The following is a 72,089-nucleotide window of genomic DNA, read 5'->3' as shown; positions in this document are numbered from 1 at the left end:
AATCATGTAGCGAGCCGAGGGCTCGCTACATGATAGCCGCTGCTCAGCGGCATCCCCCCAGCCCCGCCGATCGCCTCCGGCGATAGGCGATCAGGAAATCCCGTTCAAAGAACGCGATTTCCTGGAGGGCTTCCCCCGTCGCCATGGCGACGGGGCGGAATGACGTCAGCGACGTCGGGACGTCATTGGTAGACCCGATCCACCCCTCGGCGCTGCCTGGCACTGATTGGCCAGGCAGCGCTCGGGGTCTGGGGGGGGTCGCGCGCCGCACCGGATAGCGGCGATCGGGGTGCTGGCGCAGCTAGCAAAAAAAAAATTAAGTAAATCGGCCCAGCAGGGCCTGAGCGGCACCCTCCGGCGGCTTACCCCGTGTCGCACACGGGGTTACCGCTAAGGAGGTTAAGGGGGGTTAGGCAGCCGGTCCCCAAATGGTTAAAAGGAAATGCATATGGCAGCCTCCATAGCCCTCTCCTTCCTCCTGTGAGTCACATTTAGCCATTGTAACAACATATAAGCAGTTGCCACATTATGCACTAAAATATTCATAATAGTTCAACATAAGGTCCCTGTGAAGTACCTCACTGGCACGTCCAGGTTGTGACCATGCTGCTGCCTCTGCATTGGTGCACAGGCCAGAGTTTAATCCAGGATGGACAGTTGCTGAAATTTGCTAGCTAGAGGTGAGGAGTCACTGGAGGCATGTATTACACATGGCCAGATTTCAGGGAAGGCAACAAAGGCCGATGACCTAGGGCGCCAGGAAAGCAAGGGGCGGGGTGTGGCAGTAACAGTCTGCCGAACTTTTATCCTGCTACAGTTTGCACTTAGCGGTGGGCAGCTACCAACAGCCGGATCTGACACTTGGGGGAAGAAGGGGCAGCGAACTGACACTGTGATCTCTGAGCTGCCTGTCACTCACTGAATGTGCCGCTCGCCAAGAAGCTTACACTCTAATCCCTGCAGTGTTTTTGGGGAGGGGGGGGGGGATTGGGGGTTAGGACGCTTTTCATCTGGTGGCAGCTGGTGATAGTGGGCCTTGTGCGGTAAAAAGTACAAATCTGGCCCTGATTAGAAATAGTGCAGTGAGCTGGTGTTCATCACTAAAATGCTAATTGTATGCACTTGGAAATTGGGCCAATCAAAATAAAAAGTGATTTCATTGGCCCAGTTTCGTTCGGCATACAGGCTGAAATAATATGCATCTTGGTGACCATCTAGTGTAGTAATGGCTAACCTTGGCACTCCAGCTGTGGTGGAACTACAAGTACCATGAGGCATTGCAATACTCTGACAGCTCTAAGCATAACTCAGGGAGGCAGAGGCATGATGGGATTTGTAGTTTTGTCACAGCTGAAGTGCCAAGGTTAGCCATCACTGTGAATATATTATTGCCAGATGCTTCCACCAGGTGCCCTGGGCGGGCACAGCACACCACACATCTGCGCAGCATAGCATGCATCTGTTGTAGCTCAGCAGAAAGAGTCAAGCCCAAGCTGCTCTGTGCTGCTGCGCAGGCGTCCTGTGCGCTGCGGCTTTGCTCGGTCACAGATGGGAGTTCGGCGCCAGCAGTGGTCTAGAGAAAAAGTTAGTTTGGCACAGAAGCTGAGCACCGCTATAGCATTAATGCTACAGTGCGCAACCCTGCGCATGCGTCATTCTGGGCTCCACCCATCACCGCACCCCAAATTACTCCTCCCTCCAAGTTGCTACAACTTGGAGGTGGAATAGTAGGTAACGCCTCCAGACATTTGAGCGGCAGCAGGGAAAGACGTCATTCGCCTCACCCTGCGCCCAACTCCACCGGCTGCATTATAATACGTACGCTGTGGGAAGCTTCTGGTAAGGATCTGATTTTTTTTATTTTATACTTACAGGTTTGCTTTAACCACTTAAGAGCCACAGGTGTTTAACAAAATAAAACCAGTTTTACTCACCTGGGGCGTCTACCAGTTCCCTGCAGCCGTCTCGTGCCCTCGCAGGCTAAACTGTCTGCCGACAGGCTTACTGCGCCTGCCTGGCCACGTGTCTCCTTCTACACTTTCCCGTCCACAATAGCGCTCTGCGCAGGACGCTATTGCGGGGGCACTGGACAACTGCAGGGGGCTGGTAGAAGCCCCAGGTGAGTTAAACTGATTTTTATTTATTTTTTTTAACTAAAACGCGCATGTGCAGGAATGTCGCGCCGGCCGCCGTAAGGATGCGAAGCGCCAAGATCCAGAAAGAGTTGGCCCAGGTGTCGCCGGTAACTGGAGCCGCCAGCAGGACACCGGGGGACCTCGCGACATACGGTGGGCTGGAGGAAGCCCCAGGTAAGTGAAATTTTTTCGATTCTAAGTGCTGCACAGGGTCCCTTTAAGTGTCTCTTAAGTTTTACACTGATGTACTACAAAACAGATGGTCACTGCACAAGTCTTTATATTCACCATGCAGGAAGTAATGAATTCCCTTGATTTGCCATAACCCAATTGACACTTGTCATTCCTGGAATCTGGTGCTCATTTTCCACGGCTGGACAGACTGAGTGACTGGCATCAGCTGTGACATCCCTCTGACTGTCTCTGTTGGGAACAATGAGGAATAGCTGCACTTTATGCACAAAAATAAAAGGTAAGTGATCTGATCTAATGTTAGTCGTTATCCATAGCAATGTGGAGAACTGAACGGATTCCAAGTGAAAATTCCATTCAATAACCCCAAAGAATCAAAAATACAGTATGTGATCTGCACCCCAAATAAAACGCAGAACGAGGATTAGGTTTTGGTTGCTGTAGCTTGGAATGTTGTGGCAGCAGAGTTCTGTGCGGGAGACCAAGTCAAAAGCCACCACTTATACCACAGCCCGTCACAGAGGAGGCAGTCTGACTGCTAGCCAACACAGCTAACACTTCAGGGATTGGAGAAAGTCATCTGGTATCCCCCAGTACATCGGGAACTTCAGCCTAAACAAACATACTGTCATTAAGTTACATTAGTTATGTTAATTAGGATAGGTAATATAATCTCTTACCCACCCTGTTTTAAAAGAACAGGCAAATGTTTGTGATTCATGGGGGCTGCCATCTTTGTCATGGGGGCAGCCATCATTTTGGTTGAAAGGTGACAGGGAGCATGAGACACAGTTCCAACTGTCCTGTGTCCTGATTACCCCTCCCAGCTGCACACACTAGGCTTCAAATGTCAAATTCAAAATGTAAAAAAAAAAAAAATTGCACCAAAACAGCAGAACAAGAACAACAACATCAGAAATCCCATCATGCTTTGCACAGCATTAGGGGAAAAATGCCCAGGCAGTTTTTTTCTGTGCAGCAAAAAAAAAAATAATAATAATAATAAACACACACTCTTCGCTTCACAGTGCAGATTAGCAACGACCCGAATCAAACTGCTAAAGCAACCAAAGAGTTTCTGAAGGTAAAGAAGTGGAATTTTATGCAATGGCCAAGTCAGTCACCTGACCTGAATCTGATTAAGCATGCATTTAATTTGCTGAAGACAAAACTGAAGCTGAACTCTGGTCCCCTACTATTCATGTCCCCACCTCTCCCTCTTGTAAACCTTTGGCAGGGTCCTCCTCCTTGTGCCTTCTACCTGTCCACGCACCTTTATTACTGTGCACCCATGCTATGACAAGCAACATTTATATTGCGCCTTTCTCCTGGCGGACTCAAAGCGCCAGAGCTGCAGCCACTAGGACGCACTCTATAGGCAGTAGCAGTGTTAGGGAGTCTTGCCTAAGGTCCCCTACTGAATAGGTGCTGGCTTACTGAACAGGCAGAGCCGAGATTCAACCCCTGGTCTCCTGTGTCAGAGGCAGAGCCCTTAACCATTACACCATCCAGCCACTATGGATCTGAGTGAACGCAACTGGCCTTATCTCCAGTGACTGACTAAACATTACCTTGTACTCATACTGTGCTACGTGATCTGGTTTGCATGTATTCCTGTATTGTCGTATTGCTGTAGGTCACCCCTAAATATTGTCTGTAACCTAAACTAATGTCCAGCGCTGCGTAATATGTTGGCGCTTTATAAATACAATAAATAAAATGCCCCAAGAAGCAGCAGGGACTGAAGACAGTTGCAGTAGAGGCCTGGCAGAGCATCACCAGGGATGATACCCAGCGTCTGGTGAGGTCTGTGCGTTCCAGACTTCAGGCTGTCATTGACTGCAAAGGATTTGCAACCAAGTATTAAAAAGTGAGTTACATTTTAAAATTGTCCCATTATTTTTTTTCACTTAGGCTACTTTCCCACCAAGACATTGTGTTTTAGGGGACGTTATGGTCGCATAACGTTTCCCTAACGCAACGCATGGTGGTGTTGAAGTTGGACGTCAGATTGAGCTGCGTTATGCAGCTCTCAAAGCAGCCGCTCCAGGTTAGTGATGGGAAGTCCGGATCATTTTAAGGATTCGGATCATTTGAATCGGACCATTGAAAAGATCCGGATCTTTGAACCGAATCATTTGAATCATTTTACTAGGGAAGCAGACTGGGTGAAATGACTAGCAGGACAGGACTTTCCCTGCAGTAGTGTGAGTGTGTTGCTCCTGACTTCCAGGAGGGGTCTCTTCAAGCTGCTTTTCAAGCCGACTTTGGAGCTTTCTTTCTGGGCACTTTTGACCTGAAGTCCCTGCTCCGGGCCTTGCCGGGCAGGGGCTTGTCTTGTGCTAACTGGCCGCTCCAGCCATGGAGCGGCCAGCTCATACCCCCCCTGCTACCTCTACTTACCTGGGGGATGAAGGGGACTCCTCTGGAGGGGACATCGCTGGGAACGCGATAGCCTGGGTGAAAGCTGCAAAAACCTGTGAGGAGACACTAGCACAGCTAAAGTACAGCTTTTCAAGATCCAAGTTCAGGTATGGGATGAAGTGGAAGCCAGAGTACCTGTGGCAGGATAAAGAGCTGCTGGACCTGAAAAGAAAAATCAAAGTTCAAAAAGCAAAGTTAGCTGACTTGATAAAAATCGGTGGGCCTTTCGCCGAGCAACTAGGCCACAAGAAACGCTTTGAAAAGATGCTCAAACCTGAGACTGACATGGATGATAGCGACACAGAGGAAGATTGTGTCGTTGTGGAAGACGAGTGCAGCCCCCCAGAGAGGCCTCCATGGATGAAGGAAGAACTGTCCCAGTCACAGATCCCACCTGGGCAAGGTGAGCCGGTTGAGTACCCCATGGAGAAGGAAAGTGAGGGTGATGTGACACAGAGTGAAGAGGACACGCTGGTGAGTGAGGGGAAGCAAGTACCTGGCTCTGCGGCGGGTGTTTGGGTGAGTGCTGGTGGTGCTGGTGCTGCTACCCCTGCTGCTGAGGGTCTTGATGGCGTGGGTGCTACTGGGGCCCGCAGTGAGGCGGTGGGTGGCGGTGCAAGTGCTGCTGTTGCTGTGGCTGGCATGCCCCCCTCTGAAATACCTGGAGGTGGTGGTGTGGCTGGAGCTGCAGCGGCCTCCCCGGATGCCCGCATGGATCCCTCTCCTGGTGGAGCCTTGGTTCCCAGATCAGGGTCACTTGTAGTGGCTGATGTGGGTTCTTGGGTAAAGCTGGGAGTGGGGACGAGTGCCCAGAGTTGCAGGGAACGCTCCCCGCATCGTATGCAGGCTTTTCAAGATGGTGCCGGCTTGCAGAGCGGCAGCCCGACAACGCCAAACCAGCTTCCGGTCCGTCGGGCGGAAGTGACATCCGCGGCTGCTTTTCCGCCTGAAGTCGGAATTTCCATAGACGTCGATGAGGCCGAACGCAGACTTTTTCCCAAGGCTGATGCGGCTGTAAGTCCGCATGGAGGCGGAAACCCCATTGGCGCTAATGTAGCGGTAAGCAGACTTTCTTCTGGAGGTGTTGCGGCTGAAAGTCCGCATGGCGGCGGAAACTCCACTACCACCAATACAGCTGTAGGCGGAATTCAGCCTGCCAATGCGGAAAGTCAAGGCAAGGGAAGCCTTTTATTGCTAGATGTGGAGATGGATGCAGGAGACGCAGAGAAACAGCCTCCAAGCGGAGTTCCGCAACCAGAGGCGGTTTTCAAGGAAAAAGAAAAGGAGGTGCATGCAAATGCACAGGAGGAGTTACCGATTGTCCCTGAAAACAAGGAGACAAGCGAGGAGGATACCAAAGGATCTTCTGAGACCCCAAAAGAGGGGAAACTTACAAAGAAGGTACAGGTGACCGAGCAAGCAAGTCTGGAAATGTCCGAGGAGGATTTTCTTAAGGGGAACTCCGCGGACAACGAAAGGATAGACTCCCTTGGGTGCTGGACTCCCCCTGTTGATGGGATGGAACAATTGGCCCAGGAGCTCTTTCCTGATGGCGACAATGGAGGAGGCCAAGACTCCCTGGCGATGGAATCCGGAATCGTCCTGGAGGGTGAGAAAGATGTCACTATACCTTTTGAAAAGAAAAGAACTAAAAAAGGGAGAAATAAAATTGGCAAAGGTGTGAGGTTACAGCTTGGTGACACAGGTGATAATTTTGAGCAGGTTGTGGTCGAAGAGACTGATCAGGATAGTGATGGTGTCCAGAAAGGGTCCTTTTTACAAGCGGAGGAGGGTGGTGAAATACTCTTAGTCCAGAAGGGGGGCTTAATCAGGTCACCAAATAATTCAATGCTGGATGTATTGTTTGAGAGAAATTTAATTTCATGTTCAGAGTCTGATAATGACCTGAGTGAGGGGGAGAGGGAGAAAAGGAGAAAGAAAAGGGAGAAAAAGAGAAAACGAAAGGGAAAGCATTTAGAACCGCCTCCTGTGGTTAAGGATGATCTAATCACAGAGTTTCAGACCGCGGATTTAATTGTACGCTTGGAGAAGAAGCGGTTGGTTGTTACTGATGCTCATGTTAATGAGACGGTAGTTCAGGAGGTGGAACCAGGGGGGGATTACTCAGGCTTGCATCTGGTGGGCATGGGTGACCCCGATTGTGGTCGCCAGTTGGAGTTTAGGGCAGGTGGGAGGAGAATGGTGGTGGAAGATGAGAAATTTAAATGTTTTGATTTTCAAGGTAGACAGACCTTTATGGCGACCATTTTTGGGTTAAGCCCTGATGCCCCCAGGTACAAGCCCCCTTCTCCCCCTGTTTCCACCTCTAATGTGGCTGAGGAGGTGTCTGGTGGGGGGGTTGAGGTGGGTGTGGAGACAATTGAGGGTGGAGAGGCAGAGCCTCCAGAATTGGAGTATGTAACAAGGGGGGGTTTCCCAGAGTTGGGCCCGGCTGCGAGACCGGGGGCCCTTAACTCCATGGCAGCCTCAGCCAGGGGCACATCTTCTGTAAAACCAGTCTCATATTCCAGGGCGGTTAGAAGTACTGCTTTAGGGAGGAGGGTCCTGGCTCCCCTGGAGACAGAGTCGGAGGCCTACACCCCAGGCCGACGGAACGTTGTTCGCCTTAAGTGGGAACACCCTTCTGCAATTCCCACAAAAAGGGAGTTTGTCGGTTATTTGTTCGACCTGGGGTTTAGGCCCGCCGATTTATTCGCGATCCTGGCTCCAGGGGATCCACCGCCCTACTATGATGTGTCCTTCCTTTCGCAGCAGGGAATGGAGGCCTTCTTAGAAAAGAGATTGGGGGAGTCCCTGAACGGGCAATGGCACGGGTTCTCTGTGGTGCCCCTTTCAAGACAGTCCTTAGAGAGGAAGGCACACATAGTAGTCCAAAACGAGAGTATCCCGGTGCGTGACTTGATGACTTGGGTTCAGCACTACGCAGACCTCATGTCCCCGCCCCACAGGGTCCTGGATGACCTGGGAATCTGGTGGGGGGAATATGAGGTGGCGATCAAACTCCGCATCAAGGAGGGGGTCGTCACCCATATTCCCCGTTCTGCCCTTATAGGGCGGGACAAAGTGGTCACCTTCTATCCCGGTCAGCCCAGGACCTGTAACAAATGTGGTAAGCGGGGCCATCTGGCGAGCGGGTGCCCAGATCCGAGGTGCAGTCGGTGCCAGGAGTTCGGGCACTCTGCATCCGCGTGCAAACGCATAAAATGCAATTTCTGTTTTGAGTACGGACATCCGTACACAGCGTGCCCGGTCTCCTGGAACACGATGCCCTCGGATCTCAAGAAGGCCATGTTGGCCCGTATGGAGGAGGGACAGGACGCCCCAGTGCCAGATCCTAATATGTCACTACTTGAGTTATTGGATTGTGCTGTTGACCATTCTTCTGTTGCCCCTTCCTCGGTTCCTCCTCCAGCCAGCATGGCCCTTGTAGGGCAATCTGGACCCAGGTCATCGACTTATGTCCGGGATGCTGCTCGTGGCGGGGACTCTCCTCCCAAGGAGCAGCGAACCAGGTCTACTAGATCTGGTGGGGATAGGAGAGGTGGTGGGACTAAGGGCCCTACCCCTGCTCCAGGCGATCCCCCAACAAATCCTCCTATTCCGCAGCCTCGGAGGAGAAATCCTCCCAAGGGGGTTTCTTCCTCTTCCCTCCCTTCACCTGCTGACCCTCTCCCTTCCCCTCCCGATCTCCCTCCCCCCTCCACTCCTCCTCCCCCTGACCTTCCTCCTCCCTCTCCTCCTTCCCTTGCCTTTCCTTTACCTTCCCCTGTTCCTACCCTTTCTTCTCCCGTTGAAGGTGGGGCTGCCTCCCTGCCTGTCAACGTGATTTCGATTTCAGGAGCCTTTGTGTTTTCGCCTCCCGAGCCGACGGGTGCTTCCTCCGCCCCTTGCAGGAGGGAGCACCTGTCGGCAGAGGAGAAAGAATATCTCGAGCAGAGGTTCAAAATCAAGAAAAAAAGGAATACTGGGTCAAAGTCTGCACCTCGGTCCTTCTCTGAAGAGAAGAGACAGACGCTAAGGCAGACAGTTGAGCAGAGGAGACAAGAGAGTAGAGACCTGAAACTCTCAAACAGGTTTGGTGTTTTGGCTGCCTCCCCCCTTTCATCGGAAGAGGAGGAGATGGTGGTCGAGACCCCTGAAGTTGTCTGAGGGGACATATGTGTTTATGTCTTTTTCTTTTTGTTGACGTTGTATTTTTGTTTTAGTTTTTGTCTACTGTCAAAAAGAGTATAAAGGGAAACCTAAATTATTCTGATGGCTGTTCCCCCACCACTCATGCTGGCGACGATCAACGTTGCCAGCATCAAAATGACCAGGGCTCGAAAATTGGCTTTTTCGATTTTGGCTGCCCATGAGGCTGATGTGTTTTTCCTGCAGGAGACCAGGCTCACCTCTTTGGCTGACCTTTGGCTAGCCGAGAGGGACTGGGTGTCTGGTCCGAGTTTTTGGTCTCTTGCGGGAGAGCCTGGTAGTGGTGTGGCGGTCCTTTTTAGGGCCGACATGGTAACGTGCCGGCGAGTAATTGAGGTAGAGATGGGTAGGTGTCTGGTCTTGGACGTCTGCATGAGGGGGCAGGATCTCAGGCTAATCAACATCTATGCCGACCCCAAGTCTAAGGGGGAGAGAAAGCGCCTTCTTATGCAGATCAGGCCATACCTTTTTTCAGCCTATCCTGTGATCCTGGGTGGTGATTTCAACACCGTCACTAGGGCCAAGGACAGGGCAAGGGCCCAGGTCCAGATAGGCGTAGATGGTAAGTATTTAGCAAGATTAGTTGATGAGGCGGATCTGGTGGATGTGCACATTCGTCACTCCCCAGATCTCACGGGGTTCACCTTTTATAGAGGTAGTGCTAGGTCTAGGATAGATAGATTTTTTGTTTCAGAGGGCCTCATCACTTCAACTCCTAAGTTGTTGGCGGTGGAGTTCTCGGATCACCTTATTCTGTCGGTGGGCTTGAATGCTTCGAATGCTCCTCCCAGAGGTCGGGGTATTTGGAGGATGAATTCGTCCCTGCTACTGGAAGATGAGGTGAGACAATCCTTTGAGGAGTTTTTTCAAGCACAGGTTTCCATCCTGGACTGCTTTGACAATAGGTCTGAGTGGTGGGAGGAAGTAAAAAAACGTGCTGTGAGATTTTTCAAGGGTCTAGCGTCCCGAAGGAGTATTGGTAGAAATCTAGCTTACCAGCGTCTAAGGGAGAGGTTGACTGTTCTCGTCTCTGAGGGCGGAGATCCGGGGGAGATCTCTGAGGTCAAACTTCAACTTAGGCAGCAGCAGTACGACCGGCTGGCTTCTTTAGCTCTGGAGAGGGATCATGGTAAATACCGCTCGCCTGACCCTTACCAGAGTTTTAAACAAAGTGCAGCGCTTAAGACGGTCATCGGTCTCAGGGATGGCTCGGGATCTCTGGCAAAGTCCAGGGCAGAGATTCTAGCCATCGCTAGAGGGTTTTACGCTGATCTGCTTGGGGAGAAGCCACTTGACCAGGCGAGGATGGAAGACTTCTTGGCTTCCACGCCGGGTCTGGAAGATGTTGATATTTCTGCCATAGACTTGACTACGGAGATTACTGCAGATGAAGTAGCGAGAGCCATTGGTGGCCTTGCACCTAAAAAGACCCCGGGTCCGGATGGACTGACGGCTGAGTTTTACAAGGCCTTTGTGTCAATCCTGGCCCCTCAATTGGCTGGTGCGTTCAACGATTGCCTTGCTGGGGGCCAGTTACCACCCTCCATGAGGCAATCTGCAGTAATCCTGTTGTCAAAAGGTCGTGATCCTGAGATGATTGAGAATTGGCGTCCCATCAGCCTTCTCAATGTCGACAGGAAGATCCTGGCGAAAATTTTGTTCTGGCGGTTGTCCCAGGTGACAGATGTGCTTTCTCGCCATCAGCACTGCTCTGTTGTAGGAAGAAGCACACTCTCAGCACTGTTAGCTGTCCGGGAAGTCCTGGAACGGTGCAGGGCTGATGGTTGGGGAAAATACCTGCTGACGTTGGATCAGTCCAAAGCCTTTGATCGGGTCAATCATGAGTACCTATGGCGGTTGCTTACTGTGTATGGTTTGCAGGGGGGGTTTGTAGATTGGCTGCGAACTTTATACAAGGAGGCTGAAAGTTTTATGCTGATCAATGGATGGATCGGCCAGCCTTTTGAGGTGAGCTCGGGGGTTCGCCAGGGTTGTCCGCTGAGTTCTCTACTATACGTGTTTGCCATCGACCCCTTCGTGAGGAGGCTAGAGGGCAGCACGCTTGGTGGGGTTCCAGTGGGCATCTCTGGTAGCTCATCTCTGAAGGTGGTGGCTTATGCCGACGACGTTACTGTGGTGGTCTCGGATGCAGAGGAGGCGTTGGTGGTTGCTGAGGAGATCACCAGGTACTCATTGGCATCTGGTTCGAAGATCAATCCGGATAAGTGTGAAACTTTCTGGATGGGTAAAGTTGGAGAGTCCTTTAGACTTCCTGGGTCTTTTCCCTTGCCTCAGGAAGAAATTAAGATTCTTGGCATCAAATTCGGCCCAGGCGATTATGGCCTGCGAAATTGGGAAAGCAAGCTGTCTGATGTCGACAGGAAAGTAACTCGCTGGAAAGGTTGGAGTTTGACCTTTAGGGAAAGGATTGACCTGATCAAGACTTACCTGATACCAATATTGTTATATGTCAGTTATGTCACAATTTTGCCAGCATCCCTGTACACCAGGGTCAATGGCCTGTTTTTCCTATTGTTATGGGGAAACAGGCTAAACCATGTGCGCAGGAATATTACTTACAAAGCTAGGCGGGAGGGTGGCTTAGGTATGGTCAACCCGATCGTTTTTTTCTCCTTGATTTTTATTAAACACAACATTGGTAGTTTGTTGTTGGAGAACCCGCCTAGCTGGGTAGGTATCTTCCAGACTTGGTGTGAGCCTTTCCTTAGAGAATGGAAGAGCGGTGGCCCAGTGAAAAATCTGAGAGCACGTCATGGCTACCTTCCGACCTATGTCTTGCCTTGTTTGAAGAAACTGCAGCAGTGGGGATTGATGGTGGAGGACATCAGATCGGTCGACAGGAAAGTCTTGTCGGCTAGGTTGGTGGACTCTTACTTTCCTGACTCACTGGCTTTGAGGGATTGCCCAGGCACAATTATGGAGGAGGGCTTGCGTTTGTTGAATTCGCCGCGGGTTCCGAATAAATTGTGGGACATCGCCTGGCTTACCTTCCAGGGCAAACTTTACGTTGGAGGGAACATGAAGTGTCGGCAGGTGGCAGAGCGTGGTTGTCCTCGACAGGGGTGTGCTGTTGAGGAGACCATGGACCATTTCCTGATGTCATGCCCTTTTAACATGGAGGTGTACAAACAGGTGGGGAGGGCTCTGAATATCCCGTTTCTGGCGCATCTCAGTTATGCTGAGTGGGCCTATGGAGCGTTCAATCAGCGCCAGGGTTATGATTTGAGCACTTTATACGTAGTCAGCTTAGTGGTTAGGAGACACTTATGGTTGGCACGGTGTGACTTAGCTATTAGACAGCGAGACTTGCCTGTCCAGGTGGTGGTGAGCACTATTCTCGGTGAGGTGAGGAATATTCGGTTCTTGGAGAGAAAGAAACTGGGGAGAGGAGCTTGGGTTCTGGCGTGGCAGAACATCAAGCCTCCTTAAACTGGCGGAGGTCTCTCCTGGGTGTTAGCTTGTCTGTCGCTTCTCTTGTACACCTCAGATTTTTTTTTCTTTGACATTTTTTTGAAGTCTGGCCGCAGACACAAGGGGAGTGTACCTTTGTGCTCTTCTTTTTAGTTGTTGGTGTGGTTTTGTCCTGTGTTTGGGCTTCAATTTCTTTTCAGTCTTGTCTTGTGTAGTGTCTTCTAATCTTATGTACTTGCTTATTGTCGGGCGTAAAAGTCCCGCGGTATGTATGTGGAATGTATGGTGTAATGTGGGTGTTGTCCTTCACTTTTTGGGTGGTGGTGTATGTTATATGTCTTTCTCTTTTCTTTTTTTTTGTCCTGTTTGTTTTGAATGATGTGATGTAGGTGTTGACTTGTGTCCTTTTGGGTGGTGGTTGGTGTTGTGTTTTATTTTTTTCTTTCTGTCTGGTTGTCCTGTTTGTCTGAATGTAGATGAGTGATGTCTCCTCAGCAGCTATACTTCTGGAGTATGGAACAGTTTCTTGTTCACAAGTTATGTGCATAGCACAGTTTTGTTTGATTTGTATTTTCTTGGGTACATTGACAGAGTTTTTCTGTAATCATGGCGTTGTTTCAGTTGTATTATGGTGTGGGAAAGATTATTCCCTGATTATATTTGTTTCCTTACTTGTATTGCATACTTTTTATATTTATTTCATTGTATGCTGTATGATGGTATTTTGATTTACAGGCATACTTTTATCTTATTTATTATTCCTTGTATGCTTTAAGTTTGTTGATTAATAAAAAAAAAAAAGTCCCTGCACTGTACATTCTGTATGTTCCTGTTTCTTCCAGACAGACGTCCACTGTGAACCGAATCTTTCATTGTGATGATCCGGATGATTTGACTCACAAAGATCCGGATCAAATGAACGATTCGTTCATGATCCGGACAACACTAGGAGTCCCACCATGAGTCACCGCAGTGCAGTGAATATTAATTAGCCATGTGGCTAGTCACTGAGCATGTGCAAACAATCTAATGCAGCTCTATAGGGGTATAACGTACAGCATGCTGCACTTTCCACTTTTATTTAACGTGCAGCGTTGTACCCCAACGCAACGTGTGCACTGTGAACAGCACATTGATTTTACAGTGCTGTGAGTTGGGCTGCGTTACTGGCTGCTCTAACGTGGGACTTTAACGTCCCACTGTAAAACCAGTCTTAAAGGGACACTTAAGTCAAACAAAAAAAATGAGTTTTACTCACCTGGGGCTTCCAATAGCACGCTGCAGCTGTCCGGTGCCCTCGCCATCTCCCTCCGATCCTCCTGGCCCCGCCGGCAGCCACTTCCTGTTTCGGTGACAGGAGCTGACAGGCTGGGGACGCGAGTGATTCTTCGCGTTCCTGGCCACAATAGCGCCATCTATGCTGCTATAGCATATATCATATACCATATAGCAGCATAGAGGGTGCTAATGTGTCTGAGAACGCGAAGAATCACTCGCGTCCCCAGCCTGTCAGCTCCTGTCACTGAAACAGGAAGTGGCTGCTGGCGGGACCAGGAGGATAGGAGGGAGACAGCGAGGGCACCGGACAGCTGCAGTGGGGCTATTGGAAGCCCTAGGTGAATAAAACTCATTTTTTTTATTGACTTAAGTGTCCCTTTAAGGAAAACCTGTACTGAAAAAAGTTCCCCTGAGGGGTACTCACCTCAGTAGGGGGAAGCCTCTGCACCCTATCGAGGCTTCCCCCGTCCTCCTGTGTCCCACGGCGGTCTCGCTGCAGCCCCCGGAACGTACAGGCGACAAATCCGACAGCCTGATCAATATTTACCTTTACGAGCTCCAGCGGGGGCACTGTTGCGGCTCTTCTGACAGAGATAGGCGAAAATAGACGATCTCCGTCGGGTCCGCTCTACTGCGCAGATGCAGGAGACTTGCGCCTGCGCAGTAGAACAGCCCGACGGAGATCGGCTATTTTCGCCTATCTCCGTGGGAAGAGCGGATACTGCGCCTGCGCTGGAGCCAAAAAGTAAATATTTACATTGCCGCCGCTCCGGGAGCATTTTCGCCGCCGCCGTGGGACCGAGGAGGACGAGGGAAGCCTCAATAGGATCCGGAGGCTTCCCCCACCCGAGTACCCTACAGGGGAGGTTTTTTCATTACAGATTTTCTTTAACAAGTGGGAGGCACAGGTGCAATCTGTTGTAATTTTTACACCGTTCAATTGACATTCTGTAGCTAAAGCACATCGTGTTCATTTTATTTCAAATCCCTTGTGGTTGTGTATAGAACCAAAAATGTTAGTATAGAGCCAAAAATTTTAGAATTGTGTCGATGTCCCAATATTTATGGACCTGACTGTAATAGAATCTTTGCACCATATTCTAATTTTTTTAAGTTTCACTTGTATGTGCTCCCAATGTCTGCACGAGTTTCCTCCAGGCATTCCAGTTTTCTCTTCATTCCAAAAACATGCAATTAATTGGCTTCCCCCCAAAAAATTGGCCCCAAACTATGATACATACACTACATGATACATACTGTAACGGTTGGGTGTAGCAACTCAGATGTCTGATTATTTGGTGATCTGCAGAATCACCAATAATGCAGACTCTATACCTGGTTATGTGGTGATCTGCAGAATCACCAATAATACTGGTATAGCTGAAGGATGCTATATGTGGAGTGCTTGGTGCAACCGTAACTTTATTAGTTTGGCGAGACCTTACCAGAGGGGCTGGTAAGGCACTATCAGCACACTGCGTGTATAACAGCGAACTTGCCCCAGCAAGCTGGAGAGACTGATATTAAAGAGACTCTGTAACGTCAAAAAGATCCCCTGGGGGGTACTCACCTCGGGTGGGGGAAGCCTCCGGATCCTAATGAGGCTTCCCACGCCGTCCTCTGTCCCACGGGGGTCTCGCTGCAGCCCTCCGAACAGCCGGCGACAGACCCGACTGTCAGTTCAATATTTACCTTTGCAGGCTCCAGCGGGGGAGCTGTGGCTGCTCTCGGCTCCGAACTACACGGAAATACCCGACCTCAGTCGGGTCCGCTCTACTGCGCAGGCGCCGGAAACTTGCGCCTGCGCAGTAGAGCAGACCCGACGGCGATCGGGTATTTCCGTGTAGTTCGGAGCCGACAGCCGTCAGAGCGCCTGCGCAGGAGCCAGGAAGGTAAATATTGACGTCATTATTCTCGGAGGGCTGCAGCGAGACCCCTGAGGGACGGAGGACGGCGTGGGAAGCCTCATTAGGATACGGAGGCTTCCCCCACCCGAGGTGAGTACCCCCCAGGGGATCTTTTGATGTTACAGATCCTCTTTAAGGAGACAGTATCTCCCGAGGAGCGGGTGATTCAGACTGTACTGCAGCCTAGTGATCACCTGAGGAGCAGGTGATACAAACTATATAGATAAGAACAAACCTTCCCAGAGGAGCTGGAGAAGGTCCTATCTGGTGACTTGAATAGATTTGGCTGAACTTTCCCAGAGGAGCTGGGAAGGTACTATCAGTCACCAGGCTACCCCCGACCAGGAACTGGTGGGTATTGAGCACCTCACCAGTGGTTTAGGACCCACTGGTGAGTAGAGTGGTCAGACAGGCAGAGGTTCAGCAACAGAGAGGTAAGTATCGGTACAGAATCGTGAGGCAGGAGAGTAATCAGGCAGAGGTTCAGCAACAGTAAGGCAGATAGGCAGAAGTACAGAATCAGTAACCGAGATCAGAGTCAGAGTTTAGCCAGAGTCATACACAGGTAATCAATAACAGAATAATACAATAATGAACTAACTATAGATAGATGTATATCGCAAACACTGCATATACATCTATCATCAACAGGAACCTCACTACAATAAACAGTATTCCTAGTCTTGTGTGAAATCCCTGGTTTCCTCCCAGATCAAAACACACCGGAACTAGTCTAAGGTCTGAGCACTAACACACTAGTATTCACGACAGCAGACAATCCCTGAATGAAGCCCGGAGGCTTAAGAAGCAGAAGAGACCCCACCGGCACGCCCCCAGGAATCAGCCAATCCTGGGCGCCGTGAGGCTCCTCTGACGTCAGCCGACCAACAGGTCAGCTGACGAGCCTCCTCCCAGCATAAAGGTCCTGTCTGTGCACGCGCGAGACGGTGACCTCTTGAGGAAACGAACATTCCGTCCTCGGCGTCCTAGACGCCGGGAGGACGGGTGGCGGCATGGAGGCAGCTGCGGCGGCGGTGCTGTTCTCCTGCAGCTGCCCCGTTCGTGACACATACATAGACATATGACTATGGTAGGGATTAGATTGTGAGCCCCTCTGAGGGACAGTTAGTGACAAGACAATATACTCTCTGTATAGCGCTGGAGAAGAGTATGGCACTTTATGAATTCTACATAATAATAATTGTTCCATAATAGCAATGACTTTTGCCACACATAACCATAAGTGAGTGAATGGATGATTGTCAGTAACAGATTACACCACAAGGTGGCAGCATTGTATCAGCATATAAACGTGTATGGTGGAGGGTTCTGCGCTCTGACTCAAGTCTAGAAATGGAACTTCAGCCAGAACTGTTGTTGTAGCTTTTAATATCTCAAACTATCCAAATGGGAAACAAATACATCCACTATTTGTCTGCGGGGGGTCAGGTGAGGGGCGATTGCTATTGGACGGCGGATAGACGCGGAGCGGATGGTGCAGAGCATATGCAAAATGGACGGAGCGCATAGCGGATGCGCTTACCGTGTCCGTTTTGTATCCACTCCAGTGGAAACAGCCTTAGGGTCCGTTTCCAGCCTTCCGCAATGGCAGCCTTATTTTCTTATTACAGCTACAGTTAAAGCAAAACTCAGATGAGGATTATTTATATTGTGCCATCATTATTGGCCATGTGTGACCCCCTCCCCCATGAGGAGCAGAGCCCATATTTGTGGGAAAGATTCGGAGGACACGTGGAAGGTAAAGAGTAGCAGGCATGCGGAGGACACGTGGGAGGTAGAGAGTAGCAGGCATGCAGAGGACACACGTGGGAGGTAGAGAGGAGCAGGCATGCTGAGGACACACGTGGGAGGTAGAGAGTAGCAGGCATGCAGAGGACACACGTGGGAGGTAGAGAGGAGCAGGCATGCTGAGGACACACGTGGGAAGTAGAGAGTAGCAGGCATGCAGAGGGCACGTGGGAGGTAGAGAGAAGCAGGCATGCGGAGGACACACGTGGGAGGTAGAGAGTAGCAGGCATGCTGAGGACCCTCGTGGGAGGTAGAGAGTAGCAGGCATGCAGAGGACACGTGGGAGGTAGAGAGTAGCAGGCCTGCGGAGGACACACGTGGGAGGTAGAGAGTTGCAGGCATGCGGAGGACACACGTGGGAGGTAGAGAGTAGCAGGCTTGCAGAGGACACATTAGGAGGTAGAGAGTTGCAGGCATGCGGAGGACACACATGGGAGGTAGAGAGTAGCAGGCATGCGGAGGACACACGTCGGAGGTAGAGAGTAGCAGGTATGCAGAGGACACACATGGGAGGTAGAGAGTAGCAGGCATGCGGAGCACACACATGGGAGGTAGAGAGTTGCAGGCATGCAGAGGACACGTGGGAGGTAGAGAGTAGCAGGCGTGCAGAGGACACGTGGAAGGTAGAGAGTAGCAGGCATGCAGAGGACACACGTGGGAGGTAGAGAGTTGCAGGCTTGCAGAGGACACACGTGGGAGGTAGAGAGTTGCAGGCTTGCAGAGGACACATGGGAGGTAGAGAGTAGCAGGCATGCAGAGGACACGTGGAAGGTAGAGAGTAGCAGGCATGCAGAGGACACACGTGGGAGGTAGAGAGTTGCAGGCTTGCAGAGGACACACGTGGGAGGTAGAGAGTTGCAGGCTTGCAGAGGACACACATGGGAGGTAGAGAGTTGCAGGCATGCAGAGGACACGTGGGAGGTAGAGAGTTGCAGGCATGCAGAGGACACGTGGGAGGTAGAGAGTAGCAGGCGTGCAGAGGACACGTGGAAGGTAGAGAGTTGCAGGCTTGCAGAGGACACATGGGAGGTAGAGAGTAGCAGGCGTGCAGAGGACACGTGGAAGGTAGAGAGTAACAGGCATGCAGAGGACACACGTGGGAGGTAGAGAGTTGCAGGCTTGCAGAGGACACACGTGGGAGGTAGAGAGTTGCAGGCTTGCAGAGGACACACATGGGAGGTAGAGAGTTGCAGGCATGCAGAGGACACGTGGGAGGTAGAGAGTTGCAGGCATGCAGAGGACACGTGGGAGGTAGAGAGTTGCAGGCTTGCAGAGGACACACATGGGAGGTAGAGAGTTGCAGGCATGCAGAGGACACGTGGGAGGTAGAGAGTTGCAGGCATGCAGAGGACACGTGGGAGGTAGAGAGTAGCAGGCGTGCAGAGGACACGTGGGAGGTAGAGAGTTGCAGGCTTGCAGAGGACACATGGGAGGTAGAGAGTAGCAGGCATGCAGAGGACACGTGGGAGGTAGAGAGTAGCAGGCATGCAGAGGACACACGTGGGAGGTAGAGAGTTGCAGGCTTGCAGAGGACACACGTGGGAGGTAGAGAGTTGCAGGCTTGCAGAGGACACACGTGGGAGGTAGAGAGTTGCAGGCTTGCAGAGGACACATGGGAGGTAGAGAGTAGCAGGCATGCAGAGGACACGTGGAAGGTAGAGAGTAGCAGGTATGCAGAGGACACACATGGGAGGTAGAGAGTTGCAGGCTTGCAGAGGACACACGTGGGAGGTAGAGAGTTGCAGGCTTGCAGAGGACACATGGAAGGTAGAGAGTAGCAGGCATGCAGAGGACACGTGGGAGGTAGAGAGTAGCAGGCATGCAGAGGACACACGTGGGAGGTAGAGAGTTGCAGGCTTGCAGAGGACACACGTGGGAGGTAGAGAGTTGCAGGCTTGCAGAGGACACATGGGAGGTAGAGAGTAGCAGGCATGCAGAGGACACGTGGAAGGTAGAGAGTAGCAGGTATGCAGAGGACACACATGGGAGGTAGAGAGTAGCAGGCATGCAGAGAGCATGTGGGAGGTAGAGAGTAGCAGGCATGCAGAGGACACAAGTGGGAGGTAGAGAGTAGTAGGTATGCGGAGGACACACGTGGGAGGTAGAGAGTAGCAGGCATGCGGAGGACACACGTGGGAGGTAGAGAGTTGCAGGCATGCAGAGGACACACGTGGGAGGTAGAGAGTAGCAGGCATGCAGAGGACACACGTGGTAGGTAGAGAGTAGCAGGGGCTGGAGGGCTGCCTGGCGACTGGTATAGTTTAAAAGGCAATAAATAAGGCAGCCTCCACATTCCTCTCACTTTAGTTTTCTTTCAACCTCTTCCTCTTGTGAGGTTGGGCAGAAGTGTGGAAATGGCTATTTGAGTAGCAGGTGAAGTGCTGTAATCCAGCCAGTGTCACAAGTGGTGACACAAGAGCGCAGAAGTGCTGACTGTCACCATCTAGAGAAGAGAGGCGACTGGCAGAACAAGAATTTCAGCTTCAAACTTGTTTTCTGCCCCAAGCTGCTCCTGAAGAGAACTCCGACTACGAGGTCAGGTTATGGTGGAATTCATACAGAGGGAAGCCTCTGGATCCTATAGGCTTCCCATCCACCCTCCGGTCCTCAGTGCCAAGCTCGTCCTCCACCCCCCAACCCCCAGAAAATTACCAATAAGGGATGGCGGTAATCATATTGGAGCCGCCTGCACAGTAAGGGATTGCTTGTGCCGCTCAGGTTTGGCCGTAGAAGAAGAGGAGGAGCCCCGTTGTGCAGGAGGGGCCTGGGCAGTTGCGGAGGACCAGAGGACAGTGTGGGAGGATCCAGAAACTTCCCTCTCCTTAGTTAAGCACTGTATTTGCTTCTTGAAAGTTTTTTTTTTTCTTTAAGGCCGGTTTTACACCTGCCTAAAAAGTTGTGATGTGATGCTCCGCCCCCTCACATCGCAAAACCAAAAACTACATTCATATGACCCTACGGCGGAGTGCGCCGACAGGGGGCATATCTGCTATCTATGTGGGGGGGGGGGGGATACTGGGGGCACATCTGGCTACCTATACTCGGGAGAACTTACCTAATACTGGGGGCATATCTGCTATCTATGTGGGGGGGGGGGATACTGGGGCCACATCTGGCTGCCTATACTGGTGGGAACTTCCCTAATACTGGGGGCATATCTACTATCTATACTGGGGGAACTTACCTAATACTGGGGGCATATCTGTTATCTATGTGTACAGTATATACCCAATACTGGGGAGCACATCTGGCTACCTATACTCGGGGGAACTTACCTAATACTGGGGGCATATCTGCTATCTATGTGGGGGGGGGATACTGGGGCCACATCTGGCTGCCTATACTGGTGGGAACTTCCCTAATACTGGGGGCAAATCTACTATCTATACTGGGGGAACGTACCTAATACTGGGGGCATATCTGTTTTCTATGTGGCATATACCCAATACTGGGGAGCACATCTGGCTACCTATACTCGGGGGAACTTACCTAATACTGGGGAGGGGGAACCTTCGTAATACTACAAGCATATCTGCTATCTATGCGGGTGGGGGGGGGGATACTGGGGGCACATCTGCTATCTATGTGGGGGGGGGATACTGGGGCCACATCTGGCTGCCTATACTGGTGGGAACTTCCCTAATACTGGGGAGGGGAACCTACCTAATATTGGGGGCATATCTACTATCTATACTGCGGGAACTTTCCTAATACTGGGGGCACATCTGGCTACCTATACTGGGGAGGGGGTTACTTAATACTGGGGACATATCTGGGCTGGGGGGAAGCTACCTAATACTGGGAACATATCTGCTATCTGGGCTGGGGGAAACCTACCTAATACTGGGGGCACATCTGGCTACCTATACTGGGGAAACCTACCTAATACTGGGGGCATATCTGCTATCTGGGCTGGGGGGACTCTACCTAATACTGGGGGCACATCTGCCTACCCATACTGGATGGGGGGGGTTACTTATTACTGGGGGCACATCTGGCTACCTATACCAGGGCAAATACAATTTGGGAAGGGGGGGGGGGCACACTTTGGAGTCTCTGGTGCTGTAAATCCTGGTCCTGGCCCTGATTGAGCATTCTTATTCACAACCAGCGCATAATCCAGGTAATATTAGTCAGGGTCGTCCATGGGCCGTTCTCAGTCTGTGTCCAGACGGTTTGACTCTTTCTTAGGCCTCTTGCACACTACATGCGATTCCAATTCACGATTTTATACGCGATTCTGATTTGCGATTTTTAGTCAGTACTGCATGCTGCAGGTTTTTTTGTTTGTTTGTTTTAAAAGCATCCAGAGAAAGTCGGAATTGCAAATCGGATTGGCAGTATGCAGGGGGCCTACAGCAGATATTGCATGATCTGCAGATCAGTGATGTCATCAGGAGGGGACGTAATGATATCAGCACACTGCAATATATTGTTCCTCTATCATTCCTCTCCATCTGAAGCAGCTGATGCTGAGTCCTCTGTCTGCGCCTGTGTAATATACACCCGATATGCACCATTTAGCAGCCAGATTTACACCTGTACTCCCCAGTGTGTAATGTGATCATCGCCTGAAGCGTGATAGATTTATATCATTAACTTGAAGCCGGAGGAAAAAAATCTCAAGTGACATTTTTTCCTGTCATGATCCATCTATTGTCACCTGACAAAGAGAACCACTCCCGGCACCTGAGGCTCCCGTCACACAATCGCTGCTGCGTTTCACAAGAAAGGTCAAACCTCTTCCACCAATTCTAACCTCTCCCTCTGCTGCTAAAGTAATAAGAAACCCCCACTGCAGCACTGAGGTCTCTCCACCAACAGCCAGCAGATATCAGCCCCATCAGACTGGTGGGTACTTACGTATTATCCCGCCTGGAAAGTTTGGCAGCTTTTTGTTAAAGTTCTGTTTGATCCCCTAGCCAGATCTAACCATTTTTGGAAAGTCCTGGATTTCCTTTGCACTGGGTACCGAGTCAATGTGATGCCCCATTCCCAAGTTAGGGGGGGGGGGGGGTCCCCTGCACTTTGCTGCAGAGAGCACAGTGGAATTGAGTCTCCATGCCAGTAAGACAGAGAGGAGACAAGGGTACCTAGCTGCGCTGCTCCTGCATCTGTAATGAGAGACCCAGGGCACTAGACATAAGTTTTGGAGACATAGATTTATGCTGCGATGGAAGAAGACCTACTGTGGGGTACTTATTATGACGGCGCTGCTTAGTTCGGCGCGGGGAGACGCAAGTCAGGGAGTGAACTCCGGAAAAGAATAAATACAATGTATTTGTACTTAAATATGCGAACGCAATCCCTCCACAAAGCGGTTTTGTGAGCATTTTGCGTTTTTTTCTATACCTTCCATTGAGACGAAATCGCCTCAAAGATGGCTCAAGCACCGCTTTACAAAGCGGAATGCAAACGAGCCGCTCATATGTGAACTATCTCATACAGAATCATTGTGTAAGCGCTTAAAAAAAATAAAAACGCCTGCAGGGTGAATAAGCCCTAATTGCACTTTCTGCAGCCAAGTTCAGAGGACACCCCTCCTTCAAAACCCCATAACTTGGGAATTCAGCATCATACCGACTCGGGACCCGGTGCAACAGAAAGCCGGGACTTTCAGCTTTCCAAAAATGTGAGGGAGCAGAACTTTAAAAAAAGCTGCCAAACTTTCCAGATGGTATAATACATAAGTACCGACTGGTGTAATATTGTAGAATTCCCATCTAACCTAAAAATCATCCTAAAGAGGGTAACGCTATAAACTGCAGGAACATTATTGCAAAAATGCTGGTAACATTCAGAATGAGTGCAGGACTACATTCATTTGTAATGGAGCTTGGCGCACTGCAATGTACAACTTAGGCAACGTTCGTGGTGCGTGCGTGCGTGTGTTGCGATAAGGCGTGCGTTAACAGTAACAGTGAAGCATACTTTTCATTGACTGTATGCTTCACTGTATGCAATGCAACATGTGGATAACGTGCAGCAGCAGTTTCCCGTTGCGATTCTGCTGTCACAGGGAAAGCAATGTCCGCTGTGAGCCTAGCCTTGGAGTATGAAAGGGAGCAGGGATCCAGTGCGATTGCGTGTTCATCTCCACAGCTGTTAGCATTCTTTTCCACTAGGAGACGCAATCAAAACCACTCTGCGCTGCGATTGTGGTTTTTCCCAATTTCCACTACCGCCATTGAGCTGCTAAATAAAGTATACACGCTAAATCACGCCAGGAATGAGGCAGGATGACGATTGTGCTTGGGAGGAAATCGCACAGTAAATGGATGGCATTAATGCAGGGGTGTCGAACTCGAATACAAAGTGGGCCGAAATTGAGCTCTGGGACCAAGTCGCAGGCTGACCTCAATGTCTAGAGGCCACCTCTCTCCCTCCAAGTTCCCTGGTGTTTAATAGGCCCCTTTTTCCCCTATACAATTCCCTGATGTTAAGTGGTCCTTCCTCCCCCATACAGTTCTCTGGTGTCTAGTGGCCCCCGTCCCTCTCCTATACAGTTCCCTGGTGTCTAGTGGCCCCGTCCCTCTCCTATACAGTTCCCTGGTGTCTAGTGGCCCCGTCCCTCTCCTATACAGTTACCTGGTGTCTAGTGGCCCCGTCCCTCTCCTATACAGTTACCTGGTGTCTAGTGGCCCCGTCCCTCTCCTATACAGGTCCCTGGTGTCTAGTGGCCCCGTCCCTCTCCTATACAGTTCCCTGGTGTCTAGTGGCCCCGTCCCACTCCTATACAGTTCCCTGGTGTCTAGTGGCCCCCCTCCTTCTCCTATACAGTTTCCTGGTACCTAGTGCTGTCCCCCTCCCCATGTGGCTTCCCTGGTGGCCTAAGGCTTATCCTCCAATGTAGCTTCCCTGGTGGTCTAGAGCGGGCCAAACATAATGCAAAGTGGGGAAACCACCTGAGGGCCGAATCTGATGGCTCAGAGGGCCAGATCTGGCCCACGGGCCGGAGTTTGACATGTATGCACTAATGGAAACAGTCACCGCCATTTCCAGTAGTGTAACTGTACCCTACGTTTTGTGATCCGAGCAATCTGAATCTGATGGCAAAATGCAACGTAGTGAAAAAAGAGTGTCCGTGGGAAACAGACCATTCCTCGCGTTTTGCTGCACGATATGCCTTTACCTGGGATTTATTTATTTTTTACAGCAGCCAGTGAACTTCAATGAGCATTACATGCATTATGCGCAGAGCAGGATCGTACACCAGGCAACCTAGGCAGTTGCTTGGGGCCTAGTGGGTGTCAAGGGGCCCACCTTCCACCTTTTCGCTCTCTCTCCGCTTCAGCTAACCACAAGGGCCCCCAAATGTACTGCCTTGCCTAGAGCCTCATTACATCTTAAAGGATACCCGAGGTGAGAGGTACATGGAGGCTGCCATATTTATTTCCTTTTAAACCTGGCAGCAGGGATGCTCAAATCCGTATCCGGATGAAAGCTGGATAATTGTTATCCGGATTTCACCGTTAAATGCAATCACCTGTGCGGGGGGGGGGGGGGGGGAGCGGTGGTGGTAAATCTTAACTATCTGACATCTTCTTAGGTCCCTCCCTCGGCGCCTCCCACGATGCGGTCCACACAGCGGTCACGTGACTACAAACACTTCCTCCTTCAACCCGAAAGTGAACCTAACTTGCCTAATCTCCATGCTCCCATCCAGTGACTGACTAAGCTAGGCTGACCATGTGTCCTCTTTTGCCCGGACAGGTCCACTTTTTCAGACCTGTCCGGGCTGTCCTCCCGGATATTTAATCTGTCCGGAGAGCCGAACACACTTGCAGAGATCCATTGAGGCTGAGATGAGCAGAACACTGCGAGTCAGTGGCAGAAGAACAGCTTGCAGAGATCCATTGAGGCTGAGATGAGCCGAACACTGTGAGCCAGCGACAGAAGAACTGCTTGCAGAGATCCACTGAGGCTGAGATGAGCCGAATACAGCGAGCCCAAGGCAGAAGAACCATTTGCAGAGATTCTCTGCAAACGGTTCTTCTGCTGCTTGGGCTCCCAGTGTTCGGCTCATCTCATTCAGCTCCTGACTCAAACGGCTCTTCCTCGGGCTAGGCAGTGAGTCAATCCCTTCCTGCTGCTCTGCTCCACCTCCAGCCGCCCCCATCCACTGAGACAGAGCAAATTGCAGAGCAGAGGGGTGGAGACAGCCAGAGACAGCCTGAGTTCAGTGGGACTCACGCTGGGCTGATCACTGGTGCTGTTTGTGTGTGACCTGTGGGAGCAGCTCAGCAGCACAGCCTGAGCCCTGAGTTCAGTCTGTCAGTGTCAGTGAATTGATTCAAGTCACGCTGGTGCTGTGTGGGCAGCCTGTGGGAGCATAAGGGCCTGAGTTGTTAGCAATGAAGTCACTGCTGTGTGGCCAGCCTGTGGGAGCATAAGGGCCTGAGTTAGCAGTGAAGTCACTCTGCTGTGTGGGCGGCCTGTTGGAGCATAAAGGCCTGAGATTCTAAGCTATACTGGGGCCATATTCCTATCTAACCTATACTGGGGCCATATTCCTATCTAACCTATACTGGGGCCATATTCCTATCTAACCTATACTGCGGATATATACCTTGTCCGCACATTTGTGGGGAAATCTGCTGCCAATCTCATTGCATTTTGTGGGAAATTCTTCTGCGAATCTGATTGCATTTTGTGGTTGGCCGGCCCTCCACCATGTGGTCTGGAAAAAAAAAACGTCCCTCCATGCCCACGAAGTTGAACAGCACACTGCTAAGGTCTTGTATATTTGGCCCCACCCATGACCATGCCCACATGCTGTTGTCATCGTCCTCTTTTTTGGAAATCAAAATATGGTCACCCTAGACTAAGCATTACCTTGTACTCATACTGTGCTGCGTGATCTGGTTTGCATGTATTCCTGTATTGTCATATTGCTGTATGTCACCCATAAATGATGTCTGTAACCTAAACTAATGTCCAGCGCTGCGTAATATGTTGGCGCTTTATAAATACAATAAATAAATAAAATGCACCAAGAAGTAGAAGGATCTGAAGACAGTTGCAGTAGAGGCCGGCAGAATAGCGATGCTCAACTCCGGACTTGGATGAAATCCCGATAGTAGTTATCCGGATTTCATCCTGTTAAATCAAATCTCCTGTGCCGGGGGGGGGGGGGGGCGTTGGTTAATCTTACCTATCTGACGTCTTCTTAGGTCAGTCACTCGGCCCCTCCCACGATGCAGTCAACCCAGAAGGAGGAAGTGTTTGTAATCATGTGACCGCCGCTTGGACCGCATCGTGGGAGGTGCAGAGGGACGGACCGAAGAAGACGTCAGACAGGTAAGATTGACCCCCCCCCCTGCACAGGTGATTGCATTTAACAGGGTGAAATCCGGATAACAACTATTCAGCTTTCATCCGGATACGGATTTGAGCATCCCTGCCTGGCAGTCCTCCTGTTCCTGTATCTCTAATACGTTTAGCCATAGACCCTGAACAGGCATGCAGCAGATCAGGTACTCTGACTCAGGTTTTATTGGATTAGCCATATGCTTGTTCCAGGGTTTTGACTCAGGGCCCGTTTCCACTATCGCGAATTCGCATGCGTTTGCCGCATGCAAATTCGCATAGCCAATCCAAGTGGATGGGACGGTTTCCACTTGTCAGGATTCCTTTGCGTTTTTCTGTGCAGAAAAAATCTGCACGGCCGAGCCATCAGAATTCGCATACCGCTATGCCAAACGCATACAATATATTTAATAGGGAATTTCGCATGTGGCATTGGTATGCGAATTTCCATGCGAATTTGCATACGATTTTGCATGGAATCAATGGAAAAGCACACAGGCATTGCCATGGTTAAATTCGCATACATCGTCATCCATGCGAAATCGTATGCAAATTCGTATGAAAATTCGCATACAACCGCATGCGAAACTCGCTTCCGCATGCAAATTTTTACCGCGGCGATTCCCACTGCACAAGTGAAAACGGGCCCTCAGGCACTATTTATGCCAGAAGATGAGCAAGGCTGCCAGGTAACTGGCATGGTTTACAAGGAAATAAATATGGCAGCCTCCATATCCCTCTCACTTCGGGTTCCCTTTAACCCCTTGCTGACCGCTCCCTGCCAATTGGCGTGAACATGGCGGCAGCTTCAGGACTACTCCACGCCAATTGGTGTGAAGTACTGGGGCGGGCATTTGCAGGAAATCGCACGTTCCACTCCGTCATCAGTCTCCCAGCGGCGAAACCGCCATCTATTTACTGTGTACAGCGCTGCGATCTACGCCAGCGCTGTACTGGGGACAGCCGTGTGAGACAGAGAAGCGGTCCGCTGTTATAGGCTGAAGCTTATGACAGTGGATCGCGCTGATTGGCTGGCGGGGGTGAGGGAGGGATAGAAAATAACTTAAAAAAAGGCAAAATTTATTGTAAAAAAAATATATTTATAAAAAAAAATAAACCTCCTGGGAGCGATCATAGCCCACCTACAGAATGCTCTGTTGGTGGGCAGAAAAGGAAGGGATCACTTGTGTGCTGAGCTGTGTGGCTCTGCAGCAAGGCCTTAAAGCTGCAATGGCCTAATTAGTAAAAATGGCCTGGTCACTAGGGGGGGTTTAAGCCCATGGTCCTTAAGTGGTTAATGCATCTCTGGTGATGTGGAAAAGAATCACAGATGGCCCCTGAAAGCACAGCATGCCCACAGGGAAACATTAATAGCGTTTTTGCATTGCAGCAAAGCGCTGCGTCTTCAACAAGTGTCGCCCCTGCCTTGGAAGTAGCTTTGCACCTCTGCATCACTGAAGATCTAAATACCGCTGTGAACTTCTCCATCTAAACTGTGTACAGCTTGGATTTGGACCAATTAGATGCATTTACTGCCAATTTTAATTGTCCCGATGCCAAGCTTCTTTTGATTTGCATTACATTGGCATGAAAGACGGAATTATTAAGATCTCATTGACCATATCACTCATTTCCAGGAAAATCTGACCGCAACCCAGAATAGCAACAGAGGCTGCAAATAGGATCCATCAACTACAGGAAACAGCAGGACGATCAGATGACTGAACAATCGGTCCTCAATTATAGACACAAAATGCTCCAGTCTGAACTCCGCTGCAAAGTTCTGCATCAGAAAGTTCAAACACAATATGTGCTGCCTCAAGACAGGAAATCTTATGGTGGCCACTAATAATCCAACCTTACCATTTCTACAGTATGTAATATAAGGTAACTGCCTAAAGTATCCATTCAATATATTCACTCAATTTACCCTTATACTACATAATTTGGTAAAATTTGATGAAAAAGATTGTTTCATTAATGGCCACCTATAGACTACATTCAGGCCTCATTCATACCTAAAATCGAAAACGCAAGCTTGCATTTTTGTGCACTTTTCCCCCCTTCCAGTGCTCCACTGGGTGCTGCGTTTCTGTTAAAAGCGCTTTTCCAGAGCGTTTTTTCAGGAAGTGAACTTTTTAACCCGAAAAAGAATAAATACAATGTATTTATTCTAAAAAAAACGTGAATGCAATCGCCACATAAAGTGGTTTTTATGAGAGTTTCACGCTCTTCCTATACCTTCCATTATAGTAAAAATGCCCCAAATATGGTACAGGCAACGTGCTGATATGAACCTTCTCACAGAGATTCACTGCACAAGCGGTTTGTAGGTGATTTTGAAAATAACCTGCGCTGGAAAAAAGGGCAAAAACGCCCTTAGTGTGAACAAGTTCTCAGTGGGGCATTGCAGTGCGATGTAACGGCGGGTGCATTATAACATGGCTGACTGTACCTCCTATGCGACGTTCACAGTGCGGCCGGTGCGGTTTAATGGCGTGCAGAATCCCCACACACTGCATGCAGTGCTTTACCGCAGAACGTACGAAAAACAGTGACCTCAAAGTATACGTTTCATTGACTATGCTTCGCTGTATGCAGTACAACGCACTGATAACGCGCAGAGCACCTTTCCCATTCCGTTGTGTTCGCGCTTTTACAGAGAACGCAATGACTCATCAACACATTGCAAAACTTTGTGTGAAAGCCCCCAGTGAATGGGGATTATATTATCAGTTGTGCCGCGACGCAACGAACAGTGTGACAGGAATATGGTCCTTGTCATGATCCCTGCCAGGCTACATTTTTCTTAAAGGGAAGGTTCAGGGAACTCTTGAAAAAAATAAAAATCCCTATCCACTTACCTGGGGCTTCCTCCAGCCCGTGGCAGGCAGGAGGTGCCCTCGCCGCCGCTCCAGAGGCTTCCGGTCGTCTTCGGTGGCCGACCCGACCTGGCCAGGCCGGCTGCCAGGTCGGGCTCTTCTGCGCTCCATGGCCGGGCTCTTCTGCGTCCCACGCGGGCGCGCTGACGTCATCGGACGTCCTCCGGGCTGTACTGCGCAGGCGCAGTAGTTCTGCGCCTGCGCAGTACAGCCCGGAGGACGTCCGATGACGTCAGCGCGCCCGCGTGGGACGCAGAAGAGCCCGGCCATGGAGCGCAGAAGAGCCCGACCTGGCAGCCGGCCTGGCCAGGTCGGGTCGGCCACCGAAGACGACCGGAAGCCTCTGGAGCGGCGGCGAGGGCACCTCCTGCCTGCCACGGGCTGGAGGAAGCCCCAGGTAAGTGGATAGGGATTTTTATTTTTTTCAAGAGTTCCCTGAACCTTCCCTTTAACGTTCCTGGCAGTGATCCCGAGCATAGCTCTGGCTAGCCCCCGGAAGCTCAATGCAGAGCAATGGCGCGCAGCAGCCAGGTGCTTTTACGCCCCTCCCGGGGGATCCAGACGTTGGTAGCCGTTCTTCTTCCTGTCCTTCGAGGCTCTGAATCACTCTTGTGAGATCAGTCATCATTGATCTCACTACAGAGTAACAGTGCCGCCCAGAGGACAGAGGTAAAATTGCAGCGCTGGAGCCCAGGCAGGTGAGTGAGAGCAGGGGCTGCTGCAGAGAGACTCTGGCGGCATGGTGTTTTCCTGATTTTAGAGTCTGAAATGTTTTAAAAAGGCCGTAAAATCCAGAAATAATCATACTGCCAGGGAGGTTAAGTGTGTATGAGACTAAAGGTGCCCTTACATCTAGCTACGTATTGGCAGATCGACCAAGAGACAGATCTATATCTGATCAAAGAGAGATCTGTTGGCTGCCCATACACCACAGACCGATTCCTGATCAATTCCAGCATGAAATCTCTCCGGAATCAGCCTTGTGACGCTGTAATGTTAATGTCTCTCACCTCTCCGGCCGCTGCTGGTGTCCAGCTGTTCCCTCTTTCCCATTTGCTTCCCACGTGGCTGACGCGCATAGCACATGGGGCCCATGTGATGTCATACACATGCCAGTGCTATATGCAGCGGGTATGGAAGCCATGTGAGATGCGAATGGAGGAAGAAGGTGCAGCTGGACACTCAACGGCTGCCGAGTAGGTGAGACATTTTAATGCAATGAGGGGGTGTTGTTGCTTTTGCACATTATAACATTTGGGGGAGGGGGGGACAGTGGCCAGAGGTCCCATTACGTTCGTTGCTCCTCCCGATATTGACTGGCATTACCACTGCACACCTTATTGTCCTAGTAGTCCCTAGATTTCCCAGCTTTCCTCAATCAATGCATTTGACCAATTTCAGTCTGAAATCTGTCAAATTTTCGATTGGGCAGATTCCATAAAATCAAAACAGATGGTCGATTGGGCCGCAAAATTGCTAAATCTTCTCCCTTCCTGGGGGTGAATAGCTTCTCTCCACAAAGGTGGGCAACATTTAACAGTGAGATTTTTAGCAAACTATCATTTTTATAAGGTTATTCAGATCAAAAGAAAATATAGCATTTAATCTCTCCAGATTCCACAGGATTAAAGGAACCCTGAAGATATTTAAAAAAAAAAAAGTTTTACTTACCTGGGGCTCCTTCCAGCTCCCTGCAGCCGCCCTGTGCCCACGCAGGTCCTCAACGATCCTCCGTTCTCCTGCCGTGGTGCAGTTGTGGTATCGCCACCTTGCAAGTCGATGGAGATAATGCACACGTCCTCATTCGTGCTCCCTTCGACAGGAACGTCCTTGCACAGTAGGTTTTCTCCTACTGTGCCTGTGCAGGACACTCCTGGGGCCGGGAGCGCAAATAAGGACGCGTGTGGCCAGGGCTGCACAGGTGCAATGGCCATAGACTTGCAAAAGTGAAACACTTTTTTTTTTTTTAAAGGAGTTCTGTGTAGGTTAAAAAGTAAAACGAGCTGACACTTACCTGGGCTTCTATCAGCCCCCTGCAGCGGTAATGTCCCGCGCTGTCCTCTCCTGATGCGCCGTTCCCCGCCGCCGGTTCCCGTGTAATCACGCGAGTGATTACACTGCGGCTGCACGGCTGAGCTCTCACTTCCGCACGCGTCATCAGAACTTACTGCGCAGGTGCAGTACAAGAAAACTCTTTACGGTGCCTGCGCCGTAAGCTCCCAATGACGTGAACGGGAGCGCGCATTATTCGTCTGTCGTCAGACGAATAATGCCTTGTGCCGGCGGCAGGGAACGGCGCATCGAGAGAGAACGGTGTGGGACATCACCGCTGCAGGGGGCTGATAAAAGCCCAGGCAGGGGCGTAGCAATAGGGGTTGCAGAGGTAGCGACCGCATCGGGGCCCTTGGGCCAGAGGGGCCCCATGGGGCCCTTCCTAAACCAAAGTATTAGCTGTTCATTGGTCCTGTGGTGGTAATAATCACTTCTATAGATGCTTTGAATGGTAGTAATTATTAACATACTGTTCCCCATCCCCTTCTTGCACTTCTAATACTGTAGATGATCTTGGCAGGTTTTGTTGCGCTGTATCAAGTGTTACGTATAGAGTGCTTGGGGGGGGCCCAATGTAAAACTCGCACCGGGGCCCCGAGTTCCATAGCTACGCCACTGAGCCCAGGTAAGTGTCAGCTTGTTTTACTTTCTAACCTACACAGAACCCCTTTAAGTATCTTTATGAATTTCAAGTGAGACAAGTTGTAATAAAGAGATGATTTGCATATTCAGCAGTGATGCATTGTGGGACACCTCAGCGGTCACTCCAACCTGAATAATCGCAAATACCTTCTGCGTTGAAGTAAACAGTGTACATATTTGTATAGATAATAAAGTCATCCAGAGACGAGGACTCCCTCCCGTGTCTTCTGGCCTCAGCCTCCGCCCACAACCCCGCCCTCCCTGCAACAAAATCTGCCCTCCCTGCAACAACCTCCGCCTTCCCTGCAGCAAACTCCGCCCCAGGTCCGTATCCTGGCCTCAGCCTACTCCTCTGTTCCGCCCTCTCCGCAGCAGGCCTCACCCCTGCTCCGTGTCGTCTGGCTCAGGCTCCGCCCTCTACCCCGCCCTCCCCGCAGCAGGCCCAACCCTGGCCCGTCTCTCCTGGCCTCAGCCCTCTGTCCTGCCCTCCCCGCAGCAGGCCCCGCCCCTAGCCAGCGTCTCCTAGCCTCCGCCCTCCCCGCAGCAGCTCCGCCCCTGACTCGCGTCTCCCGGCTCAGCCTCTGCCCCGCCCTCCCCGCAGCAGCTCCGCCCCTGCCCCGTCTCCTGGCTGCAGCCTCCGCCCTCTGTCCCGTCTCCTGGTTGCAGCCTCTGCCCCGCCCTCCCCGCAGCAGCTCCGCTCCTGGCTGCAGCCTCCGCCCTCTGTCCCGCCCTCCCTGCAGCAGCTCCGCCCCTGACCCGCGTCTCCCGGCCGGATCGGCTCCCGGATGGATTATGAGGCGAAGGTGTTGCCGCTCTCCGGCGGTTTCGGGCGATATTCCCGGCTGGTGGCCGCGGCTACATGGCTGCCCAACATCTTCCTGGCGGCGGCCTTCTATTCCGACCCTCCAGGGGCGCCCTGCCCGGAACCCTGCCGTGCCCCGGAGAACGGGAGCTGCCCCGGGGAGAGCCAGAATCCTGCCTGGATCAGAGGCAGCACCAGGGTGAGGAGGGGGGAGGGCAGCCTGCGCCAGTCCTGTCTATCGGGGGGAGGTCATTCCATTATCACCTGTCACTAACTTATTCCACTGCTGTGTCAGTATATCCCACCTCACTGCCATCTCCAAGGAAACTATAGCCATGGGCAACTATTCACCCTCCATAGCAGATGCTTCCATAACTTATCTCCACCAGGCACCAGATGCTTCTATAACTTATCTCCCCCAGGCACCAGATGCCTCCATAACTTATCTCCCCCAGGCACCAGATGCTTCCATAACTTATCTCCCCCAGGCACCAGATGTCTCCTCCATAACTTATCTCACCCAGGCACCAGATGATTCCATAACTTATCTCCCCCAGGCACCAGATGATTCCATAACTTATCTCCCCCAGGCACCAGATGATTCCATAACTTATCTCCCCCAGGCACCAGATGATTCCATAACTTATCTCCCCCAGGCACCAGATGATTCCATAACTTATCTCCCCCAGGCACCAGATGATTCCATAACTTATCTCCCCCAGGCACCAGATGCCTCCATAACTTATCTCCACCAGACACCAGATGCCTCCATAACTTATCTCCACCAGGCACCAGATGCCTCCATAACTTATCTCCCCCAGGCAGCAGATACCTCCTCCATAACTTATCTCCCCCAGGCACCAGATGCCTCCATAACTTATCTCCCCCAGGCAGCAGATACCTCCTCCATAACTTATCTCCCCCAGGCACCAGATGCCTCCATAACTTATCTCCACCAGGCACCAGATGCCTCCATAACTTATCTCCCCCAGGCGCCAGATGCCTCCATAACTTATCTCCACCAGGCACCAGATGCTTCCATAACTTATCTCCACCAGGCACCAGATGCTTCCATAACTTATCTCCCCCAGGCACCAGATGCCTCCATAACTTATCTCCCCCAGGCACCAGATGCCTCCATAACTTATCTCCACCAGGCACCAGATGCTTCCATAACTTATCTCCACCAGGCACCAGATGCTTCCATAACTTATCTCCCCCAGGCACCAGATGCCTCCTCCATAACTTATCTCCACCAGGCACTAGATGCCTCCATAACTTATCTCCACCAGGCACCAGATGCCTCCATAACTTATCTCCACCAGGCACCAGATGCCTCCATATCTTATCTCCCCCAGGCACCAGATACCTCCATAACTTATCACTACCAGGCAGCAGATGCCTCCATAACTTATCACCACCAGGCAGCAGATGCCTCCATAACTTATCTCCACCAGGCACCAGATGCCTCCTCCATAACTTATCTCCACCAAGCACCAGATGCTTCCATAACTTATCTCCACCAGACACCAGATGCCTCCATAACTTATCTCCCCCAGGCACCAGATGCCTCCATAACTTATCTCCACCAGACGCCTCCATAACTTATCTCCCCCAGGCACCAGATGCCTCCATAACTTATCACCACCAGGCAGCAGATGCCTCCATAACTTATCTCCCCCAGGCACCAGATGCCTCCTCCATAACTTATCTCCACCAGGCACTAGATGCCTCCATAACTTATCTCCACCAGGCACCAGATGCCTCCATAACTTATCTCCACCAGGCACCAGATGCCTCCATATCTTATCTCCCCCAGGCACCAGATACCTCCATAACTTATCACTACCAGGCAGCAGATGCCTCCATAACTTATCACCACCAGGCAGCAGATGCCTCCATAACTTATCTCCACCAGGCACCAGATGCCTCCTCCATAACTTATCTCCACCAGGCACCAGATGCCTCCATAACTTATCTCCCCCAGGCACCAGATGCCTCCATAACTTATCACCACCAGGCACCAGATGCCTCCATATCTTATCTCCCCCAGGCACCAGATACCTCCATAACTTATCACTACCAGGCAGCAGATGCCTCCATAACTTATCACCACCAGGCAGCAGATGCCTCCATAACTTATCACCACCAGGCAGCAGATGCCTCCATAACTTATCACCACCAGACACCAGATGCCTCCATAACTTATCTCCCCCAGGCACCAGATGCCTCCATAACTTATCTCCCCCAGGCACCAGATGCCTCCATAACTTATCACCACCAGGCAGCAGATGCCTCCATAACTTATCTCCACCAGACACCAGATGCCTCCATAACTTATCTCCCCCAGGCACCAGATGCCTCCATAACTTATCTCCACCAGACACCAGATGCCTCCATAACTTATCTCCCCCAGGCACCAGATGCCTCCATAACTTATCACCACCAGGCACCAGATGCCTCCATAACTTATATCCACCAGGCACCAGATGCTTCCATAACTTATCTCCCCCAGGCACCAGATGTTTCCATAATTTATCTCCACCAGGCACCAGATGCCTCCATAACTTATCTACACCAAGCACCAGATGCTTCCATAACTTATCTCCACCAGGCAGCAGATGCCCCCATAGCTTATCTCCTCCAGGCACCAGATGCCCCCATAGCTTATTTCCTCCAGGTACCAGATGCCCCCATAGCTTATCTCCTCCAGGTACCAGATGCCCCCATACTTATCTCCTCCAGGTACCAGATGCCCCCATAGCTTATCTCCTCCAGGTACCAGATGCCCCCATAGCTTATCTACTCCAGGTACCAGATGCCCCCATAGCTTATCTCCTCCAGGTACCAGATGCCCCCATAGCTTATCTCCTCCAGGTACCAGATGCCCCCATAGCTTATCTCCTCCAGGTACCAGATGCCCCCATAGCTTATCTCCTCCAGGTACCAGATGCCCCCATAGCTTATCTCCTCCAGGTACCAGATGCCCCCATAGCTTATCTCCTCCAGGTACCAGATGCCCCCATAGCTTATCTCCTCCAGGTACCAGATGCCCCCATAGCTTATCTCCTCCAGGTACCAGATGCCCCCATAGCTTATCTCCTCCAGGTACCAGATGCCCCCATAGCTTATCTCCTCCAGGTACCAGATGCCCCCATAGCTTATCTCCTCCAGGTACCAGATGCCCCCATAGCTTATCTCCTCCAGGTACCAGATGCCCCCATAGCTTATCTCCTCCAGGTACCAGATGCCCCCATAGCTTATCTCCTCCAGGTACCAGATGCCCCCATAGCTTATCTCCTCCAGGTACCAGATGCCCCCATAGCTTATCTCCTCCAGGTACCAGATGCCCCCATAGCTTATCTCCTCCAGGTACCAGATGCCCCCATAACTTATCTCCCCCAGGCAGCAGATGCCCCCATAGCTTATCTCCCCCAGGCAGCAGATGCCCCCATAGCTTATCTCCTCCAGGTACCAGATGCCCCCATAACTTATCTCCACCAGGCAGCAGATACCTCCATAACTTATCTGTACCGGGCACCAGATGAGGCAACTTATGGCTGCTCACGGCAATTTGGTCACAACCACACATTTGTAAGAATTAGGGGACATATGGTGGGAAAAAAACACTTTATACCTAATCGGCTCATGGTGTAGATAGCGTTTCTCACTCGGTCCCTTATTTCTTTCAAATAAGTGGATGCAACTAAAGTGCCAGGAGGAGGCGTTGGTCTATGAGGTTTCCCTCTTAGTCAACTAGACTAACTCCCCAGTTGTCTCCATAGCTCTCCATAACTTGCCTCCCCCAAGCACCAGATATCTCCATAACTTGCCTCCCCCAAGCACCAGATGTCTCCGTAACCTGCTTCCCCCAAGCACCAGATGTTGCCATAACTTGCCTCTCTCCGGTACTACATGTCTCTATAACTCACCTCCCCCAGGTACCAGATGTCTCCATAACCTGCTTCCCCCAAGCACCAGATATTGCTATAACTTGCCTCTCCCTGATACTAGATGTCTCTATAACCCACCTACCTCAGACAGCAGATGTTTCCATAACTCTTTTATCCCAGCCAGCATATGTTTCCATAACCAGTCTCCTCCGGACACCTGATGTCTCCATAACCCATCATTGTTGCCACCAGATGTCTCCATAATCCATCTTCCTCATATGTTACCCTAGGGCCTAGGCCATCGCTCTGGCTTCAGATGCATCCATATACTGTTTCTCTCTGGCATTAGATGTCCCAGTTAAGGTACCTCCTGGTCTGCCTTGGCAGCATTGGCTAATGTGTAAGCCCAGCATGCACAGCTTGTTTGTCCTGCTAGCAGGAACATAGTTCCAGGATAATCCTAGAGTGGCCTGGTCACTGGTAATCATTAGATGGATCAAGCACCATAAAATGGAATTATCTGAGTTCCTTCCTCCAAAAATGAGCAGTTTGTAACCCTCTCAGGCAGTCTTGGTACACATTTGGTTCCTGCTCAATGTAAGTTGGCCTCATTGAAATGTATTTGTATCATTCTGACCCCATCAAGCTCCAAGACACCCAGGTCATGTAGGACCTGAATCCGCCAACGCTGAGAAGTAGTGTTGCCAGAGCCAGAAGTATAAAAGTCCCTCGCATAAGCCATTATACTTCTCTGTGTGGAAACCTTGTGGTTGCAGATACTATTTTGGGGGTTTGTGCTGCTAATTAGATTACCCACAGATCATTATTTATTTTAGTATCTATAGCGCTGACATCTTACGCTGCACTGTACAGAATGTGTTGTCTTTTGGCACTTACTGTCCTTCGGAGGAGCTCACAATCTAATCCCTACTATAGTAATATGTCAATGTATGTATTGTGTAGTGCATGTATCATAGTCTGGGGCCAATTTAGGGGGGAGCCAATTAACTTATCTGTATGTTTTTGGGATGTGGGAGGAAACTGTGGTGCCCGGAGGAAACCCACGCAGACACAGGGAGAACATAAAAACTCCTTGCAGATGTTGACCTGGCTGGCATTCGAACCGGGAAACCAGCGCTGCAAGACGAAAGTGCTAACCACTGCGGCATTATTAACTTATAAAGTACCTATTGTGCTGAAAATTATACAGATGTGGAGCAGTCGCCTAGGAAAGGTGTGGGCATGCATTTTGTGACAACTGGCACACTGCAGAAAGTTGTGGCATGGTGGTGCCGTTGCCTCCTGGCTGAGGTTGGGTATCATCCAAAGTAGTGTTGGTTCAGTCCGAGAAGGAAGGGCTCACGTTGGGTTTATTTCCTCTCCATTATTCACAATGGATGTTATGTTTTCCTCTTAGTGGGATCTCCTTTGTGACAAGGAATGGAAGGTTCCTCTGGAGCAGATCTGCTATCTGATTGGTTGGATGGCTGGTTACATCATATTCGGCTGCATCAGTGACAGGTTAGTGTTAAAGAGACACTGAAGCGAGAAAAAAAATATATCATGAATTGGTTGTGTACTATGAATAATTACTAGAAGATTAGCAGCAAAGAATAGTCTCATATTTTTATTTTCAGGTATATAGTGTGTTTTCTAACATTGCATCATTCTCTAATATGTGCAGATTACACAACACTCAGCATTCAAAATGATTCTTTCAGAGCCGTCTGTGAACTAATGACCTCTCCTCTGGCAGATAAAAAGAAAACTGTTCATTTACAGTTGAGATAATAAAAGTCAGAAGACAGCCCTCTCCACGACTTTTGAAAGTCGTAGAGATTAATGGCTTTTTTGCATAGAGATAACAACTGGAGTTTCTTAACTCTTCCTGTACTGGAAACAATTAGACTGATGTATCTGATCTTAATGTTTTATTTCTTAGCTGTGCTACACATACAAATCATATCATATTTTTTTTTCGCTTCAGTGTCTATTTAACTGTGATGTATGGTATTTGTTATAACTGAATTTTTGCTAAATGTATCTTATTCCCGCATTGTTTGTTTGCTGTGATTGTTGGACAATGACCTCGATTCATCGCGTATTACCGCATTCGGTAATGCTGAAAACATCTTTACGGAGCACTTAGGCTACGTTCGCATCATGAAATGCGGATGGTCGTGCGATCGGAACGCAACGCGTATGAATGCACGCCATTTGCGTTTCTATGCGTTGCGTGGCTGATCCCATTCACTGAAAGTGAATGGGTCAACTGTGCGTTTGTGAAAAATGTGTGCAGTGTGCGTTCGCAGACTGCACTGGTCCAGAACGCATGCAGTGTGAACATCAGTGTAGTCTGATGTCGTGCGTGTCGGCCTCCTGCACGCATTCCCGAAATCCGGACGGCAACGCGTGCAGTGTGAACCGGGCCTCAGCAAAATGTCAATTCATCAAGGCTGTTACTGCATGGAAAGCTGAGATTACAGAGCAGCAGGGCTGTGGAGTCGTGGAGTCGGGGCAATTTTGGGTGCCTGGAGTCGGAGTCGGGAAAAAATGCACAGACTCTGACTCCTAATGAATTTAAACTGTAATTAAAATAGAAAATATGATAAAATGTTCTATTTCTCAGATAATAGTCATCATAAATAATGTATATATACAGTAATAGCTGTGCTTAGTCCACAAAAATGAAATAAATCAATCAAAATTAGTTACTTGCGCTGCTTCAATAAAGCAGTCCCAGTATTTTTAAGGTCAGATATACATATCTGATTGTGACTGTATATATGATGTGTACACAGGAATCTCATATATATACTAAATAACATCTATGCTGTAAGAATAAAGCCTGATGTGTAGCCGTGTCACTAATAGAGATGGTCAATGAGATGGAAATAATTCTGCATTGATGCTGATTTATGCAAATGTATGCACTCCCTTTGCTGATGAAATCAAATAATTTGATATGTTGAATGTTGTTAAAATTTGGTTTGGTGACTATGAATTAAAGGGCACCTGAGACGGATAAAAAGAAGTATACATATCTGGGGCTTCTTCCAGCCCCCTTCAGGCCATTCGGTCCCTCGCTGTCCTCCTCCGCCACCTGGATCTTCTGCTATGAGTCCAGGTAATTCAGCCAGTCAGAGCAGTCTGGCTACGTGCCGCTTCCACAGCCAGGAGCGTTCTGCTTAGTGCTGCGCAGGTGTAGCATGCTCGCGGTGGAGTGTGTGCATGCGCACTACACCAGACTGGCTCAAGTACCTGGACTCATAGCAGAAGATCCAGGTGGTGGAGGAGGACAGTGAGGGACTGATTAGCCTGAAGGGGGCTGGAGGAAGCCCCAGGTATGTATAAAACTTTAATTTCATCTGTCTCAGGTTTACTTTGTTGCACAGTAGTACTATACTCTACATATGCACTACCCACAAAGCTGCAGGGAATACACTGAGAATGTTGTGCACATTGAACACAGAGGTGTTGTCTATCACCCATAAACCTGGTTCAGATTGTGCATGAAGAATGTGTAATAGAGGAAGAGTCTCCTCATTCCCCTGCAGAGTACCTGCACATCACTCTTACATGTACCCAGGGTCGGACTGGGCCACAGTAGTACAGTTTTATCCCTCGGTGGGCCCTGCCTCCGGGTCTCTGGTGGGCCCCCCTCCTTGTTTGACAGAGCTCCAATTGCTGCCTGCAGCACAAAAATTGTCTTCTCAGTGCTGTAATCACTCATGCTAAGAGCAGTGGCCTAGCTAAGGAGCTGTGGGCCTCGATGCAAGTTTTACAATGGGGGCCCCCAAGCACTCTATACATAACAATTGATATGACGCACCAAAACCTGCCAATGGCAACTACAGTGTCAGAGGTGTAAGAAGGGGATGGGAAATAGCTTGTTAATGATTACCACTGTTCAAAGTATCTATAGAAGTGATTATTATGAGCACAGGACCAATAGAGAGCTAATACTGTAGTTGAGGGAGGGCCCTTGAGGTCACGATGAGGTCGCAACCTCTGCGGTCGCAACCTTTGCCTAGAAGGACATTACTTTATATTGAAGGAGGGGACTCTATGCGAAGTTTTGCTGGGCAGCAGTGTCTCTGAATTACAATGCTGCTAAGATCATGTACATTTGGCCCTGTCCATAATACATCATGACCACGCCCACCTTCCGGTGCATGGTCACGCCCTTTTTTCACCGCAATCATGGGATGTGTGGGCCCCAGGTTGAAATTTCTTTGGTGGGCCCCCAGTGTCCCAGTCCGACCCTGCATGTACCCACGGTTACATTGCCTAGGGCCTGATAGATGTTCTTTGTTCCGGTTTGTACCTTTTACAAGTACTCTTACCAAGGACTAGTTTTAGTCTAAAGGGAATAAATATGGCATATGTATGTCTACATATCCTTCTCACTTCAGTTGTCTTTTAAAATTCCTAAGCGTTGGCAGTTAAGAGACGCATTTCAGTTTACATACTTTCAATCAACAAGATTGTAATATGCAAATGAGGAGACGGAGTCGGTCGATTTTTGTACAGCCCGGCCGAGCAGTGAGGAAACTTACCGACTTGTGAGGTGAATACCTCAACACATCAGTAAATGTCAATTCATCAAGGTTACAGCATGTGGTAAAACACTGTAACCTACTCAATATTTATCAGCTGCTCTCCTCTGTTGAAAACCAGCGTCGAATACCTTCCGTGTGGATATCCCCATGATTGACAGGAGCAGAGAGCCAATAGGAACGGCCTCTGTCTCCTGCAAGTCACTGTGATTGGATCCGAAGCCTTCTCCGGTGGGTCCAGCTTTTCTACCCCCCCCCCCCCCCCCCCACAGAGAGATCGGAACAAAGTAGGCTTCCCCACCACCCTTCCGCCATTTAACCCCTTAGGTTCCTGTTTGAAGATTCAGAGGAGCTAGTGGGGAAATCACCTAAGCAGGGCATGTGTAAAGTTTATTGGAAGTGAATCTAAGCTGTGGCTATTAAATAAAATTTTAAGAAAGACTAATAGACAGATTCAGAGCGAGCAGAGGCAGTATAACAAACATGTACATCTAAAGCATACATGTCAAACTCTGGCCCGCGGGCCAAATCTGGCCCTCAGAGCCATTAAATTTGGCCCCAAGTGGTTTCCCCACTTTGCATTATATTTGGCCCACTGTAGACCACCAGGGAAGCTAGAAGCTATATTGTAGGTGAAGCCTTAGAACACCATGGAAGCCATATGGGGGAGGTAGGGGGAAAGCACTAAACACCAGGGAACTGTATGGGGAGGGTGGGGTCCCCTATACACCAGGGAACTGTATAGGGGAGGTAGGACCACTAGACACTAGGGAACTGTATGGGGAGGGTGGGGACCCCTATACACCATCGAACTGTATAGGGGAGGTAGGATCACTAGACACCAGGGAACTGTATAGGGGTTGGAGGGGGCTATTGGACACCAGGGAACTTATAAGGTGGCCAGTAGACATCGAGGTTGGCTCGTGACTCGGTTCCAGTGTTTAATTTCGTCCCACTTTGTATTTGAGTTTGACACCCCTGATCTTAAATGGATGTCGCAATGCCTCTTACTATTGTAATGCTGTCTCTGCACGGAGAACCGAGACAAATACAAGCTCTTCTGCTGTTACTGAACAGATTTTTGTCAATGGGTTTTGGTAAATTACCGAACTTCTATCGCACCTGTGAAAATATTTATGAATTAGCAATAAAAAGGTCTAAAATACCGAATGTGGTATTTTTCTGACTTTTTTTTAATCATACAGCCTTTGATGAATTGAGGCCAAAGTCACTGCATTGAGTCAGGTGGGGGGTTTGCTATTGTTCTATTGTGTTTTAGCAGACTGGCCTTGTTCTTATCTGATAACATTTGATGTCGGTTTATGATATACTGTCTGGTAGAGGGAGAGGCAGTCAGTCAGCGAGGTGAAAGCTGGATGGAAGTTCCCTTATGTTATGGATCAGAGTAAAGTGTTCATCATTGGATTCCATGTCTGCTTACGGTTTATGGACAATCTCCATGCCATGGAAGCTCTCAGTTAAGGTGGCCATACACTGGTCGATTTGCCATCAGATTCGACCAACAGACCCCTCTCTGATCGAATCTGATTAGAGAGGAAACATATGGCTGCCTTTACTGCAAACAGATTGTGAATCGATTTCAGCATTAAAACCGATCACATTCTGTGGTGTTGCCGCCGCCTGCCCGCCAGCTATACATTACCGGATCTGGCCGGAGCGACTCCTCCGGTCTCCGCTGTCTTCTTCTCTGCGCTGGTCTCCGGTCCAGCTGTCTTGCTTCACTGAACTTCCTGTACAGGGGAAGTTTAAACAGTAGAGGGCGCTCTACTGTTTAAACTTCCTGCTGGGACAGGAAGGTCAAGGAGGCTGGAGCCCGGAGCGGAGACCGGGGGAGTAGCGCCGAGCGGAACAGGTAATGTATCTCCGCTGTATAGCGTCGGTTGTCGGGCATGTGAACTGCGCCATCGACCCGCCGGCGATCGAGAAAAATCTTCTGCACGGATGGATCAACGGGAACGATTGGTTTTGGACGGAAATCAATCGTTCTGTCAGCGTTTGCGCGACGATTTCACAGCAGATTCGATCACAGTGATTGAATCTGCTGTATATCGGCGGGAAAATCGTTAGGTGTGTAGGCCCCTTAAGTGACCAATACTTTGTAGCCTTCACTTACCATTATCAGGGTTATGACACAGCATGCACACTAGGACACTGATTTTGTAAGTTTGTCCAATGACAAAGAAATGAAAAGTCTCAGAACAGTATCATTTCAATGGTAGGTTTATTTTAACAGTGGCAGATAGCACATCAAAAGGAAAATCGAAAAAATAACCTTAAATAAAAGATAGCAACTGATTTGCATTTCATTGAGTGAAATAAGTTTTTGAACCCTCTAACAATAAAAGACTTAATACTTAGTGGAAAAACCCTTGTTTGCAAGCACAGAGGTCAAACGTTTCTTGTAATTGATGACCAAGTTTGCACACATTTTAGGAGGAATGTTGGTCCACTCCTCTTTGCAGATCATCTCTAAATCCCTAATGTTTCGAGGCTGTCTCTGTGCAACTCTGAGCTTGAGCTCCCTCTATAGGTTTTCTATTGGATTAAGGTCCGGAGACTGACTAGGCCACTCCATGACCTTAATGTGCTTCTTCTCGAGCCACTCCTTTGTTGCCTTTGCTGTATGTTTTGGGTCATTGTCGTGCTGGAACACCCATCCATGACCCATTTTCCTGGCAGAGGGAAGGAGGTTGTCGTTCATGATTTCACGATACATGGCTCCGTCCATTTCCCCGTTAATGCGATTAAGTTGTCCTGTGCCCTTAGCAGAAAAACACCCCCAAAGCAAAATGTTTCCACCCCCATGCTTGACGGTGGTGACGGTGTTTTGGGGGTCATAGGCAGCATTTTTCTTCCTCCAAACACAGCGAGTTGAGTTAATGCCAAAGAGCTCTATTTTGGTCTCATCAGACCACAGCACCTTCTCCCAGTCACTCACAGAATCATTCAGGTGTTCATTGGCAAACTTCAGACGGGCCTGCACATGTGCCTTTTTGAGCAGGGGGACCTTGCGAGCCCTGCAGGATTTTAATCCATTGCGGTGTAATGTGTTTCCAATGGTTTTCTTGGTGACTGTGGTCCCTGCTAATTTGAGGTCATTCACTAACTCCTCCCGTGTAGTTCTAGGATGCTTTTTCACCTTTCTCAGAACCATTGACACCCCACGAGGTGAGATCTTGCGTGGAGCCCCAGAGCGAGGTCGATTGATGGTCATTTTGTGCTCCTTCCATTTTCGAACAATCGCACCAACAGTTGTCACCTTCTCTCCCAGCTTCTTGCTAATGGTTTTGTAGCCCATTCCAGCCTTGTGCAGGTCTACAATTTTGTCTCTGACATCCTTGGATAGCTCTTTGGTCTTTCCCATGTTGGAGAGTTTGGAGTCTGCTTGATTGATTGATTCTGGTGACAGGTGTCTTTTATACAGGTGACTAGTTAAGACAGGTGTCCTTAATGAGGGTGACTAATTGAGTAGAAGTGTCTAACCACTCTGTGGGAGCCAGAACTCCTTAATGGTTGGTAGGGGTTCAAAAACTTATTTCACTCAATGAAATGCAAATCAGTTGCTATATTTTATTTAAGGTTATTTTTTCAATTTTCCTTTTGATGTGCTATCTGCCACTGTTAAAATAAACCTACCATTGAAATGATACTGTTCTGAGACTTTTCATTTCTTTGTCATTGGACAAACTTACAAAATCAGTGAGGGGGTCAAATAATTATTTCCTCCACTGTACCTCTGTGGATTTCCACAAAACATGCACTGTTGGGGGGCCTTCTGGACAGGGTTGGGGAACACTGCCACAGTGGATTATCACATGATTATTGTAGTCTGAGTCACCTGGCAATACCTGATGCTTCCTGCAGGTGGTGCTGCAGGTGGATGGGATAGCCGGAGCTGGGGTAAATCCCCTGTACTGTGTGAGGAAAACCCCTTTAGTGTAATAGATAATATGAACACAAACTGGGTTTCCTGCATTCCCAGAGTAGACTTAAGACAACTGACGTGAGAGGGATATTGAAGTGACCATATATTTCTTTTTAAACAATACCAGTTGCCTGGCAGCCCTGCTGATCTTCCATGCATCAGTAGTGTCTGAATCACACACCTGAAACAAGTATGCAGCCAATACAGTCAAACTTAAAGAGACTCTGAAGCGAGAATAAATCTCGCTTCAGAGCTCATAGTTAGCAGGGGCATGTGTGTCCCTGCTAAACCGCCGCTGTCCCGCGGCTAAACGGGGGTCCCTTCACCCCCAAACCCACCCCCGCAAGACTTGGTCGTCAACTTGGTTGTGAATTTTTTCTTCCTGGAGGCAGGGCTAACGGCTGCAGCCCTGCCTCCAGTCGCGTCTATCAGCGGCGCATCGCCGCCTCTCCCCCGCCCCTCTCAGTCAAGGAAGACTGAGAGGGGCGGGGGAGAGGCGGAGATATGCATCTGACAGACGCGTGTGGGGCAGGCTGCGGCGGTTAGCCCTGCCCCAATGTGGAAGCGCTCCCCAGCTGTACGGAGGGGATTTGGGGGTGAAGGGACCCCCGTTAAGCCGCGGGATAGCGGCGTTTTAGCAGGAGCACACATGCCACTGCTATCTATGAGGTCTGAAGCGAGATTCATTCTCGCTTCAGACTCTCTTTAAAGAGTATCTGTAAGATAAAAAAAGCACATAACTACCTCGGGAGGGGGATATCCTAACATGTATCCTAATGAGGCTTCCCCCTCAAAAAAAAAATCTTCAGACTCCTCAGTTTATGAAACCGACTCCAACACTGACTCCAGGTACCCAAAATGGCTCCGACTCCACAGCCCTGATCCTTAGCCAGCGCGATCCAGCGGGGGGGACCTCTGAACTGACCACAACAATGATAATCCAGTGACATGGAGGCGCACTGGCGGGTTACCGCTCGGGCTGCGGTAGAAATAGCCCAGCTATTCTGTAGTGTCACACGGCTCGCGCCTGCTCAGTGGAGCGGACCCAGTTGGGCTCTGCTGTTTCCACCGCAGCCCAAGCGGTACGCTGCTAGTGCACCTGCATGGCGTGCCACCGGAATATTATGGTTCTGGAGCCCGATGGCCCCTGTACCTGTGTGAGATGCCGACAAGCCATTGGTGGTGGATGTTTGGGGTCCCACCGCTGGAACTGGGCTGCAGAGGACGAGGGAAGCCTCATTGGGATCCAGAGGCTCCACCCTCCTGAGGTAAGTACTATCTAGGGGCACTTTTTTTTCCCCTTTAGATACTTCTTAAAGAACCACTATCACGAAAATACATGTAAACACATACAAATAAGAAGTACATTTTTTTTTCCAGAATAAAATGAGCCATAAATTACTTTTCTCCTGTGTTGCTGTCACTTAGGGCCCGTTTCCACTATCGCGAATCCGCATGCGTTTCCTGCATGCAGATTCGCACAGCCAATACAAGTGGATGGCCCTGTTTCCACTTGTCAGTTTTCCTGTGCAGGATTTTCCTGCGCGGCAGAGCCCTCAGAACTCGTTTGCATGTGGAATGCAGGCGAATCGCACGCAATGTATTTAATAGGGAAATCGCATGCAGTTTTGGCATGCGGTTTTTCCTGCTATTTCGTGTGCGATTTCGCATATAAACTAATGTAAATTCACACAGGCAGTGACTTGGTTAAAATCGCATTTACCCTACCCTATGCGAAATTGCGGCAAAAAACGCATGCGGAATCGCACCCGCATGCAATTTCGTCAGCGGTGATTATGGGGCAATTTTGCTCCGCAATAGTGGAAACAGGCTCTTACAGTAGGTAGCAGAAAGCTGGCAGAACCAACAGGTTTTGGAAGAGCCCATCTCCTCATGGGGGATTCTCAGGGTTTTCTTTATTTTCAAAAGCTTAGTGAATCGCAGTTGCTCTTTCCAACTGCCAAATAAATGTACGGCGAGCAGGGAGGCTGGCCAGCATAACTGTATAAATCTTTTTCAGGGAGTGTCTTTATAAAGAATAAAAGCCTTGCTGAGAATCCCCCATGAAGAGATGGACTAGCCCAAAACCTGTCGGTTCTGTCAGATTACTACTACCTACTGTAAGTGACAGCAACATAGGATAAAAGTAATTTATGCTCATTTTACTCTGGAAGAAACATGCTGTACTTCATATTTGTGTGTTTACATGTATTTTAAATGTTACGATTTTCGTGAGAGTGGTCCTGTAAGTCACTAGCATGCAAGCATGATCTTCTGCATGCTTGTTCAGGGTCTATGGCTAAATGTATTAGAGGCAGAGGATCAGCAGGGAAGCCAGGCAATCTGCATTGTTTAAAGGAGAACTGTAGTGAGAGGGATATGGAGGCTGCCATATTTATTTCCTTTTAAGCAATACCAGTTGCCTGGCAGCCCTGATGGTCTATTTGCCTAAAAAAGTGTCTGAATCACACCAGAAACCAGCATGCAGCTAATCTTGTCATATCTGTCTAAATTTGTCAGAAACACCTGATCTGCTGCATGCTTGTTCAGGGCCTATGGCTGAAAGTATTAGAGGCAGAGGATTAGCTGAATAGCCAGGCAACTTGTATTGCTTAAAAGGAAATAAATATGGCAGCCTCCATATACCTCTCACTACAGTTCTCCTTTAAAAGGAAATGAATATGGCAGCCTCCATATCCCTCAGTTCAGGTGTTGAAGCAATGGGACATCTGATGAATAACGTGTATAATCTGTTTTCTTCTCGTTCTGCAGGTTTGGACGTCGCAATGTCTTCATCGCCGCCCTGGTGGTGGCGCTTCCTCTGGGGGTGTCCCTGCCCTTCTCTCCGGGGTACCTCAGCTTCCTCCCCCTGCGCGCTGGTTTCGGAGCCGCTCTGGCGGGAATGTTCCTGTCGCTGTACTTGGCCAGTGAGTGTGATGTGTACACAGGGAAGGTCTGAGCCCCGCCACCCTTCCATCCTCCCAGTTCTCTAGTGTTTGCTTTGGGTGGATGTTGTGTTTGCTAGTGCTGAGATGTGACATTTCTGGCCGGGCGGGGGAGGGGACAAGACGGAGCCGCAGGACAAACACAGATCCTGCAAGGTGGAGTTTAACCCTTCAGCTGCCGCCAGACCTGCGTGTTGGCACAGCTGTCATGTGACCAGTCACATGGCTGACTGTTACGTCCCCCTCTTCCAATCCTAATCCACTGCCTTTAGCACACAGCTAGAGGGGAATGGGGAATGAGCGCTTCCACAGTGTGTTATAAAAACACAGTTCATCAGCACATCAGCTGTAATTAGATGCAACGCACTTTTACTGTGCAGCGATCCACATAAAGTCCCGACAATTGTTTCGTGGCCTTGCCGGGTCCCCCTTTCTCAAGGCGTGTGGTATATAAGTGACCCTGCCTATGTCACATCGTCAAGCACTCAGAACCTGATGGTGTGCCGGCTTCCCTTCATGTACAGTGTGTTATTATTCGTTGTGTATATATAAAACGCCAATGTATTACGCAGCGCTGGACAATAAATAGGGATACATACAATGTAAACAAGAAGTGACAGACAGAGAAGGCAGCACATGGGATACATACAATGTAAACAAGGGGTGACAGACAGAGAGGTAGCACATGGGATACATACAATGTAAACAAGGGGTGACAGACAGAGAGGTAGCACATGGGATACATACAATGTAAACAAGGGGTGACAGACAGAGAGGTAGCACATGGGATACATACAATGTAAACAAGGGGTGACAGACAGAGAGGTAGCACATGGGATACATACAATGTAAACAAGGGGTGACAGACAGAGAGGTAGCACATGGGATACATACAATGTAAACAAGGGGTGACAGACAGAGAGGCAGCACATACAACATAGCGCAAGGTTATACATGCAAACGGCATAAGATGCATGATCATGTGATTTTACACAGACCCAGCAATTCAAGTCCGAGTTAGTCCAGGTGAAGGGTGTCATAGCTGGAAGGTGTAATGGTGAAGGGCTCTGCCTCTGACACAGGAGACCAGGGTTCAAATCTCAGCTCTTTCTGTTCAGTAAGGAGTTCTTTGGGCGAGACTCCCTAACACTGCTAAATTGAACCTGAACTCTTGCACAGGACAGAAGGAAAACAGAGAAATGCACCCTGTATGTATTTAGAGAGTTTAGCCTGTCTAGTCTCCCCTCATTTGTGTCTAATCACAAGTGACCTCTCAGCTGTGTCAGCACAAAATCTCATCAATCCTCTGCAGAGGAGCTAATTTGTAAACACAGGATGTTAACCATTTGTCTGCATCCATGAAAGCAGGAAGAAGATACACTGCAGACCAGCTGTAACTTTTTTTTTTCTTTAAAGGTTATTATGCTGTTGCTTATCTTTTAGAGTAGAGATGAGGTTCTGAGTTCAGGCCAGCTTTAAATTTTAATTGCAATTGCTACCCCTGAAGCTAGATGGCAGCCTGGGTTATATTCGATAGTAGCGAGGGAGGCATATGATTGAATTGCATCATGGACAACCAGAGGGCAGCCTGGGTCAGGTCAGATCATAGTGAAGGGTGCTAGGGAGGTATGTGAATTAGTAGTTTAATCATTGTAGTTGTAGCACCTGCAGATAGAGGGCACCTTGACTTATGAGACCATACTGAGGGCAGCTGAGTTAAGGGGCCCATACACTCAGTCGATTTTCTGGCCAACCGATCGATCCCGATCGATCGATTGATTGATCGTTTGCAAATCGGTTGGCCAATCGACCGATCGATGGCCGATTTCGATTGATTTCCATTGAACTGGCAGGGTGGAAAATTTAGGTCGATCTGATGAGATTGCTTATCAGTTTGCATTGGCCTTAATGGAAATCTGATGGCAAAAAAATGCCATCAGATCAAATTTCAATAGATTTCAAAGTGAAATCTATTGGAATTCTATCCTGGTAAAAAATGTTCTAAAAACGCATCAGATAGATCATCAGATACCTTTCTTATCTATCTGCTGCCAATCTGACGAGTGTATGGGCACCTTTACATAGTAACTATGCAGTGGTGTGTCAATTAGAGGATGGGTGAGTGAATTGTAGCATCTACAGGTAGAAGGCAGCCTGGGTCATATCAGATCGTAGTGCTGAGAGGTGAGTGAATTAACGGCTGTGTGATTACAGTTGCAGAATCCATAGCTAGAGTTTTATAGGGAGAGAAATATGGAGGCCGAGGCTGCCCTCTCCATTCTCTAATCAACAATGCCAGTTGCCAGACTTCTGTGCTGTGCTCTGCCTCTAATGCCTAGTACACACCATGGGATTTTCTGTTATGCTGGGAATAAGCGGCTGGATTTTGAGCCATTTAGATCGATTGATCATTTCCGACATGTCCGATCTCTGGCCCGATCGTTTCCGCGCTCGATTCCGCATTGAGGACAATGGAAAAAGATAAGAAAAACGAGCGGAAGATGGGAAGAGAATCGCCTGCAGAATCGAGCGTGGAAAACGATCGGGCGCGGAATCGAGCGGTAAAATTTAGCTGTGGATGGCCAGCATTAGATTTCTCTGTTAAGGTAGCCATACACTGGTAGATTTCAACAGATAGATCCCTCTCTGATCGAATCTGATCAGAGAGGGATCGTATGGCTGCCTTTACTGCAAACAGATTGTGAATCGATTTCAGCCTGAAACCGATCACAATGTGTGCAGCTGCCGCTGCCGCCCCACCCCCTACATGCCCCCCCCCCTATGAACTTCCTGTCCAGGGGAAGTTTAAACAGTAGAGTGCGCTCTACTGGTTAAACTTCCTGCCAGGACAGGAAGTTCAGTGAAGCTGCAGCCCGGAGCAGAGAAGACAGCGCAGAGAGCGAGGACACGCGCCAGCCGGAGCAGGTAATGTATTGCGTCGGGCATTTGAACGCCACTACCGACGCACTCCCAACCCGCCAGCGATCGATAAAAATCTTCGGGACGGATCGACGGGAACGATTGATTTTGTATGGAAATCGATCGTTCTGTCAGCGTTTGCACAACGATTTCACAGCAGATTTGATGACAGTGATCGAATCTGCTGTATATCGGCGGGAAAATCGTTAGGTGTTTGGGCCCCTTTATGCTGGGCATACACGGTACGTTTGTACCATGTAATCAAGCTGCTGATGGCTCGATTGATAATTTCCGACGTGTCCGATACCCCGCCGGATCGATTCTGCGCTCGATACCGGCGGGCAGGACAAAAGAATAAACGTGTGGAAGATAAGGAAGTGCCTGTGGGGACGCGCCGGAATCTATCGTGCAGCTCGGTTACGCGGTACAAAACGTGCCTTGTATTCCCAGCATTAGATTATTTTCTGTAAAGTACTGGTAGAGACTGGTCATCATCTCTGGTGCAATGTCTTCTGGTTATCTCCTGCTGAGTAGAACAATGCCTAATTGCCAGGCAGATAGATGGTTACATAGATAATTTCCAACATGTTGGAAATTCTCTATCTGGCAGGTAAAGGTGCATACACACGCCTGACTGCGGGCAACGACGGGTCCGTCGTCACCTCCCGCTGGGCGGGCGTTCCAGCGACAATCCGGCGTGTGTACAGTCTGTCTGCAGACTGATACGGCTGTTTCTGAGCGATCCGCCCGGCGGATTGCTCAGAAACAGCCTTATCAGTTAGCCAGACTGTCTGCTGAAAACTTGCCCAGCGGGAGGGTCTGACGGACCCGTCGTTGCCTGCAGTCAGGCGTGTGTACGGGCCTTAAAGGTGCGTACACAAGCACTACATCCGGCAACGACTGGTCCGTCAGACCCTCCCACTGGGCAGCCGTCCCAGTGACAGTAGTGCATGCATATGCGCTGTCGGCGAATTGATAAGGCTGTTTCTGAACGTCTGCCAAGCGGGAGGGTCTGAAGGACACGTCGTTGCCAGATGCAGTGCGTGTGTTCGCACCTTAAATCTAACAGAAAATCTAATGCTGGGAATACACTGGTCGAGTCTGAGCCATTTTGATGGCTCGATAGATAATTTCCGACATGTCCGATCTCCCGCCCGATCGTTTCCACGCCTGATTCTGCATGGAGGACAATGATAAGGAAAACGAGCGGAAGATAAGAGAATAGACTGCAGAATCAAGCAGGGAAAACGATCGGGCGCGAAATCGAGTGGCAAAATGGACCCGTGTGTTCCCAGCATGACAGAAAATTGTATGGTGTGTACCTAGCACAAAACTCCACGTCACCGGCCCGGAATGAGCATGCCGATCAGATGCTGTGACTCTGGTGTGACTCCGCTGGCTGCATGCTTGTTGCAGAAGTGAGACTGAAACGCAACTAAAGCCAAAAGCTCAGCATGGCAGCCAGGCAACCGGCATGGATTATAAGGGAATGGACAACTGCCGTGAAATCCATGATGGCCTGAGTTGATTTTAATTTTTAATTTTTTTTTTCAAATGCCAATTTACTAACCTTTTGACAACCCGCACAATGTTCCAGCATGACCCAGGCAAAGGCTCTAAAAATGTCCAGGCCAGGTTTTCAGATCGCTTTTGTTCTCTAATGCTGGGTACACAACATACAATTTTCTGGCAGATTTACCTGCCAGATTGATTATCATTTTTCTGATTGATTTCCATAAAAGTGAACAGAAAATCGATCAGAAAATCAAAAAATTGTATGTTGTGTATTAAAGTGACAATGAAGGGGGAAAAAACCCTTATGATATAAATAATTGTATGTGTAGTACGGATAATGAATAAAACATTAGAAGCAAAGACAAGAGACTCCTATTTTTATTTTCAGTTATAGAGCTGTTTTTATTTATTTTTTTGACATTCCATTCTGTCATATTAGCAGCTTACAAACCACACTCTGTATTTTAAACTATGAAACAGAGCAGAGCTAATGACCCTTTGAACTCCCCTGCAGTAAAACCTTATCTGAAGCTGCCTCTCACTGTTTATTTGATGTATAAGTGCCTCAGAAAATAGATTATTATTATACAAACTGTGTGAGACTCTTCTCTTTGCTACTAATGTTGTATTTCTTAGCTGTACTACTCATACAATTCACTATCTCATAAGTTTATTTTCAGTTCAGATTCCCTTTAAGGTGCGTACACACCTTTGACTTAAAGTGAACCAGAGACGAAGCACCTTCATGTATTTTACCATATACATTAGAGAAAACACCTACCCCGCTCTCTGCTTCATCCTTCACTGCTCAGCCTGCTTCTAATCAGCTCTGATAAAATCCCCGACTGAGCATTCAGTCTGGCTTTACTCAGGAATCATTATAGCAGAGCCAGAAGGGGGGCAGGCTTGGGCTTGAAAAGACATCAGAGAAGACTCAGCTATAATGATTCCTGAGCAAAGCCATACTGAATGCTCAGTGGGGGATTTATCAGGGCTGATAAGCAGGCTGAGCAGTGAAGACTGAAACAGAGAGCAGGGTAGGTGTTTTCTCGAATGTTCCCACTGATATATATGGTGAAATTAACGAGGGTGCTTCGTCTCTGGTTCACTTTTTAAGTCGCCCGTCCCCTTGGGCGTCATCACTGGGCCAGCTTGTACAGACGCCTGTCAGTTGTGTACCTCACACAACACAGTAACACATTCTATTACTATGCGGGTGGGGGCGGAGGGACCATGGATTGGAGCGTGACTACACACGGCGGGTAGGGGAGCTGCGTGAACAAGGAAGTTGGTCGGGTGAGTTGATCCACAGGGAGGATCGCTTGCAGGTTGGGGGCGGTTGTACCCGCACTGGACTATCGGCGGAGGTGGTCATTATCAGACACCACAGTCTATTTTAGTCAAGCGTATCTACAGCCTTTAGTAAATCGCAGATAGTTTGAGGGCCCTATCAGCACTGATTGCTGTGACCTACTGCTGGTAGTGCAGCATATTACTTCCCCTATCATATGCATGAGGCTCAATTACCTCCTGAGATGAATGGTGAGAAGAACCAGAGCAAAGGGGAGCAGAAGATGGGGTATGGAGGGATGGGTAGAGCAGTCCAGAGGCGTATAAGTCTCCACTGGGAGACTTGGGCGCAGGATACAGCCAGTATGGCTTATCTTGCTTCTGCACAAGTTCCTGGCGATGGTAAATACTATACCCCCTCCAGGTCCACATGGATGGTGGGGAATGAAATAATTCGGCTTCCAGCAATTGCTGGAGGCCGAATTAGTGTTTAAAAAGTAACTTCAGCTCTGTCTTCTGACGGCGCCAAAGTTACTCACTGTGCGCCGATAGAACCGTCATTTCTATTACGGTTTATGGTGGCACCGGCTGCCCCCAAATCTCCTGTGCTGGAATAGCAGTGTTTGGTCCAGAGAGGGGCAGCAGATGAGGAATTGTGGGAGGAGCCAGTGCAGAGAGGAAAAGCAGATGAATGGTGGGAGGAGACAGCAGCAGATAAGGAATAGTGGGAGGAGACAGCAGCAGATGAGGAATAGTGGGAGGAGCCAGAGCAGGAGGAGATGAGGCATGGGAGGAGCAGCGGGTGAGAAATGGTCGAAAGAGCAGCAGGTGGGAGGAGATGGCACAGAAATGAAGATTGATGGAAAGGGCCAGTTCAGAGAGGAGCAGCAGATAAAGCATGATGGGAGGAGCCAGGGTAGAGAGGAGTAGCAAATGAGGAATGGTGGGAGGAGCAGCAGATGAGGATTAGGGATGATCGCAGATATGCAAATTGTTCCGAGTTGATGCACATTCATGTAAATTTTTTATGCAAATGTATGCAGCTTGAAAATGGACCAATCAGCTTAAACCTGGGTTTAAATTGGTTCATTTTCAAACTGCAAACATTTGCATAAAACTTATTATTTCAGAGCAATTTGCACCTCATTGATCATCCCTAGTGAGGATTGGTGAGAGGAGACAGAGATGAACAGAGGAGCAGATGAGGATGATTGTTTTGGTCCATATTATTAAGTCGCTCTTGGAACTGCCCTCTTTCCCGGAAAATAAGCCCTACCCGGAAAATAAGCCCTAACTGGAATTTTGAGCATGCTTGAAATATAAGCCCTACCCTGAAAATAAGCCCTAGCGGAAGTTAAAGAGGAGGAAGAGGCAGCCAGTACGTGGGGACACAGTGGTGCAGTGCCAATGGGGCACTGATCCTGTCATCCCAGCACACAGCAAGGTTATCAGCTGTGTGCAGGGATGACAGAGCAGGCGCCTGATCATTACAGCAGCATACTTTCAAATCCGTGAACATGACAGTACAAAGGAACAGGAAATGTTCTGCTGAGAGACACTTCCTGATAGAAATATAAGACATCCCCTGAAAATAAGTCCTAGCACATCTTTTAAAGCAAAAATTAATATCTTATTTTCGTGGAAAGACGGTATACAAACCAACATACGGTCACATCACAAGTCCTTATAGATGAGAAGAACCCCCATCCGCTGTGACTAGTACGGCCCCTTCATGTGTATAATGTGAGTCCTCCATGTTTAGTTGCCAGTGAGTGGTACTCAGCATGATTGTCTGCCTGCCACACACATACAGATCATATATCTGTTATATCTTCTCTCTCCTCTATCTTACAAGCTGCGCACAGCGGTAATGAGGTGCGTCAGGTAGGTGACGTATTCTGAGCTCCTCCTATCCTCCCCGCCCCCTGTAGCATGTGACCTGTGTGTGTGACCGCTGCTGTCTCATGTCTATAGCGTTTGTGACCCGCTGCTGTCTCTTGTCTTCCTGCACCAGGGCTGGAGCTGTGTCCTCCTGGCCGACGGCTGATGATAACCATGATCGCTGGATTCTTCTGGTTGGCTGGAGAGCTGCTGATGCCTGGTCTGGCTGTCTTGTGTAATAACTGGAAGATCCTGCAGGGGGCGATAACTGGACTCCTGGCCTTGTTATTGGGCTACTGGTGGTAAGTGTGTGTAGCTGTCTGACCTCCAGTCAGGAAAGTTTTATATAGAGAATGATGGGACAGCCTGATGGGTGCATAGCTCCTAATAACTGCCTCGTTGAGAACCTGGTCCCCGTGTCCCTCTTACTTCCTCATGTGTTCCTATTTCAGGACTGATGTACAGATCTATGTGAATATATGTATTTTATCTACTGGAAGATGTTTGACTTCAAACTTTATTCTCATCCTTTAAATTGATACGTTTCTTATTTTTAAATGTTACTAATAAACCAGGATATAAAGGACCAGTGTGGTCTGAATTATAAAACAACATTTTACTTATGAATTCTTTATGGTATGCATGACAAGGGGGTGTGTCTGGTGCGTGACTAGTGTATGGCTTAAAGGGTCACTATGGTGAAAAATGTTAAAATTTTAAATACGTGCAAACATAGACAAATAAGAAGTACATTTTTTCCAGAGTAAAATGAGCCATACATTACTTTTATCCTATGTTGCTGTCACAGTAGGCAGTAGAAATCTGACATTACCGACTAGTCCATCTCTCCATAGGGGATTCTCAGCAAGGCTTTTATTCTTTATAAAGATATTCCCTAAAAGGATTTAAACAATGATGCTGGCCAGCTTCCCTGCTTGCTACACAGTTTTTTGGCAGTTGGACAGAGCAGCTGCCATTCACTAAGGACTCTTTCACACTACAGGCAGTGGGAAAAGGCTAAAACGCTGCTTTTTGGCTGCAGGCGTTTTTAAGGCGTTTTAATGCCAATACATTACTATCAATTGTAATGAGAAACGCCGCGGTACTCCCAGAAAAAGCGCCTGGGAGCGTTGAAACGCAACACTCCAAAACGCAGCGTTAGATGTGAAAGGTAAAGTGAAAGTCTATGGACTTTCATTTTACCTTGGAAAACGCCAACTTTGGCCGTGGCGTTAAAACGCCGAAAAAGCCCTCTATTGTGAAAGGGCCCTAAGGGCCTGAGCCCACTAACGCAGTTGTGCGCAGTTGTGTCCACTTTTCAGCAACAGATCAATGTTGCAAATGCTGAAAAGCGGACACAACTGCATTAGTGGGCTCAGGCCCTGAGTGCTTTTGAAAATAAATAAATCCCTGAGAATCCCGCATGAAGAGATGGACTAATCCAAAACCTGTCACTTCTTTCAGATTCCTATTACCTACTGTAAGTGACAGCAACATAGGAGAAAAATCATTTATGGTTCATTTTACTCTGGAAAAAACGTACTTCTTATTTGTATATGTTTGCACATATTTTAAATGTTACAATTTTTCGCCATAGTGCCTCTTTAAGTGTCCCTCTTTCTTATCTCAAAAAGTTGGGAGGTATTTAGGCATGATTGCTGATTGGCTGATATTCCCACCCTCCATCCTGTGCGGCCGCCTCAGTCTCTCCATATAGCACAAAGGCGGTTGCTGCCTCTCTTGGGTGAAATAGCAGCCTGTGTATTCTCGGGCGACTCTGGCAATGTCAGTTTGTAGACAGTTTGCACTGCACAGAATCCTGTGACAGGAGGCTGAAACCAGGACGTTCCGGAAGCTGACTTAGGGTACCGCCCTCCTCCATGCGGCGAGTCTGATGTCCTTGGTCGGAGGCATCCCCTCCGGCTAATTCTCGAGAATTCTGTGTATCCGCTCAACTGTTGAGCAGTATAAACGTGACGCAAACCAGATAAATGAGTGTTTTCGCAAGCTCGGTTATTCCCATAAAGTTTTGCGCCGCAGCTACCTCAGAGCTCTGAATTGTATTTATTTATTGTATTTATAAAGCGCCAACATATTACGTAGCCCGGGGCGTGCAGGCGCGGTTGCCGTCAACTTACAAGTTGACGGTAATAAAACTAGCTGGCAGTGGCAGAATGGAGGCTCGTGCAGGACCGGCGCAGGACAGGACGGCTGCTGGGGGCTTGGGCAAGCCCCAGGTAAGTAAAACTGTTTTGTTTTTTTCCAAGTTTACAGTTCCATTCTAAGTTTGGGTAGAAGGGAGTTGGCCTGTCACCAGGATTATAGACTGCAGGCAGAACCACAGACAGACATGGTGTTCCCTACGCGATTCAGACACGGGATTGCTGACCACTTGACATTCCTGATTAACGTCCTCTTTCTTTATGTCCAGCATGCGGCTGCTCCTCCCAGAATCCCCCCGCTGGCTCTTTGCCACGCAGCAGCTGAACCGCCTGAAGCTGGAGCTGTACCTCTTCTCCAGGGCCAACGGAGTGGACACCAGGGAGGACTTCTCAGGCCGAGACTCCCTCTACACAGGTGAGTGATGGATACAAGAGGACCTGTCACAGCTGAAGGAAACCTCAGGAACGCCACGTAGCATTATTGTAAGGAATAAAATTTTCTCCACCATGTTGCTGTAAATAAAACCGTTGCTCCCCAGCTTCCATTTCAATTTTACTGAATGTAACTTAAAGCAGACCCAAACCAAACATTTTTTTTTAATTTAAAATATTTAGTTGCACCACTCTGACACATACAAAGATAAATAAACACTCCGTCAAGCCTATTAGCATTTCAGTGCATACTTTTCACCCTTCTCTTTTCATAACTAGGGTTATACAGGTGGCAGCCATTTCTTCTGAGCTTAGTAGGAGGTATTAGATCATAGGTGTGTTTGTCATCAGCTACCCTCCCTCACAGGGGCGTCGTCTATTTGAAATCTCACACAAGCTGAGATCACCTCCCCTGTGACATCATCAGTAGCAGCCTGTGTTTTGTTTATCTACTCCACCAGTTTGCCGGATTCTGTCCCGGCAACATGAAAGGAAGGGAGGGGTTCCTCCAATAAATGTAAAATATTGTATATTTGTCATCATGCAGCTGAAAAAAGGCTGCTATTTATCATTATAAGGTAGAAAATAGATTTTAATTCTGAAATATTGGGCTCTATTCACAAAACCATGTGCGGTAACTCTTTTTTGGGTGAAAAATTACCTCCAGTTATAATTCACTAAAAATAGTGAAAAAAGTGAGTATTCACTAAAAATGTACCAAGTGTGATAAATGTTTGATAAAAGTGCGGTAAAACAGGTGATAAAACAGGTGATAAAACAGGTGATAAAACTGTCAGTAATAGGTACGGAAATAAAGCTTTTTTGACCACTGTAGGGCAGCCCATATACTTGCCACCCATTACACAGAGATGACCCAGGAAAGCCTGTCACGTTTAAAGTGGGACCTCAACTCTTGCACAGGACAGAAGGAAAACATATATAAATGCACCCTGTATGTATATAATTTAGCCTGTCCTTCCCCCTCATCTGTGAATAATCACAACTGTAATTTGACCTCTCAGCTTTGCCAGCTGGCTGCCTCAGCAGAGCAGCTAATGTGTAAACACAGGATGTTAACCCCATGTCTGCTTCCATGAAAGCAGGAAGTACATACACTGGAGATTGTTTGCTGGATTTGTATCAGCTGTAACAAAGAAATGTTTTTCTTTAAAGGTAATTATGCTGTTGCTTATCTTTTAGAGCAGAGAAGAATTTCCTCCTCGGCATCTATTAAATCATCTAAAAGACTGTACGAGGTCGGAAAGTGCGCCTTGAGATTAGACACACTCGTCTTTTCTGCCTTCTATGTAAAACTGACATAAACTCGAGCAAACAAAGCTCAATAGGCTCCATCCTGAAGGCCAAAAGCAGAGAAGTGATAATTATCACCTACCATTTGTAGGTGATAAAAACATCCTTAATTAACACCAACTTTTCAATTGAGAATCTCAAATTGGAGATAAATTTGAGGTAATTACCACACTTTTACCTCACTTTTACCGCATGAGGTAAAAAAAAATTGTGAATTTGAAAATGGAGATATTTTGGTCGGTGTTTATCACTACCTAATTTAACTCATGCGGTAACTCATTGAGAATAGAGCCCATTGTCTTTTTAATTTGTGTCCACTTTAAGGATTCAAATTGCTTATATTGTACAATATTCATTAACACTTAATTTTAGTCAGTGTTTGCCCATTGTAAAATCTTTTTTGCATTCTTAAATGTATTACTGGTGGCAACATCTTTACTGCTGGCAGGTGCATCACTGTGGAATGTTTGTGTGTTCCGAGTGAAACAAAACATCTGGTCTCCCAGAATGCTCTGTGTCCGAAGGCTGCGTGACCTATCTTTGTGATTGGGGACTCTGCAGTGACCAGGAATCTCATTCATCCTCCTGGGGCTGACTATTATAAAAGGTCTAATGCTAGGTACACACAATGCAATTTTCTGACAGATTTACTGTCAGATCGATTATTTCCGTCAAGTCCAATCTGATTTCCAATACATTTTTCAAACGATTTTCCGTTCACTTCAATGAAAAATCATAAATAAAAATTGATCGGAAATCCGATCGGACATGTTGGAAATAATCGATCTGACAGTAAATCTGATCTGACAGAAAATTGCATCATGTGTACCTAGCATTGGAGTGCCCACTAACTATCCAATTTCCAGAACCATCGGCCATTTGATCGTTGTGATCGATCGAAAACTATCGTTTGGGCCCAAAAACGGAGGAAAAAAGAATTCCATAATTCAGAACGATGGAACGATTTGTCGTTGAACATCATTTAACCACACCAGATCGGATTGCTCTTATTGTTGCTTGTTTGGAGATTGTACGGTTAATAGGCACCTATAGTTACAGAAGTAATCGCATGTTTCTTATAGATCTGTGAATTCGATCCATTCTTGCTTTGTTTCCCGTTTCTCTGCAGAAATCGATGCTTTGTGGGAGGTTCCGCCGCGGCCGCACTATTACTCTTTCTGCAACATCTTTGGCACCCGCCTGATATGGCGAAACGCCCTGATCCTGGGATTTACCACGTAAGTCTCCCCCTCTCGTTATTGTCTGGCCCACAATACGCAATCTCTCTGATCAGAGCGAGATCTGTCTCTTGGTCAATCTGCCCACACATCACTAGATTATGGGTACCTTTAGGGTTCGATGTCACTACAAAGTAGCTAAACGCGAAGCGCTACCGTTTTGTGCGGGTGATTTTACCGCAATTAGTGTGGTAAAATCACTGGACACTGTCGCGATCGTTCGAGAATCGCGGCAAAATGCTGCAGGGAACACGTTTTACGATTGCCGTCAATCTCAGAACGCCTGCAATTGGCGGTAGTGAGATCACTGCCATTATAATTGAGCTTGTGCTTTAAAGAGTGAGAAAAGGCCCCTAGACTCCAACTTGCCTCTCCAGTCTGGATCGTACTGCTAAGTTTAGATTGCAAGCTCTGCTTCCAAGGATGGAGCGCACACCCACTGGACAGCAGTGCAGAAAATGCTGCAGTCATGTGTGATGATGGAAGCAGTAATGGAGTGATGCCATTATAATATTCTTGCAGATATGTAACCAGGGAGTAGTACCGCCATGCAGTACACATAAAGGGGTACACCGCAGAGGTGGCGGGGCAGTATTTCAGCAATAGCATGGCACGTTGGGAGTGATGACAGGGCCGGATTCACCATAAGGCAATGTAGGCACAAGCCTACAGGCGCCTGATGAAGGAAGGGCGGCTCACTCCCCTCCCTGAGTGCCTTCCTCTCTCCTTCCCTGTGCAGAGGCCCAAGTCGAGTTTAAGGGCCCATTTCCATTTGAGCCGCACGCGTCTGCAAGACGCGCGGCGGCACTTCCGGGTCTGCGGGGACGCAGACGAATCTCATCAGCCGGTCCATGTACCATTTCGGATAGAGATGCCGCTCGAATAGCTAGCGCAAGCAATTTAGCCGGTGGTGCTATTGAACCCTATGGCAGAGTTTCCCTGCGTGATTTGCCTGCGGATTAGCGTGGGAACAGGCCCTAACTGAGAGGCTACTCACCTGACTCTCAGCATTCCACTTATGAGATCTACCTTCAACTGGGGGAACCTCTAGCTACCGAATACTTTGGGTCACCGCTAGCTAATTAAAGGACACCCGAGGTGACATGTGACATGATGAGATAGACATGTGTATGTACAGTACCAAGCACACAAATAACTAGGCTGTGTTGCGTTTTTTATTTCTCTGCCTGAAAGAGTTAAACATCAGGTATGCAAGTAACAGTTTCTATCCAGGTCAGGACCGGTTCGGGACTGGGTCAGACTATAGCAGTGATGGCTAACCTTGACACTCCAGCTGTGGTGGAACTACAAGTCCCATGAGGCATTGCAATACACTGACAGCTCTAAGGATAACTCGGGGAAGCAGAGGCATGATGGGATTTGTAGTTTTGTCACAGCTGGAGTGCCATGGTTAGCCATCACTGGACTATAGCATAACCCTCACTGATAAGTAATTACAGCCATAAAACACTTTCCTGTCAGTAAATGGTTTCCTGGAGCAGGGAAGAGATAAAAAGGGTCAATAACTCATAGATTTGAGCTCTGGCAGACTTAAGTGAAGGTGTCATTGAGCAGAGACAATGAAACAGTAAAAATGTAAAAACTAGATTTAAATATAAAATAAAGCTCTTGGATATCTAAAAAAAAAAAAAAAAAGTCATTTTCAGGAGATGGAGAATAGATACAATTGTTTTTCTCATCAGTTTATTTTCACCTTTGATGTCCTTTAATATTGAGGGTACCTCTGGCTACTTAATACTAAGGGGCACCTGTAGCCACCAATGCCAGGAAAGGGAAGTAAGGGAGGAGTGACAGCTGGAACAGGCAGCACACTTGCAGGGCAGTTCAGCGGGGTTTGTAGGTTCGCGGAGGGTGGAGTCTAGGGTGTTAGGAGGAGGTCCGTGCCTAGAGGCTCCTGTGAGGTAAATCCGGGCATGAGTGATGGTCGTTCTCAGATGAACTCTCACTCTCTAAGGGCATTGCTGTTATAAGTTAGATGTGTGTGGTTTGCTAGTGGGCGGAGCAGCAGCGTCTTATTTTGCTTCATAATGTGAGCAATCAGACGTTCCCACGTCAGAGTGGGCGGTGCCTTACTCTGAAGGAGGAGGCGGAGTTGGGAACTCAGATATATAAATCTACAGTAGAAATAAAATCCTGCGCCTCAGCAAATTAGCGTAAATTGATTGATTTTTAATCTTATTAATAAACACAGCTAAAAATAGATATAGTCATACAAATGTCATCGTGTAACTTACTGCTCAATACACCAAACCCGATATCCTGATTGAGGAGACCTGTGCAGTTTAAGCCCGCCTTATTTAGCAAGCGGCCGTGTGCACATGGCCCAATCAATAACCTGATCGATGGTAAAGTGTGTATGAGCCCAATAAAAAACATCAAACATACATACGTTCTAAAATAAAACTCAAATGCATATAAAAATTCCTATAAAATTGCCTGGAGGATCTCCTGTAATGAAAAAAGCATCTATGAAGCTTGACTTATATCCCAAGATCTTTGTGCAAATGTCACAGTTCCAAAAATGATTTCTATTAATTGAGTTGATATGCCTTTATGCAATAAGGTTTTTATCGATATAGCAAAGCAATTAGCCTCAAAGCAGTGTTGATCCGTATACTCACGCTACCACAGCGTGTATTCCTTCTTGCTGATGGTTGGTATTGTTCCTGTTACAGACGGAAATGTAAGCAGCAGCGGGGGGAGGAAAATTCCGTTCCGGTAAAATAACTTGATCCTGTATTGTAAATAGCTGCGGCCGACAGCTTCAAACAGGAAAGTCCTTGATTGAAAATCAGAGCCCGTGTGTGTTAGAGTCTCTGCGGGATTCTACCCGTATACCGGAAGTTAGCCGGAAGTAGCGATTTTCGTGACGTCACACGCAAATTCCTCCAATCACGGAATTTATTGGGCTCATACACACTTTACCATCGATCAGGTTATTGATTGGGCCATGTGCACACGGCCGCTTGCTAAATAAGGCGGGCTTAAACTGCACAGGTCTCCTCAATCAGGATATCGGGTTTGGTGTATTGAGCAGTAAGTTACACGATGACATTTGTATGACTATATCTATTTTTAGCTGTGTTTATTAATAAGATTAAAAATCAATCAATTTACGCTAATTTGCTGAGGCGCAGGATTTTATTTCTATTGTTTTTTCACTTTTGATGGGTATCTGAACACTATCCCATTTTTCCGTGCAGCCTTGCCATTTACATGTCAATCAGCGCTGCAATCATTTCCTTTGAAGATTATAAATCTACAGTCTTTGAGGCCTTGTTCACATAATAGGCATTTTTTGTAACATTTTAAGCACGGGCGATTTTCAAAATCGGCCTGAAAGGGCTTGTGCAATGATTCTCTATGAGAGAGTTCATATCAGAGCGGCTCGTTTGCGATCTGCTTTGAAAAGCGGTGCTTGGGCCATTTTTTTAAGCGATTTGCCTCAATGGAAGGTATAGGAAAAACGCAAAACGCTCACAGTCGCTTTAGCAAGCGATTGCATGAGCGTTTAAAAAAAAAAAATGCCTTGTATTTACGGATTTTTTTTTTCTGGATCAAAATGCTGAAGCGCTCTGCAAAAGCGCTTACAAAAACGGCCACAAAAACGAGCGGCCACGCATAAAATTGCGGGGGGGGGAGCGCAAAAAAAGCCCACCGCGGTTGACACGCGGGCCGAACGCAATGTGAACAAGGCCTGAAGGAGGGGATAGTAATCCAGTCATAGGCCTGACTGCATGAGACACTGGATGCATGGAGGATTATAGATCCGCATAACTAAAGAAAATAAAAAGGTAACTTCAGCTAAATGCTCTAAAAGTTTTAAGCTTGCCTGATTGCAAAGTTCCTACATGCGGCATCTTTTCAAAACAGAGCGTTTTCAGGGAATGCAGTGTTAGCTCCGGAATTCCCTGAATGAAGTCTTTGATAAAGCTGCAGGTACCAGGATTGGGATTTGGGGAATCACTGCTGCCATAGGCTTTCATTAGTCTAGCACTTTTGGTATCACAAGGGCCCATTTCCCACCATACCTAGGCGAATCCACATAGAAGAAAACACTTGCGGATTCGCATGCGTAAGCTTTTTTTTTTTTTTTCGTTCAATTTTTCTGTCGCCATTCATTACTATTGACATCCGCACACGAAAATGCCTAAACCGCTCAGATGGCGGTTTTTTTTTTGTTTGTTTGTTTTGTTTGTTTTTTTTTCTTTTGTCTGTGGGGAGGGGGGTGGGGGGAAGCGAATTTCGCCTGTAATGGAGACAGACCCATTGAAATACATTGCATATGCGAATTCGCATGCGGCTAAGGCATGCAACTCCGCCATAGTGGAAACGGGCCCTTAAAGTCGATCTGAGATAGACTTTTACTCATTGCAACACAATTGTGTTCCTTTCATATAGTTTATAGGGCATTCCTCAAGCCAAATACAATTATTTTTTTCAAATACTCTAATTCCCTATAAACTAAACAAGCCTCGCCCACAGCTTCTTCAGTGCCTTGGCACTCTGAGAGCCATGTAGCAAGGGCTTGTGGGAGCTTAGTCTGGGCAGGAGGAGGAGGAGTTACTAGCCAGAGATTTCAGAGGGAGGAGGAGAGGGGAGTGACGTTTTCACAGGCTGAGGGCTGTAGATACAGATCAGCTTGCCTGTGTAATGATCACAAGCACTACATGTCATTGTATCACAGGAAGAAATGATCATAAACTGTTGAAGCTGTTTGCAGCTAGATTTGTAAACGATCTAAACTTTAGATGTATAGGCAAGTTACTTGTTATAGTTAGTTTTTCATCTCAGATCTGCTTTAATGTTTCCTGGAACAGAGCGGAGTCCAGTAAAGCTCCTTTTTTCTGATCTAGTAGGACCTCCCCAGAGATCTGTGCTCCTCATACATTGTCTGTTGTCTCCCCAGGTTTATCGGCTGCGGGATCAGGCCCTGCTTTGCGCGGAATCTCATGGTGTTGGGCGGATCCATTCCATACTTCCTGCAGGCTGGCAGTGAGGCTCTGGCCTGCATCTTCCTGTGTATCACAGTCAGCCACTGGGGGCGCCGTGCTGTCCTCCTCCTCTGCACCATCCTAACTGGCCTGTGCTCTCTGCTGCTGCTGGCTCTCACACAGTGTATGTCCCTCATTCTGATTGGTTGTCTGATGATTTCAGTCACATGATTTCATCTCAGTAATGGTGTCCTCCCTCCCCCCACAGATCTCTTCGCCGGAGCCTCCATAGGGATCTCTGTGCTGGGCTCCCTCTGTGCCCACGCTGTGGTCATGTTGAGCGTCTTCTATGCCAGCGAGGTGCTGCCAACAGTCATCCGGTGAGCAGGACTCTCCCTGTGTTGTGTACTGTGCTGCTGTAACCTATAGCAACCAGTATCCGCCTCGCTCAGATCGGACAGATCTGGTTGCTACGGGTTACTGCACATCTCGTTGCTGTGTGCTCAGCAAGCAGTTACCAGTCAGCTACAAGCAGTTGCCAGGCAGCAACGAGCGGTTACCAGTCAGCAACGAGCGGTTACCAGTCAGCTACAAGCAGTTGCCAGGCAGCAACGAGCGGTTACCAGTCAGCAACAAGCGGTTACCAGTCAGCAACGAGCAGTTATCGGGCAGTTTGAGAGTTTGAGAGGCATTTCACTGCCTATCAACTGTCCGTGGAAAAGATGCCTAAATCCATCCTGTTTTTGTAAAGATGTTCCGTTAGATGCAAATAATTCTAAATTGGTGCACGGTGTGCTATTTTTATGCAAATCATTTCAGCTTGGAAATCAATCAAAGGCAGCAACTCCTTTTTCCATAAAAGGCGAATACCTACTGCGCCTATTCCTGGATCCTCATCAACTTACAGCTGCCTGCACACTCCCAGTCTGATGAAACCACACCTCCCCACTAATCAATCTGCAGGAAGGCGTGGCTTCCATTTACAGAACAATCCCTTCTCACTGATACAGAAGTGCAGGCAGCTGTCAGTCACGGAGGATCTGTGAAGCAGTCAGTAGTGGTTTCCTTTATTTCATTTTGCAAAATCAGCATTTTTTTTCAGCAAAACTTATTTGATACATAATTTTAACATTATTTTTTAAGACTGTTTGAGATGCAAATATTTTTTTTCTTTTTGTGCAACTATGTACACAGCTTGAAAATGGACCAAAGAAATGCAGCATGTGTTGGGTCTGGTTTCAGACTACATACATTTCCATATAATTAGCATAACATTTTACATCAACTTGGAATTATTTGCCTCTCATTAACTATGCCTACTCATTTTTATATTAGTTAAGTGTACATGAAAACTGTGCCTGAACTTAAAGTGCACCTAAAAGTGAAAGAAATATGGAGGCTGCCATAGCTGAGGACCTTCTGACAATGCCACTTGTCATCGGCGCTGGAATATTGAATTGAACGGTTTGTGCACATCAATACGTGTGGCTTAAGGCAGCTTATATAAAGCGCCGTACTCACTGCCCGACTGGTCCTGTGACGTCCTCTTGACATCGGTCGTCAAGTGATGCTTCTTCCTGCCGGCGGATATGCACGACATCACACGTCCGGAGGTAACGAGACTTCAAGCGATCACGGTACTTTGCGCAGGAGTCGTCGGGAATGTTAGCGATCCGATCTGCCGCGACTGTCCTTATTGCGATGTTTGCGTGGTCGTGTGACTGTCCATATCGCGGAAACGACTGTTCGTCGCTCAAAGAATCGTTGGTCGTCAGGAAAATCGCGATGTGGGTACATAGCTTAAAGGGGACCTTACTCATGATGGGGGAGGAAGTTTCACTTTCCTAGGGCTTCCCCAAGCCCCCTGCAGCCATCCCGTGCCCTCGCCGGTCCTCGACTATCCTCCGGTGCCCCGTTGTGGGTTAGTTTCGTTTTCCGCGTGCATCCTTGTACGCGTTACTGTTGTCTAGTGCGTCCTGCGCAAGAGCAGTAAGGGAAACCTCGTACTGCGCAGAACGCGCTTGATGCCGGTAACTCGTACAAAGATGCGTGTGGCCAGGGGCCTCTCAGTTGGGGGGGGGGGGGGGGGGGTTGGGGAGCCCCAGGTAAGTGAATTTTTTTTTCCCGTCTCGAGTAAGGTACCCTTTAAACTATGTACCCACGAGGCTTTAGAGTAAGAGGATCAGCAGGACAGCCAGGCATTGTGTAAAATGTCAGCCTCCATGTCCCTCTCAGTTCAGGTGTCTGTTAATGCCCCTAGTCATGCTGATCTTCTGGCTTGCTTTGGAATCGCTGACAGCCAAGCTCATCAGGAAAATCAGAAAGTTAGTGATCTGTTCAGAGGATCAGTATGACTGGCATTTCCAGGTGGAGGTCAGGAATGGCAGCCTCCATGCTTCTCTTGTGACAGGTGCTCTTTATCTCCTGACCCCAGCCTTGTCTCAGTGATGTGTGTGGATGTTGAAGTAACTTTCCTCATGTGATGTCATTCTGCAGAGGCTCCGGTCTGGGTGTGATTCTGGGGATCAGCATGTTGGGTCGGGCCTCTCTCCCCATCATTGTCCTCCAGCAGAAGTCTGGCTTCTTCCTGCTCCATGTTGTCCTGTCGTCCTTCTGCATCCTGTCTGTCCTCAGCCTCCTCCTGCTGCCCGAGACCAAAAGGAGGAGCCTCCCGGACACCTTGCGCCAGGGAGACAGTCTGCGCCGCCCTCCTCTGCTCCTCCAGGCCACCAACGACGCCGTCCCACTGCTGGCTCCAGGCAAAGTGCGCGCTGACTACAACCCTGACAGCTACGCCCGCCTGGCCAGCTCCACCAAGAAGATGATCAGGACTGGATCCAAGAGCGGAGAGGATAACAAAGCCCTGACTGAAGAGTAACCTAGGCCAGAGCTGCGGATACCAACGTGGCGCGGGCGCAGTGCAATACGTGGTCCACACAGCTATACTGCTGAGGCGGCAAACAGGAGCTGTGCACCTCCCACAAGAATGAATTCTGTTACAAATATGAATGCCTCCTCCAAGGGGCTTCCATTAGACCTCCCTACTGTGCTCAGATCATTCCCAGAATCCTCTGCTCACATTGACACTGCTTCTACAAGTCATTCTAATTCTATGGCGCTGTGAGGAGACCTGAATTTGGCACAGGGACGTTTCTTTATACCAATAGGAAGGGCTTTGCAGTGTCTTCTATCATTTTGCTGAGTCCCTATGCCCTGGAACCAGCATGCACAGATGTTGCAGGAAATGGTGATTGTGGTGAACAGACATGTCTAGTACCTGTTAGAGGTGATTTATTGAACACTAATGATCAGAATCCAGAAACCGTGGTTCCAGTTGACACCTCATCGTTACACGTTCTGCTGTGCCTCGCTATGTCCCCCTATCTTTAGGCGATTCTTGGTAAGTTGGGACCCTCTACAGAGATATCCCTGTGTCTGCACTTAGTGTCTACCCCTCAATGGGTCTCTATGGAATACTCTGCCTGAAAGTACCCCACAAGCCATAGAGAAATAGTTGCTGCACTGGTCTGTCTTAAGAATCTAGGTCCTTCAGTCAACAGCACACATTGGGCTCAATTCTGGTAGCTATGTGAGGTAAATATATTTATTGTAGGTAAAATACCTCATGCAGTTTTTTTTTTGTTTGTTTTTTTTTTAGCAATTCTGAAAGGTTTTTCTTTTTTGAGGAGGGTAGGTGTATTTGATTATGTAGTAACCTATGACAAGTATACTTGCAGGCGACCCTTATTAAAAAAAAAAAAAAAATCCAGTAAATATTTAGTTTTATTTTTTTTTTCCTACACAGCCTGAATAGGAACTCCACAAAAAACTGCAAAATGCATAAAAATTTACTTCATCTCCAGGTGCAGGCAGATCTTAGGCCTGGTGCACACCAAAAACCGCTAGCAGATCTGCAAAATGCTAGCAGATTTTGAAACGCTTTTTCTTATTTTTCTGTAGCGTTTCAGCTAGCGTTTTGCGGTTTTGTGAAGCGTTTTTGGTGTAGTAGATTTCATATATTGTTACAGTAAAGCTGTTACTGAACAGCTTCTGTAACGAAAATGCCGGCAAAACCGCTCTGAACAGGCGGTTTTCAGAGCGGTTTGCGTTTTTCCTATACTTAACATTGAGGCAGAAACGCATCCGCAATCCAAAAAATGCCTCACCTCGGGAGTATGCGTTTCAGCAAAACGCCTCCCGCTCTGGTGTGCACCAGCCCATTCAGATACATTAACCAAGCGTATCCGCAGCCGCAAGCGGCTGCAGACACGCTGAAAAAGCCGCTCGGTGTGCACCAGCCCTTAAACTGATCGGCAAATTATGTGCTAAAATGCCCCCTAATTTCCATGAGAATAGCTGTTTTCGGTATAAATTAATGCAAATTACCTCACAAATTACCTCATTTACTGCATGAGGTAAAACATGACTAAAACCTACTAGAATTGCTAAATGTCATTACCTCATGAGGAAAAGTACCTTCTATGAGGTAATTTGTTTGAAAACCCTTCCAGAATTGAGGCCAATATCTCCACCAATAAGGAGACTACGCTCTTCTCCCCTGTGTATGGATAATGTGGCCTCCCATTGGAGAGCTGTCATCTCCTCTGTGCACAGATGATTCTAGCGGATAGATTCCTTCTTTGAACAGATATTTGGCGGAGGATCTATCTGTTGGCCTGTTCAACCAGTGTATGGCCACCTTAAAGGACACATCGGGCGTTTAAAGGGACTAGGAGCTCACGAAAAAAAGAAAAGTTGTACTCACCAGGGGCTTTCTCCAGCCCAGTGCTGGTCGGGAGGTCCCACGCCGGCGTCCTGGCTCCTCTCCTTCTCCCCGCTCCGGTATAGCTGACAGGCCGCAGCCCGGGCGACACTCGGTGGAGTGTCGGGCTGCAGCTTCCGCGTATGACGCGGATTACGTCACACGCCGGCCGCCTCGCGTCATCACGGCGGCCGGCGTGAAAGTACTGCGCATGCGCGCTTTAATCGCGCATGCGCAGTACTTTCACGCCGGCCGCCGTGATGACGCGAGGCGGCCGGCGTGTGACGTAATCCGCGTCATACGCGGAAGCTGCAGCCCGACACTCCACCGAGTGTCGCCCGGGCTGCGGCCTGTCAGCTATACCGGAGCGGGGAGAAGGAGAGGAGCCAGGACGCCGGCGTGGGACCTCCCGACCAGCACTGGGCTGGAGAAAGCCCCTGGTGAGTACAACTTTTCTTTTTTTCGTGAGCTCGGAGTCCCTTTAAGGGCCTGTACACACTGCTGCGTTTTTAAAATTGCATGTTTTTTTTTCATTGCAAGGTCTTATGAAAAACTAAATCATGATGACCTGTACACACTGCTCCGATTTGATTTTTCTATTTTCGTAAAGGCTTTGCGGTTAAAAAAAAATCTACTTACCCGGGGCTTCCTCCAGCCCCTGGCAGCTTATGTGTCCCTTGCCGCAGCTCCCCTTCCTAGCAGCCCATGGACAGGAGTGTTCTGTGCAGGCGCAGACGGTAGCACGCTCACGCAGGTGCAGAAGTGGCAGACCTTACCAGGCCGCCGGCTGCTACAGAGGGGACCCCGGGACAATGTCTGGGATTGGAGCTGCGGCGAGGGACAGATAAGCTGCCAGGGGCTGGAGGAAGCCCCAGATCAGTTTTTTTTTTTTTTTTTTTGTAATGCCTGATGTTTCCTCTAATTGCCATACCTGTGTTTGCCTTCCCTACCAGCAGATAAGCTTGCTCTTTCCCACTTAGCTGCACTTTTATGTACTTTGCTCTGGAATGTGTTTAGCGGTTGTGCCTCGCTGGCTGCCCCGGATCATTGGTCAGAGAACACTAGTTGGACGGTGCTCAGCCGCCGAGTCTGTGAGATGTGACAGCCAGGTCACTGTGACATAGATGAGACCAGCTTAACAATGGCTGCTCCAGAGAGCTCTATAAGCTGTACAGTCACTAGGATATTACCCCGTCTGGAGGGAT

At 48.6% G+C, this 72,089-nt stretch overlaps 1 protein-coding gene across 1 annotated transcript; it reads left to right on the top strand.

Annotated features, from left to right (window-relative positions):
• Nucleotides 1-33,020: 33,020 nt before the first annotated feature.
• On the top strand, nt 33,021-70,852 carry SLC22A31 (solute carrier family 22 member 31). The gene is made up of 9 exons (XM_068261571.1): nt 33,021-33,275; nt 38,387-38,490; nt 48,247-48,401; nt 56,158-56,326; nt 58,456-58,601; nt 61,059-61,167; nt 66,098-66,306; nt 66,391-66,502; nt 68,619-70,852. The coding sequence occupies exons 1-9, from the start codon at nt 33,060-33,062 to the stop codon at nt 68,998-69,000; spliced, it is 1,602 nt and encodes a 533-aa protein (XP_068117672.1). The 5' UTR covers nt 33,021-33,059; the 3' UTR covers nt 69,001-70,852.
• The last annotated feature ends 1,237 nt before the right edge of the window (nt 70,853-72,089 follow it).

Source organism: Hyperolius riggenbachi, chromosome 11, assembly GCF_040937935.1.
Source record: "Hyperolius riggenbachi isolate aHypRig1 chromosome 11, aHypRig1.pri, whole genome shotgun sequence".
Lineage (NCBI taxonomy): Eukaryota > Metazoa > Chordata > Amphibia > Anura > Hyperoliidae > Hyperolius > Hyperolius riggenbachi.
Note: the sequence above shows the minus strand (reverse complement) of the source record. Positions and strands in the feature narration are given on the sequence as shown.

Bases quoted from the DNA above. Each gene is read 5' to 3' on its own strand.
- SLC22A31 (XM_068261571.1), top strand. From the start codon at position 33,060: ATGGATTATGAGGCGAAGGTGTTGCCGCTCTCCGGCGGTTTCGGGCGA. The intron at 66,307-66,390 runs GTATGTCCCTCA...CTCCCCCCACAG, and splicing joins GCTGCTGGCTCTCACACAGT to ATCTCTTCGCCGGAGCCTCC. The intron at 66,503-68,618 runs GTGAGCAGGACT...GTCATTCTGCAG, and splicing joins GTGCTGCCAACAGTCATCCG to AGGCTCCGGTCTGGGTGTGA.